This window comes from Lycorma delicatula, chromosome 11 (genome assembly GCF_047948215.1).
Source record: "Lycorma delicatula isolate Av1 chromosome 11, ASM4794821v1, whole genome shotgun sequence".
Taxonomy (NCBI): Eukaryota; Metazoa; Arthropoda; class Insecta; order Hemiptera; family Fulgoridae; genus Lycorma; species Lycorma delicatula.
Window position 1 is genome coordinate 778,785 of NC_134465.1, and position 72,089 is coordinate 850,873.

Here is a 72,089-nt window from a genome sequence, read left to right on the forward strand (position 1 = left end):
AAATGAATTATTTTTGTAAAATAACTGACGTAATATTTAAATTGACAGGTATATTACCTCCGATAAACGATCTATGAATGTTCGGATAATCGAAATTTCAGATATTAATTTTAAAAAACAGTTACTTCAATTTAGATATTTTAATGTTATTTCAGCTGCAGAAAGAGAAACAAAGAGATTTGTTTAATGTTAACTTAAGAATACTGAAAACAACACGAACGTTCGGATAAATGAACGAGAGAAGTCGGTAAACCGAGAATCTTATAATTAAAATACCTATAATAATTCGATTTAAAATAACAAGATTAATCCACAAAATAAACCGGCTTTCCTCTTTTTATTGTACTGGTACTTAAAATAAGTTATTTTACTTTGTAATCTTAAAAGCAAATTTTTATCTAGCGGACCGGCATTAATTTGTACGAAATTAAATAAATTATTGTATTATATTTGACAACTTATATTATGAAAATAATAATATTAATTCGCTATTACTTTTCTTTCTTTCTTCTTATGACCCCCGGAATGTTTACTACAGTTTAAACCTCATTACTATCACTACTATATAAATAAAAATAAAAAACAAAAAACATGTAAATAAATAGCCTAAAAAAAACTTTTTTACTAGATTTAATGTAGTTGTATATATCGAGAGATATCGCCTATATCGAATGTTTATGGCTAAATCGATCGGTTTACAAACCAATTTGGTAATTTGTAAAAAAAAAATTAAAATATTTAGTTCATTTAATTTTCACCATTCCCGTTTATTCTGTCACCACATTATTTAGTACCGTACTATTTTTCTTAGTACAAAATACTAATATTTAAAATACTTACCGAGTTTGTGTAGAAGAATCCTTTTCTATTTTGTTTTTGTATTTATACAAAATATTCGTAAAACGCAAGATAAATTAACTACAAATAATGCATTTTTCATCGACGTAACACGATGTTTTGTTGCATGTAGTAAATCAGATCTGACTGTTTCGGTACGAATCGGTACAGAAAGAGACAAATAACGTATGAGAAAGACAGCAAACGAGACGGGTACAGCAGCTAGCCGGTAAATAACGCAAACACAGCAAACGCAATATATACTACTTACTTCTCTTGTGTCTAATACATCTCTTGTAAGCACACTACATAAAGTTATCCGGCTCTTTTCTTTATCAAATATTTTGATTTAATGTCGTTTTTTGTTACTGATAGTTCTATATTAACGTAAAATTATTTGGTTTAAATTTTCGAATAAACATTTCATTATGTCCCATAGTTTTAAAATATTTACAATAATAATATATTTAAAATGGTATTTTTTATTTAATAAATAAGTTTTACAACAAAAAGAGAAATTTCTAACCGACAGTTCGTTTTAATCGATCAGAATCGCATCATCTGAAATAATTTTTAACTAAATTGATTTCCGAGGTGTTAACGAATATTGAATACGATATTTAACATTTTATTTTTGAATCGGAAAATTTTGAAGTTTCGGAACCGTCTAAATTTTTTTTTAGCTCTTACCGGTAGTTTACATAGTTTAATGCCCACAGGAACTCTTTATAACAGTATTTGTAAAACAACAAAATTTGATGACCGAGTAAATTTATTGATTTATTCAGTAATAAAAAGATTACTTATTTTAAAGACATTCTGGCGGTGTTTAAAATCTTTATATATAGTTAGTCATGTATCATAAATATATGTGACTCAAGCGTTATTTATGATAAAATAATCACAACACAAGCACGATTTGTAGTATCAGATAATTAAAAAAAAAAAACTATTAGATAATAATTTAAATAAAAATGTAAAAACTATAAATATTTATAGTCTGTACTTAATAATTTATTTTCATACAAAAACCATGCTTTACTCCTTAAAAAATGAATATACGATTACGTTACCGCTCGGATCGCCGTGCTACAAAAAAAATTAAACGATACAATTACTATAACACTCAGTGATTTTACTAATCCGATTCTCAATTACCCGGACTTCCGTGTTTCATATCCGTAAAATAGGCCTAGTTTTATTGTACAATTCAACTGTTGTATGAATTAATAATAAAAAAATGGAACAAGTAAATCTATTCAAAATAAATATATTCTACGATTGGCATTTATCAAAATCTCGATTATCCGACCTCCATTCTCAAAAACTTACAGCAAGTAATTCAGAATGTATAATTATAGATAGTATATAATCCGCTGAACCCGGTGGTAGATAACGAATTTTGAGAACATCTTTCTCAGACTCTATTACTGAAGAAGAGACACTAATTACAATTGAAACGTTGCGACCGCCATTAAGGAAGGAAATATATTTACGGATCCTAACCAGCAACTTTTGGATTAGACAATAAATGTTCTATTGTTCTACCACTGAGCTATCTTCACCAAATCTCACTCTCTCACTCGCTCTCTCTCTCTCTCTCACGTAGCTAGCGACCCCTCGCTAGCTACGTGAGAGAGGCTATAGCCACCGCCAAAATTGTCGGGCGATGGGGGCTGCAGCTCCCATCGCCCGACAATCATTAAACTTTATCATTCAGGGGTTAAATCTAGTAATTTGAGAAAAAAAAATTTAGCATATTAAATTTAAGTAATGTACAACATCTCTTATGTACCGATAAATCGGTACATAATCATCTTCCTAGTCATTAATCCCTTCCTATATACCTTAATCCGCCGTTACTCGACGTGTGAGCGTCGGGCTAACTCTGACGCAATACTAATAAAAATAATTGATTACTAGGAATTTCCCGCAAGCCAGAAAGAAATGCAACACTTGCTTATCGCATTCCAAACACATGCGTAGACGGCTAGACGGCGTTCCAAGAATCTTCAAAAGGTTTTCAAACTCTTTTGCCAGGTTAAGCTAGCCCTGGAAAAGTGGATGAACTAAAAATTTTAGCTATGTATTATGATATTAAATGTTTTGAATCAGTCCTCCAAGCTGAGTATCTTATTTGGTGCGAAGAGATCATTAAAATTAAAATGCGATTTAGAAGTGAGTGAAATATTGGATCTCTGCAGTAAAGAATATTTGCCGAATATCCATTATATCTTACATGTTTTAGCGAATTTTCCGGTAACAAAATGTAATAATGAACGCTCGTTCTCCACAATAAAGATAGTCAAAACGATTGCGTGTTGTTACACGCAATCCCGAATCTGTGGGGATGAATGAAAGATTAAGTTCGTTAGTTTCTTTGTCGGTGCATAGAATTAATGCTGATGAAGTTTTAGGTATTATGGCGAGAAAGAAAAATCGACGACTAGCTTTATAATAATTATAATTTTTTCATAATCCACATTTATACTTCACATTCACACATTTAAATTCTAATAAAAGTTACGAATTAGAATTAAAGTTATTTTTATTCGAATTTAAATGTGTGACTGTGAAGTATAAATGTGGATTATGAAAAAATTATGATTCTTATTTGCGAAGTAATGATGTATTCAATCTAACCATTTGTTTAGTATTTTTGAAATGCAAGGAAATATAAAAACCGTTTCAATATAAAATGATTTTCCTTATTATTTTATCATCATCATAAATTATTCCTTAATTTATAACTATTCCTTCGGGTTGAAGAGAAAGGCGCTAGTACCTGCCATGAAATATTGTGTGTGTGTGTGTGTGTGTGTGTGTGTGTGTTGTATTTGAGATCAATGTCGTAACAATTATTTCATGTCTTATTATTTTTCTCATTAGGTTGTCGTTTTATAAAAAAAAAACAAAATTCGGTAACCTAAATTGTTTATATTGAGACAAAAATAAAGCATATTTGTTAATTAATTAAGATGGGTTAATTGAGTATTTGTTTTAGTAACGCGAAAGACAATAATTTTTTTGATACGCTAAATGGCAACATCTTGTTGCTAAAAGTCAACTTCCCCTTCTTCACTTCATTAAACTACAAGCGTTTAAAGTTAGACAGTTTACGACAGTCATTAGCAGTGTCAGCCTTGTTCAGTAGCGATGTTATGTATATAACTATTATTTATAAAATGATTAAACCGAACCAAAATATAAAATTAAACTTCAACATTGTAATCGATTCATCACAGATTTATTTATTTTTTTTAATCGCGAAGATTATTTCGATTGAAATTATTGAAAACATCCTTGTAAGTCAATTCTTATCTACGAAACCTGGCTAAACAGTTGTCGGTGGTGGTGTCTAACATGAGAGTCGAACCGCAGACCTTCAGTATATCAGTAGGTTTTTAAAATCTTTTATTACGAATTTATGTATAAATGTAGATATAAAAAATATTTATTTGCATAAGAAACCAATAGATTGTGATAATCACTATTATTAATAGTGATTGAGCATGTGATTATGTATATTGTAACCAAGAATTGATCCTTTTAGTTTACAGCAATATTTCTTTTTTTTTAGTGAACGACATGCGGGTACGACTTACTAATGCAAATTTGTGTCCAAAACGAAAATCAATTCCAAACTTTCAACATGTAAATCGGTTTTTAATGATAATTAAAGCCAAGAATTAAATCTAGAACCATCAGTAATGATTTTTTTTTTGGGAGGCGATAGTCATATGTGAATACCTTGTGATCTGGGGGTGTCCAAGTTAACCCAGCGGGTTGGTGAACGCGTCTTCCCAAATCAGCTGATTTGGAAGTCGAGAGTTACAGCGTTTAAGTCCTAGTAAAGCCAGTTATTTTTACACGGATTTGAATACTAGATCGTGGATACCGGTGTTCTTTGAAACTCAACCGGGTTTCAATTAACCACACATCTCAGGAATGGTCGAACTGAGAATGTACAAGACTACAATTCATTCGTACTCATACATATCATCCTCTGAAGAATTATCTAAACGGTAGTTACCGGAGGCTAAACAGGAAAAAGAAAGGGGTGTCCAAGTTAAAAATCGATCCCGAGACCTTAAACTTCACACATTACTTTTTGATAGTATTAAAAAATAAATCTCTCTCTTTCTTTGTGTGTGTGTGTTTGCGGGCGCGCGTATTTTTATTGTAGATGTGCTTACTGTTAACGTACTAATCGGCTAAGTTATATAAATGTATAAATAGTGAAATCATATCATTAAATCCTTATGTACCACTCGTTAATCTTTTTTATAATCTATAATAATTTGTAGTTCAGCTATTTTTCTTTAAAATAATTAGCTATTGAAGAAGTTACAGTCTAGTTGTGGAAAATTCTTCAGATACTAATCAAGACCTTTGGTGTATTATGTAGCAAGGAAGTACGCTTTCTGTGACACGGTCGCGGCGACATTATATTTTTATTGTTAATTACAATATTAGATTTTTTAAATTTCTGCTTTAAATTAAAATAAAAATATTTAGTAATATTTACCAAAAAAAAAGGTATAAAAGCGCGCACGCGAATGTACATATATATATGTGTGTGTGTGGAATCATCACGTTTACGTGCGCGGATGTAATTGTATATATAAATTGAAAAATTAGATAAAATTAAATAATTGAAAGCATTACTCGTTTATGTACCATTAACTATGTTCGTTAGTTAACACATACAAGTGAATTTTAAAAGTTGCTTTCATTTATTATGTTGTAAGTTATCACGGTTTATGAAAAATAAAATCAGAATAAAAAATTTAGTTAAATTTTTGTCAAAAAAAAATAATAGTAAGTCTGACCATCTAACATAAAACCGACCTGCATAACACATCAATGTAAGTTTCAAGAAAAGTAAGAAAATATTTCTAAGTATTTCAAACTGAAGAACAAAGTGAATTTACTTTCTAAAATAGATAGTTAATTTATTAATCACCAAATGTAAACACAGGCAAAAGGTTTTGTTATTAACAGAAATCTAATTTTTTTTAAACAAAAAATATAACTTCAATAAAATATTGATATCCGAAATAATTAGTAAGAAGAGCATAATAATATTATTTTATTAAAACGTAAATAAAACGTTTAGTCTACAAAAGAATAATTTGCTTTCAAGCAAGTACCTATTCTCTTCTAGTGTACCGGTACTTACTTGAAAGCAAATTATTTTAGTTCCATATTTTTATAAAGTAATCTGTACTTTATAAAAATTTAGTTCATTAAATTCCCATAAGTTAACCATTATTTAATTGAGTACTATTTTTCTTATTACAAAATATTATTTCAAAGAACTTACCTAGTTTACATTTAGAAATATTTTCTAATAAAACACCACTACAGATCGTAAAGAAATAACCATTTACTGTACGACAACGTCGTTAATAACACTTTTGTTAGATTAATAAATTATCAGAAAGAAAATGTTAAATAATATTACTATGTAAGATTTGTTTATTTTCTCTACATCGCTTAATATAATGGAAACAACTAATAATATAATAAACACAATACAATATAACACATTTTGACACACTCAGTTGTTTTTGATGAACCAGGTAAAAAAACGATAAAGTCAAATGCACTCAATAGTTATAATACTATCTTGTTCCATTCTCTGTGCACACTCCCGAATAAATATAATTTTTCATCTACGTAACACATTTTGACATACGCAGTTGTTTTTGACGAACCAGGTGGAACAACGAGAAAGTCAAATGCACTCACCTATCTTGTTCCATTCTCTGTGCACACTCCCTCTCACAGTCTCCAATACGTACAAACTTACCACACTACTAATTTTTTCTTTCATTATATCGTTCAGAAGCCATCTTTTTCTTTTATACTGTTTATTTTTGCTGTTAAAAATGATTTATTCTATTATATTATTCGCATATATCTATTATATTATTATTCGCATTCAGCCGAATCGTAACATTACAAAGGTTTAGCAAAAAGAGATTTTGAGTGAGAAAAAAAAATTATATTTATATAGAATAGTGTATTTCAGTATTTATTTATAATTAAAATTGTGCGCGCGTATGTGAGTATACAAATAAATAAATAATTTAATATATTAATTATTTAGAGATAATAAGGTTTACTGAAACTGAAAATTACTTCAAAATTATTTAAGAAACCCGTTCGCTTCGGTTAATATACGGAGAATATTATTATAGGGAGAGTTATTAATATATATATATATATATATATATATAGATAGGTTAAAAAAAAATAGTAAATTAACTCTGCTAAATATTGCAATAATGCTTATTGAGAAACATCTCTGTAAAAAGAAAAACAGATACCTATCTAATCTCTACTAAGTAATTTGATGGAAATAAAAAAAATTTTGGATAAAAAAATTAAAATGTATGTGTATATAGAAAAAAGATAATGAATTCGTGTGAATAAATAATGTAAGTATAGTATTTTAATTTAATCTATCCTTATTATTAGGTTTTTATAAGTTCCAGAATAATGCTGATTTTAATCCATTTATAACACTCACTTGACTTGTTTCCAGGGTAGATTTTTAAAAAACGCATCAAAAATGGCAGCAGATTAACATTGTTTTCTCTTAAGCGACGTGAGAATGCGTTAAATACATCAACTCACATGGTTGTATACTGTTGACGTCCTTTGTAACGGTACTGTTTACGGCTATTTCTCAGTTAAACGATTTAGATTAATTTGTTATTCCAAGTAATCTTACTTGTTGCTTACTAAGAGAATTTGATAGAAAAATAATTTGACTGATTGGTTTCAGCTAATAAAGAAATACTATTTTGCGTCGTGGTCCTTACCTAAAAGTAAGTAATGACATGTATAGTTAATTGTACACAATATGAATGTGAATTTTTGAACCCGTTTTACATTATTTACAGTTAAACATACTAATAGTTTTAAATAAAATTATAAGTAATTTTAAAGACGTTATGTTTATAGTGTATTTAGACCTAATTCTGGTGTATCTTTTAACTGAAACTTTTTTAATATTTTTTATGAACGAAGTTACGTTTTATTACTTATGCTTGTTAGTTCTAATTTCCATGTTAATAAGTATTTTGAATATTATTAAGGCATTAATCTGAAACTGATAGTCAAATTGTAACCCTAATATAGAATCATTAATTAAAATTAAATGTAAAAAAATCCTATTTAGAGAATTAAAACTAGAATTCAGATTTTTATAGGAAGAAAAAATGAAGAGGTTAATGAATCAGTTTCTCCAAGGGATGAAATTTTGTTTTAATTGTTTTAAAACAAATTTTAACTTTTCCGTTTTACAAAACAATGCAAAATTTATTTTTATTTGTGATAATAGGCTCAGGTTATGTCATTTGAACACTTGTCCAAAATTCTACTTAACATTTGATCTCGATGTGTTTAATAAATACTATATGTTAATTAATTCTTAACATTATATCTTATAATTACGGTAGATCATTCTTTCCATTACCAAATTATAACTAACTCAGTGGCGGCAGGGAGGCTTGGGTTAGATAATATCCAACCAGAATTCCTTACAGTATGATGATTCCACAACAATGTGCAGAATAAGATCCTGGAAATTGAAGATTATAAAGTAAAGTAAAATGTTATTGGCCAAATGATGAAGAGCTTGACAAACCCCTGGCCAGCATAGTTGTACAGTGTAAATATTCACAATGTTTTTTTTTTTTTGTTTTTTTTATGTAATAATGTTCTTTTAAACAATTGATTCTTAAACTTTTTCACCCACCACCCACATTAAGAATCAAAACGTTTCTAGCCTAAAACTTACCATCTGTTAAAAATAATAATTGTAGTTCTCTTAAAAAAAAAAACAACTGCAATTGTTTTTAAATGTGGCATATCCTATTTCTGAGTTGAATCTTACACTTTAAATGAGAGCAATTAAAATGCATATTTAATTGTATAGTTATATAACAATATATATACATCATCATTCATTCTATGCAACCTCCTACCTGCAAAGACCTAAATTTTTCAGGAGAGCAGAAAAACCTTTGGAATTGAATTAACAGAATGCAATATTACAGTTATATCGTAAATTTAATCTAAAATTTCTAATTACCTGTTTTTAAGATAAATTCTTTTTTTCATCTATTTAGAAGATTTCTTACAATTAAAAAAATACTATGTGTTTGTTTTGCCATGTAGGTGATTTCAAACAATGGTGATCAGCTACATAGGGCCTTTTGAACTTTATTCTTGGATGTTTTAGTTATAGTTGAAAAATATGCTTTGAAAAACATCTGTCTGCCTAGAAACTTAATTTTGCCTGCCTTTTTCTTAAACTGAAACCTAGTACGTTTATGATATTATTAGGTCCATATTATAAAATGTTTTTCTTAATTATTGAAATTACTAGGAAACAAAGTAATTGCACAGATAGAATGTAAAATACATAGAGATAACAGTACAAAAATACATTATAAGAGATATTTAATTAGTTAATTACCTTTAGGCTTGCAAACTAAAAATAAATTAATGAATAACTATTCCTTCATTAGTACACTGAAAATATAAAAACACTCTTAAAAATTAAAGTAACAGTTAAAAGATAAAAAAAAAAAATATATAGTAACATTACAAGGAATATTTAATTAGTTTCTTATCCTACTGACTTATATTATAACTTAATCAGACTTTTATAAACAAAAAATTAAACTTTGTATTGAATTATTACAATTAGGTTTACCAACTAAAAATAAAACTAATGAATAACTGTAGCTTCATTAGTATACCGTGAAAATATAAAAACACTCTTAAAAGTTTAAAGTAACAGTTCTGTACATTATAGTTTTACATAATAAATGTACAATATAATATTATTTTATTAAAAATATTAATTTGTTGACACCTTTCTTTACATTTTTTTAAATTTCTTTTTACCTTAACATGTTCTGTTGTTCCTCGTTTTCCTGCACAAATGAATGGAAGACCATCATAGAAGGGCCAAAAATCTTTATAACTTTTTTAAGCTCCTGGAGATTTTGATTTTTTTGTGTCACTTATTGGGACTTATCTCTTTTTTTTATAATCTCTCTTTTGCTTCTTTTCTGTTATTTTATCAGTCTGTCCATCTAATTCATCAATTGATTCTCCATTCTCACTTATCTTATTGAGTTGTCCTGATCTATAAACCCATCTTTTAAATGTATCCTCTCCAAGATCAAGTGTCTAAAAAAAAATTCTACATACCCTTATCTTCTCTCCACCATCATTTTCCAGTAGGTTGTCATGTCCCTCCAATTTGACGTTTTTGAGATGTGTGCAGCTTCTTCTTTTAATAATGGGCCTTGAATTAACTAAAGTTGTCACAAATGTTTGTTTTTCTTTCCAAGAGGTAGGACTATGCCAAAAATGATTAAATATTTCCTGTTGCTTGGTATCAGATACCGTAGTGCACAAAAAAGTTTGATTCGTTCTTTTCGAAGGTTCAGGTAATAAGACACGGTTACATTTACCTTTTAGGGATCTAGCTTCCTTTACAAGTGTTCCTACAACCTTTCCAACTCTTTTATCTCCTAAATACTTTTTTCCTGAAGCTCTATGTTTTTTGTTTTTTTTTAAATTTATGTTTCATGTTTTTTTATCTCGGCAATACTTAATTTTTTTGGCTTTCTAACCTTATTTACTTCCTCACAAGAGGTGTTAGTCGCAGTAGGAATATTTGAGCCAACTTCCTCAAAATAACAGTCAATTCAATACTAGGTCTTTCAGAATTTACCTCAGTCAACCAATGATGAAATAGCTCTTGAATTATTGTTTGGTGTGTTATTTGAGACAACTATATCAATAAACTCTAGCTGGTCTTGTGAATATTCATTATTAGAATCTAAAAATATATAGACAGCAGTGTTACCTGAAATCGGTATCAACGAATTACAAAAAAGGATTCTATCTTCATTGGCTTCATCAAAAGAAGATCCATTTCGTTGAACTAATTCGATCGATACTGGCATTTGCACCTACCGCTGCTTTCAATATACCTTCAACTGATCTGGGGTACCTGAAAGAAAAAATCATAAAAGCTAATAATATGGTAGTGAACAAAAATTTATGAATGTTGGAATTTTATTTTGTTGACAGAGCTACCAGATATTATTTAACCGATTTATATTGTTTACTTAATAGCATAGGATCATCACGCAAGGCATTCAGCATGTTAGATGTGCAAAGTGCACATCTAAAAAAAAGTAATTACCAAGAAATTATCAGCTTACTAGAACATATTACCAATTTTAAACTTATTAAAATAAAGTTAAAGGATAGATTGAATTTAGTGTGTAAAAATGGCTGCAAAGACTGCAATTAAAAAAATCTTTTAAACATCAAGACTTACCAGTTTTGTCTAAAGGACAGGAGCTCTGGACTGCTTCTGTTTCAATTTCATTAACAAATTCATCTTTTGTTGCCCCTTGGGTTTCTAGAAAAAGAACATAATACAACAAAATCATAACAAAAAAATGTGTAATGAATTTTCTATTATAAGATACTTTAGGTTATAAGGAAAAATGTAACCATAACAGATTTTTAATCTGAGTACTAAAAGTTATTTCTAAAGAATCTTGAAACAAATTCTGCTTATAGGTCAATACCTTAAACAAATAACATAATTAGGGAAAAAATTATTACAAATTTCATATGGTATCATTAATGGTTTTCGTAAATAATCAATGAAAATGATAGCTAAATTTAGTACATCCTAACCTTAAATTGAATTATACAAATTATATTAAAAAGGAATTGAAATTAACTTACCAGTAAATTTTGACCAGTAAAACTGTGTTTTTGAAAATATGAATAAAAGTAATCCCATTTTTAGTTGTGGGGAACTTCTACTGAGCTTAGCAACAAGAAAATTTACTGGTAAGTTAATTTCAATTCCTTTTTAATATAATTTGTATAATTCAATTTAAGGTTAGGATGTACTAAATTTAGCTATCATTTTCATTGATTATTTACGAAAACCATTAATAAAACACAGTTAAATCTACATAAAAAACAAAAAACCATTAACCACATTAATACAAACAAGTACAAACAGCTGATTGCATGAAATCTCTTAAGTAACATCTGGTTCACATAACATAGTTCACCCTAAGCCATCTACATAACGATATCAAATAGAGGAAAACTCCCGTATGGATTAATGTTACACAAGAGGTTTCTAAATTTGAGAAATATTCAGTTTTTACCTAGGAGATTTCTTTTTTTCACCGCATAGACTTGTAAAGTTTGAAAAGCTGATTCCAGTGATATACAACTCAAAATTGATTTTTGAGGCGCATAGGAGGTTTCACAGAATGAATGATATATAATTATATAATAACAGTGATAGCGTATTCAGTATAACAATACAATAATTTTAAAACAAAGCTTTCAATTGAAAAATATTTTAGTAAGTATTTAATTTTAATTTGAAATATCAGGAAAACATAATTTTTGCTGTTACCTTCCTATCAGCCATCACCTTCCTAGACAGCTTGAATGCCTCCAATTTTCAGATTGGGCATTATCGCCCACTTTGAGAACAAATGTTTTAAACTAATTTTTTTTAATTAGGTACAAAATCTTCAACATTGAACAATGTAATTAAAATTCTAAAGGTTCTGTTGTGTTTCTTTCTGGATTTCTTATCTACTGTTACTGCCAAAAAGTGTTACGTGCTCTAAATACAAATTTGTATATTTACAACTTTTATAAGATTTTTCCTAAGAAATTCTATAGGTCTTTCAAACAGTAATGAACTTCAGCTGTTTTTTTAGTGTTAAGATAATGTTTATAAACACTTCATAATGTTTTAAATTATAAACTATCATAGAATTATATAATCCAACAGAAGTAAATGGAACACAAATGGTGAGATCATAGATGGTTATATTAATATTGTCAATGTTTAGCATTAAGTGTCTTTGAAATTATGTTTTAAATTATATTAAAAATTACTATGTAAAGGCAATCATTTCAAAAAAATGTGTTTCAATGTTTATTCATTGTAATGAAATGTTTTTAAATGAAATTCTTTTCTTGAATGCTTTTACAGATAAGATATTGCACAGTAAGATACAATTCTGAATAAGTTACAACTCAATGAATGATACAACTCTGAATGTGCTATATTGTTTGTTTTGAAGAAGCCACTGTAGTTATAATTTCAAGTCATAAGAGTTCTTGAGAAAATTTTTGATCAAGTTATTTTAATTTTGCATCCTAATCTGGATGAAATTATAAAGCTAATCTGTCTTAAAATCTTTTATTTTCATGTTCCTGATAAATTTGGTAATTAGTCATTCAATTAGGTTCAGTGTATAAATGTGTGAATCTTATTGTCAATGCAAATAAGATGTGAACTAATAAATAAAAAAAAACGTGCAGATTCAATAGCTGAGGGTGTCATTACATATTGATTCAGTTTTGTTTCTGATAAGCTAGAGTGCATTTCAAAAGTTAGAAACGTATCTTATTGCTATTTTATTTTAGTCCTTTTATTGCTATTTATTACCTTGCATACGTTACTGCTTGCTTTATCATCTTGCTATTTATTGCTTACTTTATTGCTGTTATCTAGTTTTCTTGAAAGATTAGTTTTCTGAAAGATTTCATAAGAAATTACTTCTGTGGAAATATTTAATAATTTGAGATCTTACATTTTTTTAACTAGCTTATTTGGTTTTCCTTTTTTTAAAAAAAAGTTAAATATTTGTTTCATTAATTTATTTTCATCCATTCCAGTCAAGTGACCATAAAATTAGTTCTTTTTCTAATTGTAAGACTTTTAAAAATTTTGGTAAAATTCTTCAGATTTGCTTAATTTAGCAGTATTATTTTGAGTTTTGGCCGTAAAGTTACAATTATTAGATTTTCCTAAGAAATTTTGTAAGATGAAAGCTACTTTGATTTTTTGTGTTCCGGTTTTTATTTTTTTCTAAAACATGTTCAGCATAATTATTTTGCTTTAAATTTTTGACTCTTGATTGATTCTTATTCTGAAATTTTCACCGTTTGGATTCTACTTTTATTATTGGAATCCATTATATAAAATTTGTAGCCTAATTTTGTTTGCACATTTTTCTAGTTCTTGATTTTCATTTTCTCTATCTAAAGTCTTTTACCAAAGTTACCAGATCATCAGCTAATGGTAGAACATTTACATTTAAGTATTAAGATGTTAACCCCCCCCCCCCACCCATTTTTATCAAGTATTTGTATTTTCCTATTATATTCTGCAATTAATTTTTCCAGAGCACAATCGAGTAATATTGTAAGACCATCCTCTTGTCTCACTGTAGTTTTTATTTAAAAGGTTATTTTGATGGGTTACCATACTTTCAACTTCCACTGCTATAGCGCTAGGCAGGATAGTAAAAAGCAACAAGAACACATGAAATGGATTTACATTATCAAGTAAAATATAATACTGCTTACTAAGAAATCAAACATTTTTACAACTTATATTGCCAATGTCTATCTACGTTTTAACCATTAGTTTAATCTGGCATTATAGTATTAGTTTATAGCACATTAACATAACATAACTAACGTAATAAATAATAATTATAATCACCAATCAGCTGTCATTGATCACTGATGAGATCCAATTACAAATCCTGTTAATTAGGTACACAATAATAGGCAGTATTATATCATCCCTGCATCAGTTGGGTTTAAGGAAACACTTGCTGTTATGATTACATTTACTATTTGATCATAAAATTTGATTTGTGACCTCAAAAAGCAGCAACAGCACATGTATTCTTCAGGTCTAAAGTGAAGCATGTAATTAGAAAGGAAAGCTGGACGGATGTACGAGTAAAGTGTTATTAGAAGTGGATTTGCAGGTTTGTTTTTAATGTTATAGAATATATATTGTTATATTAACATAATGGAAAAATTAACATTATTTGTACCTCCCTTAAGGTGGTACACAGTTACTTTGTACTAATTATAAATTGAAGGTGGGTTCAAGGACAGGATTTTTTTTAAAAGGCAGACAGTTTTTTGGAAAAAGCTTTTAACAGTTCATTGGTGTATCTCAATTTTTACACTGCCCAAAAACGAGTGTAATGTATTTAGATTGTTTATATACATATATGTATGTATGTATGTTTGTTTGTTTGCACAACAGTTGAACCAATTTAGTCATATGACTAAGTTGGATTCCTTATTTTACTGGGAGTGTCCTAGGCTATATATATATATATATATATATATATATGTATAAAAATTATACAATATACAAATTTAATTCTCTTTAATTAACCTATAGAGTTTATCTTTGGAATAGATTTACAACATTATAAGTATACAGTTTAGTAAGAAGTCAATGCCACAATGCCAGACAGTGCTTCCATCTCATCAAATGCAAAATATAAAATCCACTCTTAAGTTAAATTTAAAATAAGATTACAGGTACTTCTTACACTACCCAGCAGGCAGTTAAAGAACCTAGGTATTACCTAGGTTTATAGTTCTCCACTATCTTTCGGTAGGTAATTCCTACTGAAATAAATAATTTTTTATTGTTTTTTAGCTGCCATAATTCACACCTCTATTATTTTTCTTATGTTGATCTTTGGCAATGCAATCTATAATTGAATTTCAAATTAACTAGGACAATGTAGATTTGGTGAAGAAGATAGAGTGGAAAAAACTTACTTAAATTTAATAAACCATAACCCAAGTATATAATAAAATTCACCTGATATTTCACTTAACAGTTGCATTTATATAAGCACAGTCATCATTATGGTATATTTATGGAACTAATAAGCCGAAAGTATATGGAAAATTAAAAATTAGATATTTTATTTTAAAGCGTTATGAACTAATTTACTGACATAAGCCTAAATTATCCAGATCACTTGCATTACAGTTTGCAACTTATCAAGATTGTTATGAATATACTAGAGCAGTATCATCTGTAAAAGTTATAACTTTACCATAAAATTTTGTGAATGTAGTACATTAAAAATTATAGAGTAGTTCCAAGAACCATATTCATTAACAATATTAGCAATTTTATCTTATCAGAAACAACATTTACATATATTTTTTATTTAGTAGTAGGCATAGAAGTATACTGTTTTTTTAATTCTCAACTGATTCTTTGCAGGTAATTCCTCGCATTTTAAAAATTTTTTAGCTGCCATAATCCACACATCTATCTTTTAATTAAACTAAATGTATTCATTCTTTTTATGTCACATCTTATACAACCCATCTGTTCGAGATATGGTAATGTGCAGCCCAAATTCATCCATGACTTAAAATAAATAACAGATTCTGATTGATTATTAAATCAAAAAAGTTATTAAACTGAAAATCAACATCAAGAATTTCCCTCCAGTCATGTTCATATAAATATGATCTTAATCCAGGACCCTTTAAAATCCTTTACAAATTATTTTGGGTTCTGTCCTTATTAATAGCTATGACAAAAGCCCTATAATCATTAAAATGTGTCAGAATGACAGCACTAGAAACATTGTGTGTTAATATAAAATTGATCGAAAATGTGATCAATACAGGATGGCCTATCATACCCTCAGTAACTCTTCTATCAGCATTAACTCTAGCCGTTTGTGCTAAGTATTTCTAGATATTGTTCACCATTACTGTTTTATTCTTTTTTTGTAGATATTCATGGGCTTATTTTTTCCTAACCTCTCATTACTTTTGTTTTCTTAACATTCATTGTCACTATTCAGCAATAATGTATTCTAATTTTGCATATCATATGCTTCATCTCCAAAAAAACAATATTCAACAACACTTAACATTTTACAATTTATTTTCCTTTCTCCTAGATTTATTCTTTCATATTCTAGAGCATTTTTGATCATATCTCCTAACTACACATTAAATAAAGGCAGCATCCTTGCTTATTCCTCTTCCTAGGTTAAACTTAATTTGAGCATCCTTTATTTTAATAACTAATTCCCGATTCAGCTGAATTCTCTAATTAATCTTGTATGTTTGGATTTTACATTTGTTTTTGTCTTATTATTTACATTAGTTTTTCTAATTGACACTATACTTATTCCTTTCCTCTTCCTGTATACCTATTACTAATAGTTTTGATTAGCCTAATCACATCTGCAGTGCCTCTATTCCTTGTAAATCTATTTTGTTTTAAATCGTGTGTGTGTTTTTTTTTTTACTTGGTCTTTCTGTTGAAGAGAAGATTAAAACTTAACACAATGTTTCTTGGAAATGGAATCATGATTGTTTTAAGAAAATCTGACAATATCCCACTGTTATCATTACATAATTTTGTTATTTCCTGAAATCCTCTTTTAAGAATTAATCAGTTATGTTGATGCTAATAAAACTTCCAATTTTAGGTTTGCTGCTTCTGTTTCAGGTTTTTCCATTTAATTACAGCCTTCATAAGAAGATTACTTGGCCTCATTTTGAGCAGTGTTGTACCTATTCCACCTTTCAAATACATTTTCTTGTTCCTATAACACTTTACTATTTTTACTGGTAGTTTCTTTAATACATCAACTTATTTCATGTTGCTGTTTTTACTTTTTTGCACATAAGTTTGTACTGCCCTGGTTTTTCTGAATTTTCTACGTATGAGCAGACGTTTCAAAAAGCCATTTCTTCTTTACGTTTTGTGTTCTTCATAATTCGTTATTCAGTTTTGTACATGATTTCTTGTAATGCCTTCCCAATACTAATCTGTATTACTATCGGAAGGCAGAAATCGTTTGTTTTTGTAAGTTTTATGTTTATTTATAGTTTGTTTGATTGTTACTGTTTGAGCAACTTAATATTACTTTGGTTATACCGGAATTATCCTGTTTACTTGTACCGATTCATTGTATCCCATAGAACTTACAAATTATAATAGGGTAGTGTATGATACTGCAATCATTTTTTTATGTACTGTATACGTTTTATATGCAAATTTAACTACAGTTGATCCATCTAATTTTGATTCCATACACAGCAGCTAGCTTCAAAGGCATATATTGGGTAAATCCTGTGCAACCTCAAACAGGTTATTGCTGCTCATCAATCATTAAATTCTCCATAGGCTTATACATCTGAGATACATTTGCATTGAGGATTGTTCACAGATCACGAATTGGAGCTGCCTTAACTTCTTTTTTGCGTTTGACTGCAAGTATTACTGTCATCTGGCAAGTATTAACTGGTCTTTGTGTTTCTACAGCAATTTTATTTTCCTAGAATTACTCAGGTACTCGATAACGATGTTGACATATAAAAATAAACAAAAAGGAAACACTTTCTATTATTGAAATATAAAAAATTGGAATATAACAGTAAGAAGGTATCCGGGTGCGAAACAACGTTGGTAAAGTTGGGTATGAACATAAGGGTTAAGGGTGTAGGTAGGAGGTTACAGAATTAATGGAGCAAGAAGGGATTTGAATCTCCCTCTACTGGATGACATTTTATTTTTCTGAAAGTAAAAATTCATTTTGAGAAAGAAAATTGAATATTGGTGTACATATCTGTATGTATTTTTACGCTGTCCAAAAAGGAGTGTAATGTAAAGGAGAGTGTACATCTGTTCCACCATAGCGACTCAGCAGTCGAACCGATTTAGATGTCCTACTTGGAATCCTTATTTTACTGGGAGTGAATAGGTTATATATATAATGTTTAAAAAAATTTGAAAAAGAGGCATTTATTTATAAGTTATTTTATTTAATATTTTAGATATTGCAAATAATTGAAAGCAAGTTTATCTTTGCAATAGATTTAAGAAATTATAAGTATACCGCTTAGAAGCCAAGCTGTTTTACAACTAATGTATCCTTTCAAATTTATCTTGTTCTTCAATGAAATTGATCGTGGTTTAGTACACAAAATTTAGTAATAATATAATAATAATTTTGTCCCCCGAAAGATTATCTTTCACGTATTTTAGTATTACCTCTGAGCAATTTAAATACTTATATCATTTTTAATACTGGCTCTTAGAGGGGTATTTTTTTCATTTTTCGGCCTCTTTGCTAGAATTATTATTGGAGCTTCAAGTAAGCACTGGGTATGAATGACTGTAAATAGTTTGAGTTGGTCGTTCGTTTGTTATTTAGTTAAATACAAAAAAGGCCTCAAGAAACCAAATATATAGTTTAAAAACTCGTCTGGGAAGTGATGAAAAAAGCATGTGTTAATATAGAATAAAGTGGTTTAGATAAAAGTTCAGGTGACATTTGTAGGTTATGTCAAATTTCAAGCAATGTAGTACTATTGTGGCATACTGATATTTATCGTATTAATATGCCCACTGTTTTGGATATTACTGTAGTCGTATATGAAAATATTTTATCTACAAAGCAAAAGAGATGTCCATAGGTAGGTGTATCAAATCAGCAAGTGTAGTGAGAAAAATATTAAAATAAAACGTGAATGTTTTATTACACACCCCAGTTGTCTTCCTCTCTTATATGCACATACACACACACACACAGAATATTGACACCAATCATTTATAGACTAAATCACCATTGAATAAAGTGCTTCCATCTCGTCAATTGTAAAGCAGAAAATATCCACCCTTTTAAGTTAAATTTAAACGTTTTGAAACAATTTACAATAAGGCCTTGCAACAGTAACATTTTGTGTAAAAGTCTGCTAAGTTATATATAATAGCTTTCACCCTTAGCGATCACCACCTAGATATTACCACTTCATTTGTAAAAGGTTAGAAGACCTTATAAATAAAGAGATCTAATGGAAAATACAGATATTTACTGAAAAGGGAAGAATGTTTTCCTACTCGCACCACACATTATCTGTAAAATAGCATTTTGCAAAATTATAATCAGATGAAGATGGACAACAAGCTGACCCGCAGCAATGCAATCCATATTTTAATTTTGAATGAACTATAGCAGATTTGTTAAAAAACATCTGAAAAAATAACATTTTTTAAAGCCTATAAACAAACAAAAACTCGTACACATAAATGTAAATTCTTTGATAATTTGCCGTCCACCATCAACTAAGTATTTAATAGAATTCACCCAAGATATGATTAAAAATTGTTATGACATTGTAATTGAATACAAGCACGATCAACATTCTGGTATATTAATGGAGCTAACTATTAACCTAGAAGCAGATGTTAAAGAAAAAAATCAGATATTTGATGTTTAATGCATTCCAGATCAGTTTGCAACTTATCAAAATATTCTTAGATGAATGTACTAGAGCAAAATCTGCATAAGTTATATATAGAGCTTTCTCTTACTGTAAAATTTATGTGAAATAGATCATTAATAAAAATTATAAATAGAATAGGTCCTTAATAACAGAGCCCTAGCGATTATACAATTCACCCAAAGGTTATTGCTCACACAAACACCCACACTTATGCATTTACTTCTTTTTTTGCATGTAATACACAAACCATTTCAAAGCTAGACTTCTAATTTCAGTACTGTACATTTTAAATAAAGGTGAATTTGATGACTTTCAAATGTTATAAATAACAAAAAATAATACAGAAACAAGCACTGCAAATTCATTACTCACCCTCCTGAGTCCCAAATTATCGAATTGATTTTTTTAAATTATTACATAAGCCACCATACTCACCATAGCTAGAGTACGAACATTGATAAGTGTCCCTTCTTTTTTTCTTTTTTTTTAAATTCAAACTTTTAAATCTATTGAAAGTTTGAGGCTTTTTATCTCTGGTGGGAGGCTTGGGACAAAAATCTAATTTTACCACAATATCAAATTACAGTAAAAATTGCAATATTTGATTCTGAACAAAGTTAATGAATTTTCAAAATATGCACAAATCACATGTGCATCTATGCCATTATTAACCACTCTGAAGTTTAAATATTTATTTTACAAACTTAAATCATAGAACACTTTGTAAATGTGATATTTTGTTTTTAGTACTGAGTAAGCTTTGGAATTAGTCCACAACATATCTAACTTAACTAATAAAAATGAAAAGTTAATTAATCAAGTTTGAAAAAATTTAACTATTTTTTAAAATTTTGAAAGGAATTAAGAATAAGTATAGCAGCTAAAGACAATGAACACTCAGCATAGCGAACTACCAGTAAAATACTGGCAAATGTGTACAAGATTTTGGAACTCATCTGTGAATTATCTATTAATTTTGTAATTTGGTTTGGGGTTTACCAAGAAAAAATCTTAACCAAAAACTTGCATGCATCATTCATATCACTGTGAAGTTAGTCCTCAGATACTGCCACCCAAAAGCAGCAATGTGTTTATTTAAAATAAAATAATGCAATTAAAACGTAGCGGTTTTGTTGTTTTTAGTTACTTCACCTTTGTGTTACTGGTTGTTTTGGAGTTCCAAGTTACCAGTTAATTCAAGTGTTTGTGACTATAAAATACCCGGTTTATGGATCGGGCTTATTCGTTTTAGTCAAGTTTTAAACAACATGTGAAGCATTATTACATTCTAAAACATTTCCAAGCTATTCTACAGTTAGAGTTATAATTTCAGTCGCTGTAAATTTAGATGAAATTAGGTCAAATGACTACCCACCGGGTTGGTCTAGTGGTTAACGCGTCTTCCCAAATCAGCTGATTTGGAAGTCGAGAGTTACAGCGTTCAAGTCCTAGTAAAGCCAGTTATTTTTACACGGATTTGAATACTAGATCGTGGATACCGGTGTTCTTTGGCGGTTGGGTTTCAATTAACCACACATCTCAGGAATGGTCGAACTGAGAATGTACAAGACTACACTTCATTTACACTCATACATATATCATCCTCATTCATCCTCTGAAGAATTATCTAAACGGTAGTTACCGGAGGCTAAACAGGAAAAAGAAAAGAAAGAAAAGTTAATTTACATTAAAAGCTGGAATTCTATTTGTTTATATCCTAACAATTATTTGTTTGAGGAAACTGGTGTTTTGTCATTGAAGTAATTATATTTTGTAACTCATCTGTTTACAGCAAATTAAGCAGTTATCATTTAGTAGCATTAACAAAAATTAAATTTTCTAATGACAGTTTAGTTTCTTACATGGCTATTTTCTTTTAAGCGCAACAATAAATGTATTTACAAATACATTTATTGTTGCGCTTTAATTATATACATATAATTAAATTTCCTTCTCAATATTAATTTTCCGTAATGAAGGTAATATTGCAATTAATAATATTGTAGAACGATGCACTTGGAGAAAATAATTACCTTGAATTACTAGTAAGGCCTCATTCATTTTGAGAAAATCATTGTACTCCCGACTGTGAGGTATGTGATGCGATTACTTTTGCAAGTAGGGCACAGAAATCCATAGATGATTATGTTGTTTTTAGGGTAATTATGTTATGAATAACATCACTGAAAGATCAGTGTCAAAAATTCCAAGAGGGTGGATATGTAAATTATTACAGGGAAACAAAACAGAGATTGATAAATTCTTTCAAAATGTTGAACATGATGCAAAATGAACTATTTATACAAATTTTGAAAATGATTGTATTTTTTAGGAAACGAGTGAATGTAGAAGAGTTCAAGCATCATCTTGAAAGTTGTGCACATTCATTGCAAGACCAGGTAAATGCAGTGGTGGAAAAAAAAATTATAGTTACAGTGATTTGGGATAGCTAGGGAATTTACAGACAGAATTTGTTGAACTTAGAACCATAATAGTATCAGAAGTTTGTTTTATAATGCTGAAGAAGCTATGGAGTAATATTTAAAATAAAAAATGCAGGAGACTCATTAAGGGTGTTCTTATCTATGAAAAAACATGGATGCAAGTCATTCTAAAAATTGAACAGTTCAAATGAGATTATTTTCACCTGTTCCCTGCAGCTCAGATGTGATGTCACGGGGGACTATCATCTCTTTAGATGTGGTTGGCTATGTATGTATGGGTAAAATTGTTTGATATATTAAATATTTCTATGTAATACAAAAAAATATTATCTGAAAAAACAACTTAAAATATCTGAAGAAAAATTTGTAAATTAAAATAAAGGATTTTTAAACTTACCTTATTTTAGATTCAATGTCTGTAATTTAAAATGTTGGAAAATATAATCTAATTATATGTTTCTATCAAGAATTTATTTTCCATATTAGAATTATATTAGATATTACAATTTATTTTCCATATTTCTTCAGATTATGTACTCATGATTTCTATTTTATGAAACAGATTTTATAATGATTTTATTGTTAATTTAATCTTGAATTCTTTGAATTATTATTATTACTTACAGTGTACAGTTTTTACTTATATTCACATAAGATACTTGAACAAAAACTGGCTGAAGTACCTGAGTCTCCTAATCAGCAGCTCTTTGATGCATTACTTGGGGAAGGAGAAGATAAGAGTATAGTATTTTGCATATGTAAACATTATTACTGGTATGAATTCCTCGGAATTCATACCAGTATTATGTTGAAGCCTTTGTTTTTTATGTAATTTTTCTTTAGTCTTGCACTCACTTCATCAGAATGAACATGCGACAAAGTTTCGTTATCAAACTCACACTGTTAATATATACCCATAACAATGTTTATAAATCTTGTATTTGGAAGATATATTCAATATAGAACGACTTTCTATATGTATAAATTTTGAAAGCATAATAAAATAAATTTTGTTTTATAAAAAAATTTTACTCGTTACATGAAATAACTTACATAAATAAACTTTTTAAATCTTTCTATGTAATAATACAAAAAAATATTATCTCAAAAAAAAAACTTAAAATATCCGAAGAAAAATTTGTAAATCAAAATAAAGTATTATTTTAGATTCAGTGTCCAAAATGTAAAATGTTACAGAATATAATGTAATTATAGTGCTACTATCAACTGTCAGTTGCTGCGTCTTCGAATTTATTTTCTATATTTCTCTGATTGCGTACTCATGTCTTCTATTTTCAAAACTTTTGAATGGTTGTTATCAAATAAATTTTATAATGATTTTATTGTTACTTTAATTTTGAATACTTTGAATTATTATTATTACAGTATACAGTTTCTAATTGTATTTAAAATAAAGCATTTAAATACTTGCCCTTGATAATTGCAGCTTTGGTGTTTGATCTAGTCCAGATACTGAAAACTTTCTACTAGATCATTAACCAAAAAATTTTTAAATAACCATTTTAAATTGGTTATTTTTAATATAAAAAATGTTGACTCTGTTACATTATTGTGGATGTAGATGTAAACAATTAATCCCAAATTAACAAATTTAATTATTAAAGCTTAAAACAGAATTATTGATTTTAACTAAAAGTGTGAAATTTAGCCGATTCCAAACATATTCTTACCGTATTAATTCCAAATTAAAAATTACCGAAATTTCAGAGAACACTGCATCAGTGACCATTGACTATCAGACATGTTCATTATACATTTTTGTTGGAAATTTAATTCTGTATTTTACAAATGAACATATTGACTAGATTCAATTAAATTTCTCTTGCAAGTTAACAGAAAACTTCCCTTTTCATAAACTTCATTATATATTTCTGTTTTCTTATTTATTAGCTGCTAATGATACTTTTCAAGCATAATTCCTAATATTTTTCATTTGCAAATATCCTACTACTCAATTTTTTTTTGTAACCATGCATGTTGGTCATTCTGACATCTGTCTCATGAAGGTAAGAAATTATTTTTTTTGTTTGGTCCAATAGAGATCTTGTAGAATTTATACCACCTCTGCATGTGATCATAATATTGGAATTACACTAAAGTAAACAATTTGTCAACAGCTGAAGGAATGTAAAAGATAAGGATAACAACCCAATCATTATTTTTGTCTTGTTTCTAACATTAGAATATATCTGAATATAAAGTTAAATACCTCAATCCTTACAGGGCATTAAACATAGCGTATTGAAATAGAACTCATTACAAGGGACTTGCAATGTAATGAAGTCATTCCGAATAAAATATTTGATCAGTTACTGGATACGTTCCCAGGACTTGTTTTTCAAAACACACACACATTCTTGTATAGGATGTCATTCATTACATTCATTGTTTCTTCTAAATCATTTTTACACTTGGCAAGAATTACTAAATCATCGGCAAATTGGAACATCTTTATCTTTCCACCTTGCACTGTTACTCTGGATCTAAATTGTTTCTTATGTTCTTCGATTTGTACTGTTGTAGTTTTGTTCCTGTAAATGTAGCAATTGATCTTCTATCTCTGTACTTGAACTATAAATTTTTTTAAATGTTGAACATTTTATTCCAGTCGATGTTATCAAATGCCTTTTCCAAGTCTATATGTATGTTGTACAAATAAGCAACATCAAGCCTAATAATGCCTACCATAACCTCAAACCTGACATGGACTTTAATTTTCCATTATGATGTAATTAACTGATTAAACATCGATTTTTTTGCTTGTAAATTGTGAGATAGATTGATACTTCCCAGAATGCATAATATTCAGACCTGAATATCATGGACATGCACTGTTTTTTACCCCCAAAATTACTAATTTAACTTGTAAAACCATTAAAATTTAATAAATGACAGCACTAATCCAATTTTTAAAAAAATGTTCTTAATTGCTCTTTGTCATTTGTCTTCGTATTTTTACTTAGAACAAATGTGAATATCTTTTTTTTCAGGTGATAAAAGTTTTGTAAGGAAATTTTACGATTATAAGTTAGAATTTTTTTTAAACCAGTCTAAATTGCCCATACCACCATGTGCTGAGAAGCCTAGGTTTCAAAGTGTTAAGAAAGTTGTTGCACTTAATTTACAAAATTACGGGACTTTATTGTTTTTAATAATTCTTGAAAAGCGTGGCATAGAGAAAAAACTTTCAGTATGATTTTAAGAAAAGAATTTCTTTCATTTCTTAGAAAATATTTATAATGTGTTAATAATAAAAAGATTCCATTTCTGATTTTTGCAGTATCATTGATGGGTTCTAACTCTTTGTACTCAACTTTGTAAGGCACGATCCACCATGCCCCGTGTTTCTGGTACTTTTTATTGATGCAGGTTCTTTCGATTTTCTGGATTCTGTCTATCTTTGATTGTTCATTCAAGTGAAAGAGTGTTTCTGCCGCATAAGTGGCATCAGGTTTTACAACTACGTTGTAGTGTCATATTTTTGTGCTCAAAAATTAATTTTGAGCTTTAGCTAGTTCTTCTTACTTGGGTAGAGTATTTTTCATTTAGGTTGTTTGTTGTTATTTCCCCAAGGTTATTTAATTTGGGTTATTATTTTGATTTTGTTACCATTTATGTTTACATCCGTGTTGGTTTATGGGGCATAATTTCTGTCTTTTCGAATGATATTTTGAGGCCAGTTTTGTTTTGTTTTTTGGCCTAGTTTTACTTCTTTGTACGAAGTAAAGGAAGTATTATGATCGTGAAAAATTTTGATTTTCAGATTTCAATGGAAATATCCATTTTGATCATCTATGAATCCATTTTTACTAATTTAACTTGACGTCTGTATGTACATATCTTGCATATCTCAAGAACGATTAGCCATAGGATGATGAAATTTTGGATTTTGGACTATTGTAACATGTAGTTGTGCATCTCTCCTTTTGATTGTAATAGACTGGTTCAAAAGTGTCCGATCCAAAAAAATATGGATTTTGGATTTTTTCTTAACCACAGCAGTAAACCCTCATTGAGAGCTTTTCAATGATATATCATAAATGGTATTATCTTCATTGGATCCAGAGTTGTAGCCAAATAAAATATTAATTAATGAAATTTTTGGATCTTACAAGGGGAAGGCACATGGTTCAAAACTGATTTCATCTCTTTTTTTTAAATTTAAATATATTGATTTATTAATAATTATTAACAGTGATTGTAAAAAAAAATATAAAATAAATAATTATTCAATAATAATAAAAAAAAAATATGAAAAAAAATCAGAAGTTATTAGTAAAATAAGAGTCTATATACTTTTAAAAATGTGTAAATGTACTTTAATAGCCATTATTACATATGTGTATATGTAATAGATTTGGTGAAACATCTGATTATTTAATATTAATTGAAAATTATAATTTAGATTTGTATTATTTTTGGATTTTCTATTTAATTATTCTGGAATTTCTGTTTAATTTTATCTACATTAAAGTTGGATGAAAAATAGACCCTGACAAGAAAAAACATATACACTGAGGCATACATGCCTGATCTGTAATAAATTGCAAAAAATTCTTATCTTTTATTTCATTAGTCCTCTGATATTGTCGGACAATATTCTCCCTGTCGGAGTTGATCATCATTTCATTTGTTTTTTTTTTCAATCATTTAATTGCTTTTTGGCTTGATATAATGCTTGTGATCTTAGTTTGTGTACATGTTCTGTAGTTTTCAAATTTTCTCTCTGTTTATATTCATCATCTTCTCTTAATTTTTTAATATTTTCTTCCTCTTTATATATATCAACTTCTCTTAATGTTTTAATTCTTTCTTTGTTTGCAATATTTTCTTCCTGTTTATTTTTTGGTTTGTAACATTTTATTCCTTTTTATTCTTTGGTTTTAACATTTTCTTCCTCTATATTTATCATCTCTTAATTTTTTTTATTCTTCCTTTGATCTTAACATTTTCTTTCTCTTCATATTCATCTTCTTGTCGTTTTTCTGAGATATATTTCTTCATGTTATTTTTTTTGTTCCTGTACGATTATTTCTTTTTCATTTTTGATTATTCACCAACTAATCCAATAATAAAAACTGAATATTTTACACTGTAAGGTCGAAATTAACATTTATAACCAGTACAGGAGTTCACTAAACGGAATACTTTTAATTATTATTAATTTTTATTTATACGACACACCAGAAATCTGAAACTTTTGTTAATCAGCAACTCATGAAGATGCGAATAATACTGATCTAGTAATACAAGTAATAAAGGGACTTTAACTCTGCCCTAATATTTCACGAATTAATATTTGACGTTAATAACTAATATTTCAGCAACTGTCCACTTTTATTAAGGAATTGGAGGATCGTATATCACTTTCAAATGAAATAAGTTTAAATGAAGTGCAGTAAAAATGTGTATATGTAATTTAATATGTATACAAGGAAGTCGTGTGGTGACCGCATCAGATTTTTACTTTTGGGGGCATTTTTTGAGCCATTCCCTCATTACTTCTTCTAGAGCACAGTTGAATTATAGTAGTGAGAACTCATTGCCTTGGTACAGTCCTGTTTTGATCTGAAATGGTTCCGAGAGCTCAGCTCTGAATTTTACTTTCAACTTAGTATTTGTGATGATCAATTTTATCATGTTTATTAATTTGGTATGTAGTCTAAGGTGTCTTAGAATTTTTAGTAGGGATTCTCTGCGGACAGTCATAAGCTTTCTTGAAATCTACGAACATTATCACATGTCTGTTTCTTTTCTTGTAATCCATTACTAGCTTGAGACTCATGATCTGATCTGGAAAGCTGCTCCAGGGTCTGAAATCTCCCTGGTATTCTCCTAGTTCTTTTTTGAGTTGAGGACCGACTGTTTCCTGCTGAGTTTGATTTTTGAAACAATTTTATATATTGTTTCGAGGAATGAGATTCCCCTGTAATTTTTGGTGGTCGTTTTACCCCCTTTTTTGTGTAGTGGATGGATTAGGGCTTTTTTTCCAGTGTTGTGGTAGTTCTTTGATCCAGATGTTGACAAGCTGTTGATGAAGGGCAAATTTTGCTGATCTTCCTGCATGTTTCCAGATATCTAGTAAAGTCTGATCTCCCGCTGCTTTCTAATTCTTCATCTCACCCGATGCTTGGTAAACTTCTTTTATTGTGGTACGGTTGATGTTTTCTGTTCACTGTTATTGTTTTCATAGATGATATTTGTATCTATATCTGAAAATAATCATTATATAGTCTTGAAAATTCTACATTAGCCTATTAAATATTGCTACTTATAAATAAATATATTATGAATTGTGTAGAATAATATTATTTGCAATTAAGTGTGCTTCCATTGATATCTATGAGATCTGTAAATAAAGTAATGAGACCGGTTCAGAAAAACTTTTTATTCACAATCCAATTATAAGTACATGGACTCTTATCACTTTCAAAATCGTTTCCTTGGTAAACCATGCAACACATCAAACAGTTTTCCCACTCTTCATAGCAGTGTTGGTAATCAGAACTGGAATATCCTTCAGATGTTGGTTATATATTTTTTTAATATTTTCTACCGTTCCATAATGGTGTCCTTTGAGGTGTTTTTTAAAGTCGGGAACAGGAAAAAGTCGCAGGGATTCAAGTCAGGTGAATAAGGTGATTGAGGAACTACAGGAATGTTTTTCTTTACCAAAAACTCATTAATTGAGAGTGCATTGTCATATGCAGCATCCAGTTGTCTTCAATGGCTGGTCTCACACCAGCAACTGTTTTATGGAGTCTTTCAAGATTTTCTAGGTAAACATATTGATTTACAGTCTATCCTGTAGGCAACAATCTTTATGGAAAATTTCATTACTATCGAAGAAATAAATTTGCATTGTTTTAATTTGCTCATTATTGCTTTTTTGTGACGCAGTGAATTTGAAGTATGCCACTCCTTCGTCGGTGTTTTGTTTCCATTTGGAATGGGTAAAATTACATTTACTTGTGTAATATAAATGTTGTTATAATGATACTGCAAATTAATAATCATGGTCTGCAATTCAATGGATATAACAGAGGTAGCCAAACATCTGAATCGATGTAGTTGTAAATTCCATTAAATAAAATAAATTATTACATGAATTTTATGCAAATCTATCATTTATTCCATTGAATGAATTATTCAATTTTTATTATTATTATTATTATTTACTGTGAAGAAAATTCAGTTGATAAATTTAACTTACTTTTGCCCTGTCAATAAAGCACATTTTATACAGTTTTTCAGTAGCAGTGGTCTATATAAGTTATTTGTAAATCTATGCCTATTGTGTATCACCTTACACTATAAGTAGTTAAATGAAAGAAAAAATTTATCGGCTGAGTTATCTGAAAAATCCAAACTGAACAAATTATTATATTACAAAAATAAAAATCTCTTAATCCAACTTTAGATAATGAAGTAAATTTCATATTGTGTGTATTTAAAATAAAATAAACATGCTAAACAGATGACAATTGAATGGAGGAGAGTTTTAAACAATAGTGAAACTCCATACGCAACAGACTCAGAATTTAAGAACACACAGGAGGTTTCATAAATCCTACAGAGTTGGCAGCCAATATGTAAAGTGAACATATTGTAGTAAACATCAAAAAGAACTACAGATTTTTACAAGATGCAGGTTTTTTTAAGGTATAAATAACTATTACTAATTATATTTAATTTTATTTTAATCATATTATTATTTTAATTTGTAGATGGCTTGGTTAAAAGAAGAAGGATTTGGAGGTATCATGGTTTGGTCTGTAGTTATGGAAGACTTCAGAGGGGCTTGTGGAACAGGAAAATTCCCATTAATGAATGCAATGGGACAAGAATTAGATGGTTACACAGTAAAATCGTAATATGATGGTCCTTAGAAAACTTCTAATCCTGTTGGTGGTGGTGGTTATACAACTAAAGATCGTAAGTTCTTTACCAAAAATAAAATAATAAATTATACTGTATACATTCTGTATAACGATAACCAATTTTTAAATCGCTAGTTTAATTTACTTACTTATCTTATTGTTCCAAGCTGAATGAAATTAACTAACTGTGGAGTAGAATAGAAATATTATGTGATAGATTTTTTTTGTGAATTTTGAGTATCCAAATAACCTTTACTTTTTGCAACCCGGTTAAATAATTATTAAAGAAACCATATTCTCCTCAGTCTGTATGTTAAGAATTGACACATTTTTAATAACCATCTCATTATCTAATATATAAAAATAATATAATCTCTATAATCATTATGTAGAGTTATTAATGTCAGTTTATAAATACCAACAGAATTTTTTCCACTAAATTTCTGCTCATACATCTGTAGTTAAATAAATGATTCTTTACTGAGGATGTCCATTAGATGCCATAACTTAATATCTGTTAGTTTGCCAGAGTGGCTGTCACAAAATTTAAATTCGAATAAGGCTTGGCATTTTTTATTCACTATAAAATTCAGTTATCACTAAGAGACTAAGCGAGTATAAAACTGCTGTTGCTTAGAAGATGAATATATAATCTCATCGGTTGTAAGTGACCTTACATGAAATACAAATCATTCATGAAAATTAGTAATGTACAAACATCTCCAAGAATGAGCATCCAACACCAGGCATACTAGGAAAAGAAAGAAATGTTTTTCCATTGTATTTTTCACTTTGTCAAAAATATTGTTATAAATCATAATGGGATTTTGATATGTAACAGACTTCAGCTGTTGAGGAAGTGTGAGGAATATAAAAAATATAAGTGATGTTTTTCATTGTCCATTAATTACAATAAATTTCCCTCATATTTTATTATTTATATGTGAAAACTTATTCACAGTAATTTTATTGATGTAGTTCAATCTCTCAATAACTTTTAATTTATGTTTGGTAGTTGCAATTGTAGAGCTCCATTTGTTTTATTTCTTATAGACTTTTTTATTCTTAATCTTTTATTACTTTTCCTTCATCTTCTGGAATACAATAAATCTTTTTCATTCCCTTAACATCTACACTTTTACAAATTATTTGAAATTCTGTGTTATTCTAAATACTGTTACTCTGTTAAAAGAAATCAACATTTATCTAAATATCTAAAGTGTCCATATCCACAGTACAGACCCCAGTTAGAAATCAGATAAAACCCACTAGACACTCCAAGGGAGGAATGGATCCAGGATTAATGAAGAGACTGAATAATTAAAAATCCAGTCCATCTATCTGTAGTGGACCACATAATAAGAAAAACAGCCCCATCAGTAGGAGTATTTCAAGCTTCGCTGTGGACACCGAGTTTCCACTTTCATTTCCTTGAGAAATTATGGTACCTAGGATGGGAACTGCGTATTAGTGATCAGCAACCTCAGCTCAATTAATGTATGCCTCAATTAATCTCTATTCTTTACGTATTAAACAGCTACCTGAAAACAAATTTAACCTTTCTTTATTAAGCAAAACAGTCTTCCATTCCTAAAATTTTATGCCCTGTGGAATTATCTGACTGCATTATACACCATTCACCCAGACCCCCCAATGGAGGGTTAAGTGGTGGTAATCCTTTACTTGAGTGAGTAGATAATATTCCTGATATTAATTGATTTGCGATGCTACTACCTCAGATTCAAGTAGCTACTAAAAGTAGAACTTTTAATGGATTTGAATCCCCCTACATGTTACTGTTTTTTTACTTTTTTCATAAGGATAAAGAATACAGAAATTTCTCATGAATTGTCAGACTGAAATTGAACTGATGTAAGTGCCTAATTGTAATTGTGCTTGTATCCATAACGTAATGTAATTTTTAAGTAAATTGTATTTGAGATTTATAAGATGGATATTTTAAGACTTTACATACAAAACAATAGAAAAGTAAACAAAATAAAATACAAACACAAAATATCAAACACATCAAAATGATGTGTTTGATATTTTATTTTATTTAATTTTCATTTCTTTTGTTATACTTTTTTTTTTAATTATCTATTATTGCTTTAATTTTGTGTTAAGAACATTAAATATATTGTTCAAAAGATAATTGAATTAGTTTTAAAAAATAAAATTATAATTAAAATTATTAAACACGAATTATCATTAATCAAAAGATATTGTTAATTACTATTATTGTCATCAACAAAATGCATAAACTTGAGAAATGCAGAATTTGCATGTTTTCTATTAATGTCATTACACGCATATTCTCTTATCAGTCGATCTGCAAAATTTAATTCAGTCATATCGAGTAATTGTTGTTCTTTGTAGGTAAATTTACATCTATTCTGTCCGATGTAATATTTAATGAAATCACTTTAGTCTAATTTATGAAATCCTGGGTTGTATGTCAGTGTGTTTTCTATTAGAATTCTTTATGATCTTTCATATTTTTTTTGTTTTTTTGAAAGCAACACAATAACTTCTTTTTTGAAAATGTAGGTAGTTGCACTGCTGCCCTACGTTTAATGAAATTAAGTATTTTTGTCATTAAGTGTGATTTGTACTGTACTTTATGTAGCACACTGACCCATAATTGTGGGTGACAATGTAACATTATAAAAAAACTTCATTTTTCCTACAGCGATTGGTGGTTAGATGCACTATAGATATCTGTTCTGGGTTTTCTAAATATTGTGAAGATTAATTTATTATCATTTTGGATATGGAGAGGTCAAAAAATTTAAAGGATTTATATTCTACAGTGAAACATAAGTAAGATGTAGTTTTTATCAATGCACACTAGTCAATTTTCATACTTGATAAAAATATAACAAATTAGTTACTTCTTAGAGTAAATAATGGGCCATATAGCGCTTCGGTCATGCTAAAAAAATATTCCATCTTTATCATCTCAAATGAGCATAAAAAATTTTTATAGTTATTTACATTTTCACATCTGTTAATAATAAGTAATTGTACCATTTGTATCTTTTTTCAGGATATCCACGAGTGTATGGTATGCTTGCAAATTCTTTCTGGTTAAATGTGACATGTTTTGACATCTGGATAGTTTTCAGGTAATAATATATTTCTGTCTTATTAAAAATTAAAATAATTAATTACTATTAAACCACTGAAATTGAAACACTAAATTTTTATTACATTTATTTTTTAAATGGATGGAAATTCATCCAATAATTTTATCCTCTTTTAGGAATTGGCTGTAACTATTGGTGTCCCTCATGCCCCACTTTGGTCACATTGTGTAATGGAAATTGTAGTAAAACTGAAGTACAAATATTCATTTTTAATTATAAATTATTAAAAATGTATAATTCTTAATGACAGAAATGAAGTTTGATTAAAATATTTCTTCAGACATATATTTATATCCTTATTTGATTATTTAACATTATATCTGAATAAAGTAGATGTCATTTTGTTTCAATAAAATGTATAATATTTTAGCTGAGAAATTATAATTTTATAAAACTGACTACAGTAGCTGCTATTTTGAGACTTTATAATAATTTAAAATTGTTGTGTTAATGATAATATTTGAGCATGAATATGTATAATATTACTTCAGTTTGTTCCTGAGATATCAATTTCTATTTAAAAATAAAAATCTGGTATTAATTTGAAAACACAATACGAGGACTTCGTAACTACCGAACGGACGGTTCGGTGAGTTATTGTCCTGACAAAGAAACGCAAGATTTTTCAGAACTTTTTTTTTTAATTTTTAACCTAGTCACCTTGCAATTCGATACATTTAGGACAGCGAATTTTCAACTTTTTATTACACTCAGTATAATGCGATTTTTCGAACTCTGCAAATCAAGCGGTTGTCTCAGTTTTGACCTCATCATTTGAAGTGAATCTTTGCCTAGTGGACTGTGTTTTCAGGTTGTGAAGAGAAACTGCTCGGTGGAAACAAATCCAAAGAATACGGTGTATGTGGAAGCAGTAGAATGGAATGGAATGCAAAGTTGGCAGGAGTTTATTACTCCCTACTTTATCGCAGAACCTGGGACAGAGTCCCTTGCTGCTGGATCATTCTAATTGGGCTTGTTTTTTTTTAAAAGGGTTAATTTTTAATAGCGGGTCTAATTTTTTCAAGTTTTGTTTATTATTATTTAGTATTTTAAGGACGGATTTAATTGCATTCCAATCAGGTCATAAATTTTTCTCGCGCTTGGGGTCCTTTTCAGGGCCACTAGGCAGGTCGGGGTTTCCCGACCGTCCCTCGTGAGGAGCTTCTTGACCGAAGTCACCTCAAAACCAAGGGAGGTCAGTTCCTCCCTTATCTCCTCCGGGGTAGCCCCATAGGGGATCCCCCCGTATGACAACCTTCAGCTCCCTGTCCTTCGGGAGCTGAAAGGCGATTCCCTTCGAGTGCAGGAAACTCTGCACCGCCCGGTAATCCGCCTCGCTGCAGCCTGATTGACAGCCCGGTGCTCTTGGCAACCAGGCGCCCCCCCGATCCTTGACTTTATATCGCGCGCTAATGCTGGCCACTCTTTTGGGCAGTCCAGCATTATCGGCGGGATTTTCTCCCGCCTGACGGTAGCAGGCTGTGATTGAGCCCCATCATCAGCCTGCGGGTTGGCGGCTGCTGCAGCCCGCTATGGGCTCCGTTTCCATTGTAGGAACGGAGTCCCGGCGCTTCCTAGCGCCAGCCCCGCTTTCCTCTCCACCGTCGGACAGTTCCGAGGTGGGAGAACGGGGTGGAGGAGGCCTTATTTTTCCTTCCATGAAGGAGAAAAAATAAGACTAGAATTAAAATTAAATCTTATATTATCACTACACTTGCTGTAAGAAAATACACAACAGAAATAAAATTGGAAAGTTTAATTTCCTGTTAAAATAAAAATTATTTTAGATGTATCAAAATAGTCTATAATGTTAGGCTATTAGTATAATGTATTACTAATGACTACAAGAGTTCATTTTACATTGTTAGAAAGATATAAAAATAAAATAAAGTGACTGGCCTGGAATCCAGGTAGCTGGCCGCCCGGCGGATGTCCTGGCAGACCCTTCTCACGTTGTCTGGCGACGCAGGTAGAAGCACTGTTGAACACCTGGCTGGACTGGTTACAACTGACAATTCACAGAGCACAATAAAACACAACCTTTCACTACAGAAGCCAAGGATGGAATCACTCCCAAGCAGTAGAAAAGTAGGCCACTGGCTTTTATAACAGGCGCATTAACACTATTTGTAGCCATGGCTCTCCTGCAGTGAAACTGGTTTCCCTTTCTTTGAAAAATATTCAATCGATATGTTTTTGGTCGATTGTTAATTTATCCGTCACACATTGAAAGTAAATCTTTTTCACACTCAAAACATCGTGTAAAATGTAGTGAACTCGGTCTATCAAGATCTTTAAAATTTCACCAAGCTCACATACCTTCAATCGGCCATAACTTAATTTGGCGTGGATTTCGTGAAATTCGTCGTCGGTAACAATTTTTCGCGTCCCGAGTGTTCCTCATTTTGTATAGCTACACCGCGTTTAAATTTATCAACTCGGTTTTTTACCGTCGAGTAGGAAGGGGAGTTTAGCTTTTTCAATATGTCCGTCTTGGTTAAACTTTTTAAATCGGTTCATAACATTTCGAACTTATCTATTTTTCATAATACGTTGTAAGCTGCTTGCTTTGATTGCCACAAACAAAACCACTAAAAACACGCGTCGGAAACTTCGCAGCACACATCCTATCCGATCATAACTAAAACAACATTGTCATTTAGTTATACCTGCACCATCTTTGCGTCAGGCCGAGAACTTTCTTAATAAGACTAGTGAATAAACCCTGAAAAACAATTATTTTCTACCACTAGCATATATTTTTGTCATTTTGTTTTGTTTATTTATATAAATTTCTGTTACTATTACTTATGATTGTAAACGGTAAAATTGAAATTTTGTTTGTATTTATACATGTAATATTTTTCTAATATATTTAATTTTATGTAATCTTTATTAATTTCTAATACTTCTAAATTTGTGTTAATATCAGAAATACAATGTTTATTGTTTATTAAATGTTTATGCATATATTTATTTATAGCAGTCTTGGTGAATATTTTTAGTGAAAAAAAACTGTGTTAAACATGTTATTCATTTTATTTTTGTTGGTATACTTTCAGGCAGCTAAAAATATCAGAGAATGTTGACAAATTTTCACAGTTAGTATCACATTTCTCTACAAGACAATGGGATTTTTCTAAAAAGAATACTCAAGATTTGTGGAAAAGATAAAGAAATATTTCCATTTAATATTGAAGATATTAATTGGGAAGAATATTTTTATAATTATATGAGAGGAATAAGACAATACTTATTAAAATACAATTTGTCAACTATTCCAGCTGCAAAGAAAAGGGCAAAGTGGTTAGTTTTTCTGAATCTTTATTTATTAGGCATTACACTAGATGGTATTCTCTGTTTTTATTCTTCTCTGCTAATCTAAAAAATATATATAACATTCTTCATCATGTGATATCATTAAACAAATTTTATTATACTTTCAAATAATACTACTTCTAAAAACCTACTGCTCTGAGAATGTGTTATTAATGTTTTATTTTATACTGTTATCAATTTTCCCAAACTGATCAGTGAATTTATACTAATGTCTATTTTCCCATACCGTTATTATACTCTACACAACCTCACTAACCAAATTTAGAAAGATTACCATTAAACCTATCGATCTAATACTCCATTTTACAAGGGGGTATACATTTTACAAGGGGGGAGTAACTTCTTTAAATTTGTTCATGTATTTTATGAACCTGCATCATTTTCTTGTTATATAAATGATTTTAAAGTTTTCTTTCCTTTCTGACCAATCCCTACATTTATATTTGGTACAAGCAGATTTATTTGCTGCATAAATGGTTCTCTTAGTTGGTACTAATCTGTTTTTAATATCATCTTTACTTTCCCATTCCTTTGTGATTTTATCATTTAAATAACAAAGTTCTCATAATTCTGATATGTCACCTCTTTTCAACATTTTTGAACATCTACCTTTATGTCAGTCATATTTCATTCCTTATATTTTGTATCAAAATACTACCAGAATTTATTTTAATTAATGTTTTATTTCCACTAGAACAACTATATCATTAGCTAAATCCTTATTTTTAACCTATATTTATTAAACTTGCTTTTCCATTAATTATATGTACAAGTAAAGAAAAATCATAGGCTGAGGTATTCATGTCCAATTCCTTTCAAAATTAAATCATGTAAATTATCTCTTGCTATAATAACAGCAACTATCCTTCTACAAATTGTATATATTATTCATTAGCTATACCCCAACACAATTTTAAATATCTCATTCCATTTGACATTATCAAAAGGATTCTTAATATCTACAAATAAAGTGAGTAGTATATTTAGGCAGATTTATTTGTCTTTAGTGTGCCTCGGTTGATGTATAACAAATAACACGTGGATTTTTATACAGATGATTAAAGATATCACTATACTTTTTTAATAAAATTGAATAGCTTTTTTGTAAGATAAATAGTCATTATTAAAAAAAATGAAAGTACTTTTGTATTAATACAATACTACTATTATGAGATTAAGTTCCACTTAATCGACATTATTCTGTGCACTGTAGAGTAGTATTCAGTGAAATATGAATGCTTTTGTAAAAGTAACTTGTCATCACTGGTTCTCATTTTAAGAGTTCTTGCAATGATAAAAATTAAAAATATGAATTACTCTATTAAAGTGTTTCAGAAGTCTCTGCAGGAGGCAAAAGATGGGATCAATCAACAAATGGCAGATAGACCTACAGACTGATCCCAGAGATCAGAGATGGCTGGGCATGGGGAACTGGATATGGGTTGAACCAGCTCCTTAACAGTCACAGGTATTTTAAAGCATACCTGTGGGCGTGAATGTTGAGACAATTTGTTTGTAAAAAAATAATAATAATACATAATTGTATTATTCTCAATAACGTTTTTTTTCCAGGATATATTTGTCAAATTACATATTATTAATATTCTTCATTTTTGTATTTGGGTGCACAACTGTTTGCTGTTGGTTTCATTACAAGATTTGGTTCAATAATTATAGCCTTAATTTATGATTATTTTACATACAGCTCAACACATTTACATGTTCTAAAAATGAAGAAAATAATGCAAGCTTCATTATCAGTTTTAATCCATAGATTATTAAAAAATATTTAGATAAATATATGAGGGTGATATACCAGTTCAATATATTTCTTTAAGAGGTGGGATGTTTATATTTGATAACAATAATGATCTAAATGATGAATATGTACATGACTAAAATCACCATTCAATTCATTTTTTGTTTGTTTTGCAATGTAGATTGTAAAATTAAATATTAGTATTATATGAACCATCTAGGATAATTAGTGTTAAAAACATTTTGCTATTTATCAAATCTTGTATAATTACAATATGTAATGTTTAATTAAAATAAAATAAAAATTTATATATTTAAATTTGTGATGATGAATATCTCCTTCAGTTGGCAGGCATGCTATTGTATAACAAAATATATTTTGTCAATAAAGAAGATGTAGTTAAACTTCATTCATCATGATGAAGTAGCTTACTGCTGCAGATACATTCTTAAAAAATGAAACAAACTTTTATACTTGAAAAATATTCAGCTCAAAAATTTACAAACATTTTTATCTCATATGGAAAAGTTTACAATTTATTACTGATTTGTGGCATTATGAAGAAAGAATTATATGATGCTTAATTTAAAACTTTTAGAGCATTTACTATATATAACTAGCAAAATAATGTTGCTTAAACAAACTGGTCAAAAAAATTAATTACCAATGCAAAACAAAAACAAACTATTTTTTACCTCCTTATGCTGCTTTGTGTGATTTATTCATACATTTTTACTGGTTGTAACATAGGGTGTAAAAGAAACTTATGTTTTAAAGAATACTTATTTATTAGTTTCATAGAGTCATTTCAATCATACGCCTACTATCTACAAGAAAATGATAATGAAATTGGTTTTTATAGCAAATAATGCTATTCATAGTAGCTGTAGAGGTACAAACAGAATACTACCTTTCCTGCAGCAAATGAGAAGATCAATTTGTTTTTTGAACTCTTTTTTTGTGGTCTAGCTTTAAAGCAACACCATGAATGAAATTTTTGTGGATGAATATTCTCCTACCTGTTCTAAAAAACTAAACAGCTTTAAGAAACAAAAGGAAAGGATAAGAAATGGATTGATTTTGGTGAGTTAAGTTCAAATTCAACATGAATTTCACCTTCAAAGTCTGTAAATGTTGTATTTTGAAGGTTGGGTTTCAATTAACAACTCAGTTTGAACTAGTTCGCTAGAGTCTATGCACTACGTAAATAAACTATAGTCCATCACAACCAAAATACGATCTAAAGCAAAATATCGATCAACAATCACTTTTTGTTAATACATGCTGTAGATGTTTATTAACTTAATCTTATTTTTATTAGGAAGTTTTTTTTTTAGTAGTTAACATAAGTTAACATTTATATTGACTTTAACTTATTTCTAATCTGATAAATAAATTCATATTTACAATAATCTGGGAAGTAAAATAATATAAATGTAAAGTTTACAATATGTTTAACATTTTCTTTGAGTTTGGATTTTTATTTTCTTTCAATTTTCATTTGGTTTTGAGTACTGTATGACTGAAGAAAAAGAAAAATACATTCAAAATATCTGTGAATGTACTTTCATTGTGTTCAAAGTTTCTTTTAATTAAAAATTATGACATCATCTTACCCAAATTATTCTGCAGATAAAATAGTACCCGAATCCCTGGGACACTTTAAATTACATAAGCTGATATCTAACACCTCATATCAGACATGCTTGGGAAATATGTAGAATGCATATATACAAGCAGATGAGATAATTAGTAAAAATATAAGAATAACAAATTTCAAGAATAGCAAATAAACATGAATAGCAGTAACAATAACTGAAATTGCTTGCTCAGTTGTATAATTTTTAGAAATTTTTTTCTATTCTGACAGTTGCAGCACAATGAATTATTATTGTTATACGTCCTTAAAGCCATTTTGATTTGTAGTTGAAAGGCCTAACATTGCTTTACTGCAATCTCTTGAAATTAATAAAATTTTCTCAAACAGATAGAACAATGAGTGAAATAAATCTGGAAAGAATATCTATTCACAGTCTTAGATAATCATAATTCCTTTATTTGTGTTATAATTTTGCAAAAATAAATGAAGCATTTATAAATTGTTGAAGCAAATTATATGATAGACAGAACACAGTCATCTGTGATGACTAAAATATAATTTAACACTTCTCAAAAATTTGAGATTATTTTACATTTTTACAATTACATCTTCTTCAATTTTACAAAATACTATTCACAAAATTAAACATAATTTTCATAATATACACCTCTAATATTTTTATTCATTATATTATTATATTTTATTTTTCAAAGTTTTTCATGTTTGAAAGCTCACGTAAAACTAAATTTCATCACAAAAATTTGTTGATTACCTTGAATTTTCTGTATGCTTTCAGCTAACTTATTAAAAATAAGAAGTTCATTATGTTATTTTTTCATTTAATACTCCTCTATTAATGAGAGTTATATTTTTATTATTGTAGTCACATGAAAGTTCACGAATATTATTATTACATCTGTCATTCTTGATATTAATAAATAATTTTTTTATTATTTTAAAATTACATTTAAGAAAAAGTTTTTTAATTATCTAAAATTTCATATACCAAAAGTTCTATTATTGATATTAATAACTGTTACAAAAATTTTTCCATTCATTCGCGGTTGAGTTAACAAATATAACATCATACAATCAATCAAAATAAATTTGCATAATAAATCATCAGAAGTACAGCTCATAACAATTCTCTTGTGAGTTGTAAGTTCAACAACAAAAATAAGACTTATTCAGTATAATCTTAAGGTTCAGAAATGTTTTTCAAAGTCATGTTTTATAAATATTCAAATCTGAAAATATGAGATACCTACATTTTGTAACAAAAGGGAATATTAGTATTTTGAACCATTTACATGATTAGCTTGTAATAAAATGCACTGCATTTTTTTTAGCATTTGACAGAAGACCAGTTACTTGAAAATAATCCTATCTGAAAGATAACATTTAATAACATTATTGAAAGCTATTTGTTTTGCATTGACAGCAAAAACAGTAATATTAACATGATTAACTTGTAATTATATGCAAATAAGGTAGATGTTTAAGTAAGAAAAGGTAAGGAGCCAAATATATAGAGTGTCACATAGTTTTGTAATTTTCATCATAGATTTACACTGAATTTTCAATTATAAATCTTTTGCTAAAGTATTAGGCAAAGCAATTTCATGTTTAATTGCTTACTCACAATACTGTATTCCAGCTGGTCTGGAATAGGTCATCATAGGTCAAAATTGACCATTTTACTGAATTCTTCAAATTGATTGGCTAATAGTTCAGCAATTTCATTTGATGAATCTACTGTATGTCTTCAGATTGAAGACAAGGTATTTAGTTAAAGCAGGTGTGGCTAACAGTTTTTGCCTCCAGACTGAATTAGAAAAAAAACTTTTTTCATGGGCCAAACAAAATATTAAATACAAAAACGATTCAAGTAAACAAAATTTTATTATGGAATTTGTTGTACTTTTGTTTAGATTCATTAAAGAAAAGGTTTGTTCACAAATATATTTTGAGCTGAAAATTATTAAATATTTCTTGGCAGGTTTTTTAAATTTCTATATTTTCAATTATTCAATTGCTTATAAAAAAGCTAATATTGAAAAATTTTTCGCAGGCTGCATAAATTAATTACACGGGCCAGGCCTGGGTTAAACTATGTATTCTCACAGAAAGTCTTCACTTTCTTTCAAATGTCTGCCGCAGTCATATTTCTGTTAATATGACTATGTTAATATGTTGATTGCAACACATTGTTGCAATCTTTTTTTTTTTAATCTCTACACCTTTTTGCAAACATTGTATTTTTTAAAGGCAACTAAAGTTTTTAATATTGGACATTTCTTGAAAGCATTGTATGTTTTTTCTTTTTTTGATCACTTCACAAATCTCATTATTCCACCATTCATGGTGGTTTCCTGGGTCTCCCCCTGATGTTCTGTAAATAAATATTAACGCCGAGTCAAATATAAAATCAGTTATTGTGATGACATCACTTTCAATAACTCGAGTTTTTTCTGGGAATTTTGTGTTAGCAGTGAAGCTTGTTCAAGCTGCCTTGTCGAACAACCATCTTTTACAGATTGATTTCATTTTCATTAGAGCATCAGTTGAATTTGCAACAAAAATGGTCACGTTTGTGAAGGTTTTTTCAAAACCTTGAAAGAGTACTTCGATGCAATTGATGCACCTATGCAGGATTTCATTAAGCTTCTGGCATTAAAACAAGTTCCTGAGCCATTATTTAATACAACTATTTCAGAATTTATAAGGAGCCTTTCCAACTCTCTTCCTTGGGGATTTATTCAGTCCAATCCCCAAAGAGCATTATGTGCATTAGTCACCCATTAGTAGTAGGGTAGTGGGTAGTGGGCAATTAATCGCATTATGTTATCCTCTTTCCAGTCAAAGTTTGGTAAGTATATGTTACAGATAGTAATTAAATGGATGCTTCATTCTGGTTGTGACCTCTGAACCTTAAATTTGAAGGTTGATCTCACAGATAAATATTACACTTTCTTAATTTAAAGTGTCATCTTGGGAAAAATGGGTTTCTTATAGATATATACAGAGTCCAGATCATTTAACAATCATAGAAGCTCAAGGATACTGTCAAACATCCTTGATGTTTCACTGAAAATCAATTTATTTATATAAGAGAATTAATTTCCGAGTTTGTCTTTTGGCCAACCCTTTATCTTTTTCTCCATCCTAAAAATTGCTTCATTATCTAAAATTATGTGATAAAGGAGAAACAGTCACCCCTTATGTTATTTTAAGTGGTCTCTCTGGTTTGGTAAGTAAGATCACTTGAGAAGAAAATAGCATCAAAGGCTCTTTAGATGAGGTTCTAAAAAAAAATTACTTTCTTAATTGGTTCATCTGGTGGACTATGTACCTGAACCTTAGCCTCAATTTTATATGGTTTTTAGTCTATCAGATGCCATTTTATTTTCATTCAAAAGAATTTAAAATTTACCCAAACAACCATTGAATGTATTTCTAGAGTTTTTCATGTAAGTAAATACTTTTCAAAACTTCCCATTTGGGAGTCAAGTGAATCTCCACTAAAACCTCAAACACAAGAGTGAAAAAAAACATGCAAGAAAACGATGAATGGAATTATTTACAGTAATGATTATTAAGCTTCTTATGAAAAGTCACAACATTTCATTCACCAAAAAACATAACTAACATGATAACCAGTAAAACCGCTTTGTTATGTAATTTTCTTTATATAATGGTTAATATTTTTTTAGTAGTTGTGATTTTTTTTTATTGATCCAACGCACAACTACTTATTTCATGAGCAATAAGAAAAGGCTTATAAATTACCACCTTCCCTCGTAATCACCAGGTACTAAGGTCTGAGTGAGCTCTTCTTGTTAACAGCTTACAAACTGCTTACCTCATTATGAACACATACTGATTTAAACCTCTTTTTTCTTTTCGCTTCTGACAACACGGCTGCATAGCTGCATAGGACACCATCCAGCATAGGTTGTCTATCTTTTTTCCTGTTTAGCCTCCGGTAACTACCGTTTAGATAATTCTTCAGAGGATGAATGAGGATGATATGTATGAGTGTAAATGAAGTGTAGTCTTGTACATTCTCAGTTTGACCGTACCTGAGATGTGTGGTTAATTGAAACCCAACCACCACCAAAGAACACCGGTATCCACGATCTAGTATTCAAATCCATGTAAAAATATCTGGCTTTACTAGGACTTGAATGCTGTAACTCTCGACTTCCAAATCAGCTGATTTGGGAAGACGCGTTAACCACTAGACCAACCCGGTGGGTTAGCATAGGTTGTCTAATATTAAATTATTTTACTATTATTTATCAGACTTTACGAACTTATAATTACATAAAATATAAAAATATCTTTATAAATGCACCTATTAACAAAACAGCCAGCGTTATAATGACATTTTTACTTAATTATATCCAACAAATTGTTATGTATGTAATCAAACTCATTTCATACATGTCAATACAGACCTGCAAGCGCATAAATAATTTTGTTAAGTGTTACTATTATTTTTTAAATATCTAATCAGGAATTTAAAAAAAAATATATATTTTTTTAAAAATACTATTTAAAAAATAGTATTAATTATTTTTAGAAGTAACATGACCTCCACGCTATCAGAGAAGTAGCTGCTTACACTCTTGTCTACAGGTTCGATACACTGTTAGGGATCTGGAAAATTTATAATAGGGTAGTCTCTAATGATTTTATAGTTATCAGCTCAAAAAAAATAAATAACAGGGCCACATCTTTTATGACATAGATTAGAAGAATCATGAACGTAAGGAGGTAATGATTAATATTATTTCTAAAGTTCAAAGTTATACGACCTCCATATTTTACAGTTCAGCAATATTCAAATCAAGTGGATGTGTGTGTACGCGCGTGCATACACGTAGACGGATCTACCTATAAACTTTAGTATACACGTAAAGCCTAATTTAATTTTATTTAGATCTTTTAAAATATAATTCTTTGTTTTTAAATAATACTTGGATATCAATGAATGAAACACTTTAATCCAAAGATTCTATTGAAAGTTCATTAAGTGACATGCAATTAGATTTTGTTGGGTTCATTTTCATTTTTATAATCTATTTTGTCACCTCCGTAATATAAAAAACGAATGATCTACTGAAGGTTTTGGGTTGGTTCTATTCTCGGCTTGGATACTAGCTTATAGCTTCTAGCTAGCTGCTAGCAACTAGCTTCTTTTAAAAAACATTCAGAGTAATTATTTCACCTAAATGTTAAAATTTTTGTACCTGTTTGATTGATTCTTATTCTGAAATTTTCACGGTTTGGATTCTACTTTTATTATTGGAATCACTTATATGAAATTTGCAGCTTGATTTTGTTTGCACATTTTTCTAATTCTTGAATTCTCTAATGTCTATTGCCAAAGTTACCAAATCATCAGCAGATGCTAAAACATTTACATTTAAACATATAGATGTTGTGCCCAATTTTTATTAAGTATTTGTATTATCCTATTCTATTTCTCAGTAAATATTTCCAGAGTGCAGTTGAACAATATTAGTGAAGAGACCTTGTCTCACTATAGTTTTTGTTTCAAAGGGTTTGGAAATTCCTCCCAAAAATTTAAATTTTGAGTATGTTTATTTTATTATGTTTAGTGTCTTATTATTGACATTTAGGAAGTTTTATCGCCTTTAGGAAAGTTTACAAAAATAAACTATTAATTCCAAATTTGTAATTTTTTTGTACTTTTATAATTATATAATTGTTTTTTTTTTTTATCAATACCAATTGTTTGTGATTTTTATATTATCATTATTTTCAAACCATCTATGGTGGAAATATGTGAATCTTTTCTAAGCTCAACTCTCTCAAACCAGCTGATATTTTTAAATTAATTCAACTTGAATAACAAGTGAATTACTTTTTTTAGAAAAAAAGGTAAGGAAAAGATTAAGTTTTTCAAATTTTTACAATCTGATGTAAACAATCATTTTTGTAAATGGTTATGTAATTTTCAAGAATTTTTTTAGACTTATTTTTTAAAGCAAATACATTCTGATTAAGTATATTGCAATTAGTATTTCAATTATAATAAATAAATAAAAATTAATTTTGAATTATTCAGACTAATTTAAGTAAGAGTTTTGGAAAAACATGTACAACTCTTTTCCTATTGAAAAATCTCAATATTTTCTTTTTAAATTTTTGTAACCATTACGATCAGGTGCAATGTAAACATCAATTTTAGCTTTGTACCATATTGGGTGCCTATAAATAGTGGATTGAGAACACACCAATCGGAAGATTATTATTGTTTATTAGTACATACTTTAGTTGTAAATTCTAATTTTATTGAAAATTGTTAAGTTTAAAATATAATTAACATCATAATTTTCCTTCATGCTTTAACATTGTTCTATTGTTTTTTAATTATAGTTAATTTTTATTTTTATATTTTCCAGACAGAAGTGATGCACCAACAGAGATTAAAATAACATGCCCAGGTATATAAAGAATTTAAGCAATTAGTAAATGATCATAAAAAAGAATCAACATCTGGAATAACGTTAAAGGTAAGAACTCTTATTATTTATTTAATAACATCTCAGAATAACAGATTTGAAAAATCAATTCCATATTTATGATAGAAGGTAGATTTTAGTGTCAACAATTATATAATTTTGTGTTCTGTTAGCAACTGTGGAAACCAGAAAAAGATTTTTCCTACTTAAGGCATGGTTTCATAGACTGCATTGTGTGTGTGTGTGTGTGTGTGTGTGTGTGTGTGTGTGTGTGTGTGTGTGTGTGTGTGTGTGTGTGTGTGTGTGTGTGTGTGTGTGTTGGCAAAAAAAATTGTTAAGTTATCAGTGGAATGAATCACCACTGATACACTTTAAATTAGTCCAATTTATTTGTTATATATATATATTTTTTTCAATTTTGCTTATCCTTGAGATTTTGTTAAATTAATTTTGCTTTTGTAATTGCTAATTTTTTACTTGATTTAATGATTAACATACTTATAATGGTTTTAATATTTATACTAATAGAGTATACGCATAAATATTGTTGGAGATGCATTCATTTGATTTTAGAAATAATCAGGATAAAGCATTGCCAATATTTCCCGTTTCATTATAATTTTCACCATCAGTTTTGGGAAGGGTAAAATTACCAGTTGCATGAGACTATGAATTTTTGTGGGGTCCATTTGTATTTAAATTTAATTTTGGGTTGTAGTGATCACAACAAGGCCCTGCTGAGAATAATGCAAGGTATTTTTTCTCCCTTGGGAAAGTCAGCTTTTTTTTATTTATAGATAATACCAGTCGTTATTACTGATGTGGAATTATTTTTTATTGGCGTATTAATAAATATACTATATTTTATATTATTAATAAATATAATATCTATGCAATAAATTAATATTTAATTTATTGCATCAAAATTGTCTGAGCTGCTTTACTCTACTACTGCGGCTGAAGATACCCAAGGAAACTTTTGTTTGTGAATATTTTAGGTGCAACACTTCATTGAAACCTCTCCTCCCACTTTATTTCTACCTGTTGAGTGTGGGTATACCCTTTACATTTGAAGGTATTATTGTTTCACTAGTCATAAATTTTAAGTAAGAATTTTGGAAAAATGTTTACTGCTCTTTTCCTATTGAAAAAACGTAATATTTTTTTTAATTTTGTAATCATTACAATCAGTGGCAACATAAACATCAATTTTAGCTTTGTACCATATTGGGTGCCTATAAATATTGGATTGAGAACATACCAATCGGCAGATTATTATTCTTTATAAAATATTTACTTTAGTCATAAATTCTAATTTTCTTGAAAATTGCTAAGATTAAAATATAACTAACATCATAATTTTCAGTCAGGCTTTAACATTGTTCTATTGTTTTTTAATTATAGTAAATTTTTATTTGTATATTTTTCAGACAGAAGTGATGCACCAACAGAGATTAAAATAAAATGCCCAGGTACATAAAAAATTTAATTAATTAGTAAATTTTCATAAAAATCAATATCTGGAAAAAAGTTAAAGTTAAGAACAGTTATTATTAATATCATATGTGAAATTCCCTAAGATTTTTTAAAATTTCACAAGAGAATTAATAGATTTTCTCAATAAAATTCTTTGATTACTTTTGGTTCCCTGAGAGTCGAGATGAGAAAGTTGGGCACGAAGTCATATTGTTTAGTTTATGTTTGAAAGTCCCTTAAAGTTTAAAGAAAGTCTATAAAAAGCAGAATATTATTCTTACCACTACTACAGTGTTAGTCATATATCTCGCATACTTATAGCATCTCTTCACTCCAAATTGTATGTGTATTTCAACAGTTAGTTGTTTGAAGTAAATTTATTCATAGAATTAATTTAAATTATCAAATAAAATACAACATACCGCTTACTAAAAAGGCAAACATTATACAACAGTTATCTAAATCGGAAACAAATTTTGTTAAAATAATTAGGTACCCCTCATTTAAAATAGCAGTATGACCAATGTAGTCCACACGCAAATTCCTGGTAAAATTATCCATTATTATATCAAACGGGTTTTGGGAAAGACTTGCTATAAGATTACATTTAAAATTTGATGACAAAATTTGATATGCAGACCTGAGCATGTAAAATAATTTTACATCATCAACTAATATATAATGCACTGCTTGCTTTTATAAATTTTATAGGCAATTTCTATCGAGAATTTAACCATTATTGTAATCTCAAATGCACAACAAATATTAGGGTAGATTACTCAGTGCATTAACTTTTTGACAAATAATCACCACCATCACTTATCAGCTGTCATTGAACAACGATCGGATCACGATCACCATTATTCATTGAGCACCGGTCAGGTCATAAATCACCGTTCATTGAATGCTTGATCCCCATTCAATGAGCACCGATTAGATCACAGATCACATTTCAATGAGTACGGATTGGGTCAGGTCAGAGTTCATTGTTCAGCGATCATAATCATCATCATTAATAATATAACAGTTATCAAAATGGGTTACACATCTTGTTAAAATAATTAGGGTACACCTCATGTAATATGTAGTGTGACCAATGTAGTCCACACGCAAATTCCTGGTCATATTATCCATTACTATATCAAATTGGTTTTGGGATAGACTTGCTATATTACATTTAATATTTGATGACGAAATTTGATATGCAGACCTAATAAGCAGCGAGAGCACGTAAAATAATTTTACATTATCAACTAATATATAATACACTGCTTACTTTTACAAATTTTATTGACAATATCTATCGACAATTTAACATTATTTGAGATTATTGTAATCTCAAATACACAACAAATATTAGGGTAGATAACACTGGGTAGGGTATTAGGGTACATAACACTGACAAATAATCACCATCATCACTTATCAGCTGTCATTGAGCAACGATCTGATCACGATCACCATTATTCATTGAGCACCGATCAGGTCATAAATCACAGTTCATTGAATGCTTGATCCCCAATCCCCATTCAATGAGCACCGATTAGATCAAGGATCACGTTTCAATGGGTACAGATTGGGTCAGGTCAGAGTTCATTGTTCAGCGATCATAATCATCATCATCAATAATATAACAGTTATCAAAATGGGTTACATATCTTTTTAAAGTAATTAGGTATACCTCCTGTAATATGTAGTATGACCAAAGTAGTCCACACACAAATTCCTGGTCATATTATCCATTACTATATCAAATTGGTTTTGGGAAAGACTTGCTATAAGATTACATTTAATATTTGAAGACAAAATTTGAATTTCTGACCTAAAACGCAGCGAGAGCACACAAAATAAATTTAAATTATCAAATAATATGTAATATACTGCTTGCTTAAAATTTTTTACAAATTATATTGCCAATGTCTATCGACCATAATTGTAATCTCAAATACACAACAAATATTAGGGTAGATTATTTAGAACATTAACATAACACTGACAAATAATTTACATTTAATATTTGAAGACAAAATTTAATTTGTGGACTTAAAAAGCGACGTGAGCACATAAAATAATTTTACAGTATCAAATAATATATAATACACTGCTTGTTAAGTCAAACATTTTTACAAATTTTATTGGCAATGTCTATCAACGATTTAACAATTATTGTAATATCAAATGCACAACAAATGTTAGTTTAGATTTGGTACATTAACATAACACTGACAAAATATTAATATTTGATGACAAAATTTGATTTGTGTTTTGCAAAAAGCTGTGGGAACACAATAAATATACATTATCAAATAATATATTGTGCCCACCATGTTAAAGTAACAAATGTGAAAAACTTAACTTTTCAGGAGAGTTAAACAACAACTTCAATGTTAAATTTTGAATAGGAATGCATATTCATAAAAGTGAAAAGGTTTTAAACTAGGCTTCCTAAAAGAGATTGGATAATTTAGCACAACATGCAGGACGTTCAGATTAGTCATAAACTGACAAATCTAAAAAATGCAATTTTTCACATTCGTTACTTTAGCATGGTGGTGACAATATAATAAACTGCTTGCTTAAACATTTTTACAAATTAAATTGCCAATGTCTATCAATGATTTAACCATTAGTGTAATCTCAAATACACAACAAACGTTTGTTTGGTATGTACTAATACTATAATAATTGTTTAGTAATGTACTAAACAAACAAACGTTTGTTAATGTACTAAACAAACGTTTGTTTGTTTAGTACATTAACAAAACAATAAATGTCACCACCACCACCATTATTATTACTAATCAGTTGTTTTTTAGCACTGATCAGATCTTAGATCACCGTTGAACACTTTCCCAGATATGAACTTTTTTCTCATTTTGTTGTCCAGAATCATATTTTTTCAGACCCTTTTAAATACTCAGGTGCAACCGCTAATTGCCTAGAAGACGCTGCCTTGGTCGGCCCTGAGTGATGTAATTGTAGATAACCCACTCTGTGCTTGCAGCTAAAACGCTGTACTGTAGGTCGGAGTCCCTCTTGGTTCATTGAGACATCATGACCACCACTTCTGGTCGCCACGACACCTCTCCCCAGGAACGCTACTTTTCCCGTCCTTATATCCTAATCAGGGTCCGGGTATGCACCCCACGCATACCCCCTCTGAATCACGCGCCCACCTCGCATACCTTGAGGGTCCTCAATGCTTAATCGGAGCCTCCAATCCAACTCTTGCGTGTGGGTGACTAAAACGGCCTCAGCATTGAGGCTACCTCTCTTGTCCCTACACGTGTCCACGATTCGATCCCTGGCGATCTCGTTTTTTTCGCCAGTCCTTTTTTTTAAATATACTTATTTTCTATGCAATAACCCCGTGACATACTCCCAGTATTTTTAGGTGTCACCTTACTGGAATGCTAACTCGTCATTATGGACCTAACATCCTATAAGGTAAGAACAGAACATATAAAAATTGAACAAAAAAGTAATAGGACCTACAACTAGACATATTTTTTAATAAAAATCCCTGAGCAACAAATGCTCACATATCAAAGAATCAGAACGACTTACGTCATTGACATACTAAATGAAAAACAGACAGAAAGGCCAAGTCCCTTATAGTTTAGTTTATATATCTAAATCCCTTTTAGTTTATATACTAAAACGTTAATTAATTTGGAGGTAAATAAAACACGGCCCGTGTACAACACCTCAATATACATTTCTAACCTGACATATAGAACAAAATAAAATATACATATACAAAAATGATCATGTACAAGAAAATCAAAAATCTATCGCCACTTAATTGCAAACCCAAAAAGGACTCGTGGGTAATCTATTGTTCATAGAAAGACCGATCTCGAGTGGAGGACACGACAACGAAAAATATATACAAGGAGAACACTAACAGCCTTTCTATCTATTAGATCCAGGCAGAAAAAAGGAGAACCGTGTATGAAAACTAAGGTAAGGTAACTACGGTAAGGTGAGATAACTCACCTTACCGAAATACATAGATACAAAGAAACATTGATTGATAAGGAAACTCATATGAAAAATAGACACAATTACAGTAGTTCTTTAAACTGTAGTTCGTTTAAAAAGAAAAGAACAAAAATATCCGTGGTTTGGCCCAGCACGAAGTTCCCACGATGGGTTTAATTAACTGTACAAAACAGCAGTCATAACCACAACGGCCACTTGACATATCTTAAAAACACACAATTATATCTTAAACTAACATAAAATAAACATTAAACTGTAACAATGATTGCGTCACCGGAACCCGTGAGCCTCACCGCGAATATTGTCTGCTTGTTCTTTCAGTCGGCCCCATTCCATCATCTCTTCCAGGTCTTTAGGATGCACGTGACCAGTCTGGACACCTCTTCCCATGGTTTTTGTTTCTTAAGCATATGGCCGACCGTGTTCTCTGGCATCAGCCAATCCAGTCCTTGTAGGCGGCTACTCGCCCATTTTTCACAACGGTAAATCTTGTGCTCTGGGGTGTCCAGCTATCCAAAGTAAACATAATATGGAGACTTCGCCGCGTGAACTTGAAAAGATAGGTCCCATACTTCCCGTGCCACGAAAGAAACTGAGTCATTAAGTGGGAAACCTCTCCATGCTTCCTCTGAATCCAGGGGGCCAGATGGGGGATCAACCGTCGAGTCCAAGCGCCTTTTCGCGAGGCATCCCAAAGGCCCTGCCATTCGTGCCGCTGTCTTCCACCTTGCTGCACCTCGAGATGAGAGGGATGCCCGCAATCACTTGCACCGCATCCCCCGATATGCAGCCGTCGCCTTAATCGCTGCTATTCTTTGCAGCGAGGCCAGCCTGTCCACATTTCGTTTCAGATCTTGTGCGTCCACCCAGACCGGAACTGCATACGTAGATGTTGACCGCGCAGCTGTCATAATCAATCTTGTTTTGCTGGCCTTCGGGCCTGCCCGCACTGCCATCAGTCGACCTAATGTGGCAATAACTGCTTCACATTTAGTTTTAATCTCCCGGAGATGGGTGGTGGAGAGCCCTGATCTATCTACCCAGAAACCTAGATACCTTGCACTCCACTGCTCCACCACCCTAACCCCGTCAACCTAGATTGCTATAGTTTGAAGTCCACGCGTCCCACAACAGCTACCGTCTTCCTTGGAGTAAGTTTCATTCCTCTGTAGCCAGACAGTGATTTATGTTATTGCAATATTGGCGATGTTTCCACTTGCCTTTCCGTGCGGCTAGCAAGTAGTAGTGCCAGGTCGTTGGCATACGTGACCACCTCTGCCCCGTCTTGAAGCTCCATCTTCAGGAGGTCGTTGTATACCATATAACACAAGAGTGGACCTAGCACCGACCCTTGTGGTATCCCCACACGTAGTGACGAAACGCATCACCTCTTCTGTATAGGCGATGATACCCCGATCGTGGAGATAGTTGTTAGCTATCGCCACCAGATATTCACTCAGGCCCCTGCTCCTGATCCCTTCCAGGGGACACTATAAAATGCGTTTCGCCAGGTGCCTGCCGCAAAGTCTTGGCCCAGTCCACAACGTATCGAATAGAGTCAACGGTCGCTTTCCTTTGAGAGTCCTCCCTTCGCAAATTTCTTCCCGTATTCGGTTCACAGTCAGCCTCTCGTAAAGCTTCACCAGCTCGTTTAGAAGACAGACTGATCTGTACTTTTCCTACTGATGTTCAGTAACGATTTCGGGAGCAGAACCAGTCTAGCCTCCTAATTTTGAGGAGAAAGTCCGATTCGTCAACGCCTTGTTCTTGAGCTCTAATACTACCCACGCGTGGTGGCTCACCAGGTTGTTAACGATAATGCCAGGAACTTCGTCCGGCCCCGGGCTCTTCTGTCCTGTAATTCTCAGGGCCGCAGTCCGCAGCTCCTCTTCCGAAGGCCTGGGAATCGCGCTCTCGACCTCCACCCAGTCCAGATCCATGACTGGGAAGAGGGTTGGTACCGCTCTCGTCGTTTGATCCTTGGAAAGGAGAGGGAGTCGCTTACCAAATCTTTTCATCACGATTTGATAAGCCCTCCTCCACGGTTTGTCAATCAGATCCTATATCAAGCGATCCCAGACCTTCCGGATTTCCTCCCGGAGGCTTCTCTTGGTCCGGTGATATTCTTCCTCAGCCAAACCCCGTATATGATCACTACTGTAAACCACACGCACTGATCTCTATAAAATTGGATAGGGGATCCCGTGTATTGGAATCGGTAAAATTTGAACACTAAATGAGTGGTAGAACTAACTAAAATGAATCGTCGCATGCGCAGATGTAATATAGGGATAAAACCACGTTTTAAACCGATGCGGTAGAAGTGTTCTGATTTTGTATTTTGAACATTGATCTCTATATAAATTTTCTATAACTGTCCGTAAATTTCCGCTTGTGTTGCCAAAATGACCGTTCTTTTGGTTATCTGACTTAAGTAAAGTACGCATCCCTACCATCACTATTATAGTCGCGCATGCCTACAATGGTTTTATTTATTTCCCAGCCGTTCATTTCTTGGCGCTGGAGTATGCTTCAATATTGAACACTTTATTCCTGTTTATCATCGGGGAATTACCGTCAGGTATTACTTCAGAGGATGATATGTACGAGTTTTAAGTGAAGTACAGTCTCAGGTCAACCATTTCTGAGATGTATGGTTGAACAGTGAGACAAGAAGAATTTGTCACGGACCACCACGCATCATCTTTACCGTTGGGTACGTCCGGCCTGGACTAGTTAGAGTTTCACTTTAGAAACCTACAGACAGTGACAAGAGATATCGTAGACGAGGTATCGAGTATGTTCTGATCACGCCAGAAAGAATGTCTGAATACGTAGAAAATGTATGCAGACATGTTGGGTTAAGGGAAGGTCCGAGTAAGCGTAGAGTCTATTGGTGGTCCTCTGTCATAGCCGAAAGGAGAGCTGCAATTCTTGCCTGGAGGAGGAGGCTGCAGCAAGATACTAAAAGGAATGGTAGGGTTGACGAGAGGCTGAGAGAAGATTACTGCCGTGTCAGGAAGGCATTAACAAAGGCAATGAAGGGCGCCAAGGTCAGAGCATGGCACAAACTGCTGGAAGACCTTGAAGTAAACCCCAGGGGGGTGCTTACAAACTGGTCATGGACCGATTTGGACGATCAGCCCCCCTTCTTCTAGTGAGGTGGCGTTACGAGTTGTAGTGGAACTCTTCCCAGTAGTTGAGTCAGAATGGAGAGAGATGACAATTTAACACAACGCGAGGTTCACGATCGCGGAGCTCAAGAATGCTGCGGTGACATTACACCCCAACATGAGCCCAGGACTAGATTTGGTTCCAGGTAAAATAGTCAAGGAAATGGTGGCCAGATACCCCTGGATTGTGTTAGACGCCTTTAATCAGGCCCCAGAGGGCTCTCGTTTCCGTTTCTGTTTCTGGTACTGAAGAAGAGGGATACAGAGATGGAAGGAGTCACGTATCGACCAATCTGTCTGTTAAACACGATCAGTAAACTATTTAAAAGATATTGTTGATCGTGAATTGGCGGAGTTAGAAATGACGGGGGATTGTTCCCTAGACAATACGGTTTTGTGAAGGGGAGGTCCACGTTTGATGCGTTATAATACTAACTAACTGGTCTGCATACTGAGCGTGTGGTACCTGGCGTCAAAGGATTCCTTAGTGGTCCTGCTAGACCTCAGGAAAGCTTTCGGCTGTCTCTGTAATTAAGATTTGTCTCAGAAACAGATTTGCGACCTCGTTATTCCTAATGCTCATATCTTGCGTGAGCGGTTAAGCTGGGTGCCGTACAGTACCCGCTTTATGTGTCCCTACCGCTCACTTGTCACATTAAAACTAGATCGGGGAGGCGCACCCCTTGTTACAATTTAAAACTAAACAGTTATAAGTTAAAAAGACGGCAATTTAAGCCGCCACGCCTCGGTCGCTGTTTGCCAGCTAGTGCCTGTCCACCATTTAAAGCGCTTGGAGCTTATTACTGGCTGATGGCAGCCATTATTTCAAGGAAGACTTCCCACAGACACGCTACAGGAATCAATAAATCCCATTTAATTTAACCAATCTAACGATGACGGTTGAACATCGCAACCTCATCGAGGAACTCCCACACGGTCCGACAATGCGGCTCACGCCACATTGACTCGCCGTTTATGAGCGGCCAGTTTTCCCCCTGACCTCTAAGTTCCAGGGTGGCCCGGTCTCTGGCCCCCCCAAGAGCAGGGCAGTCGAACATTAGATGTTCGTTCGTCTGGACCTCCCCGCAGACACACAACTCATCAGCCGCTAGGCGAAACCTGAACAGATATTGCATCAAATTCACATGGTTGGTGAGCACTTGGGCACCCGCCGCCCTTAAAAATGAACTCGAGGCATACCATCCTCCCAGATCCTGTATAAATCTATACAGAGATCTTCCCTTAGTCATGGTGTGCCATTCATGCTGCCATGCCTCCATCGCGAGGCTCCAAAGCCTCTTCCGCAGGCGGGAAATGGGCAACTGTTCGAAATTTAGACCCGGTGCATTGTGATAGCCGTTCCGTTCCGGTTCTAGCCCGGCCCGAAACCGCATCCCAAATACCTCGGTTTCCCGACCTCTTCGCAACTTCCACATGCTGCTCGAACTTTCACCACTAAATCGATTGGGAGAGCCTTTCCCAATACGGTAGTAGCCTCGTAGGAGGTTGTTTTAAAAACACCAGTGCATACAATTAAGGCTCTGCGCTGGGCACTCCTTAAATTTAGAAGCAGTGCTCTATTTCTATCCAATCTATGCGCCCAAACTGGCGCCGCGTATGCTATCATACTCTCGAAGACACCTCGGTACACCAAGTACATTTAGCGACCAGACAGCCCGTAGTCTTTCCGAGCAATCCTTCTAAGTTTGTGCATCACAGAGACAGCACCGCCGCAACTTGTTTAATGTGACTGCTAAAAAGCAACTTGTCATCAAACAAAACACCTAGGTACTTATGAACCCTTACTCGGCTGATTACACAGCCTTTATACTTAATGTGGGGGTTTCGACTGCATGATAATTTGTCTGCGCCCTTCAGAAGCATAAACTTCGTCTTGGGCACAGAAATCTTTAAATTTTGTATGTCCATCCAGCCTTCGGCGGTTGACAAAGCCGCCTGTGCTGTGCTTTCTAGCTGTGGTCGTGAATTTCCACGAACTAAAAGGAGACAGTCATCGACGAAAGCCTGGGACTCCTGGGAATGTCAACCCCAGAAACCCGTCGAATACCAGGTTCCACAGCAGGGGACTGCGGGAACCCTGCGGGCTTCCCCTGGCGACGGATTTTTCCACAACTAGGTGCGCATCCTTAAACAGAGCTGTACGGTTAGACAAGTAGTCTCGTACCACGGCCTGTATGGCTTCGGGAACATCGCGGCGTTCCAAAGCATAGAGGACAGAACTCCAACACAAGGAAGGAAATGCTGCCTCTATATCAATAAAAATAGCCAAAACATATTTGGAGTCGGCGCTTTCCACCTCGGTAAGAGCATTTAAGATGCAATCCTCGGTGCCAACCCCTTTCATGAAGCCATATTGGCCTCGATTTAGAATACAGCTCATATCGATGCTTTCTTCGAGCCGTTCCACAACCAGCCTTTCAAGCAACTTGCCGAGAACCGGCAAGAGGCTGATGGGTCGATAACTGTCGACCTCACCAGGATCCTTTCCAGGTTTCAGGAGTACCCTTACCAAAGCAACCTTCCAGCAAGCCGGAAAGCAACCCCAGCTTAGGCATCCCGTGAACAGTCTGCCGAATGGCTCTCTTATGACAGGCAATATATGATGGAAAATATCCGGGTCAAGTTGGTCAATCCCCGGTGCCTTCTTTAATGCCATTCGAGAAACCACTCGGTCTATATCTTCGGGTTCCACGGTCCGAACGCCAGGGAATGGTGTTTCACCCGCCCTAACGCCAATTTCCGCGTCACCCTCCGGAGCATCTGGAAACAGAGTATCCAGGAACGCCCGGTAAGTCGCCACAGATGTTAAAGTGTGGTTACGATCACCTAACCCGCACCGAACACTGGACAACACGTGCAATGGCTTCAGTCGGTAGCAGGTCTTCGCGAGCTGCCAAGGATCGCGCTGCAACTCGCGCATGGAGTCTTTCCAAAACTTGAGTTTGGCTTCCTTGATGGCGTGAACATATGTGTTACGGGCACGCCGGTAGATCCGAAGACGCTCAGTGCGCACGTGGTTAACGATAATCCCCGTTGGGGGGCAGCGCTGGTACCTTATCCGCGCGGACCTAACTCTTGCGCGCAGCAGGGCTAAGGTCAGAGGACCATCATTTCTTGCCGGGCCTCCGTCTGCCTTCCACAGACGACCCCCCGGAAAATGGGGTCATGACGGCTCCAGGCACGCTCTGATCAGCGGACTGGCTGCTAATCACGGGTCCGTCCATTGGCCTAGGCCGCCGTAGGACCTCGTCACATCCAGTCTTGATGGCCCGGCCGATTAGCTCCGCTATCAATTCCACCTCCTTCCTACACTCCATGCACCACTGCAATCCTTGCAGGGCAGCATCGCATACACGCCTCAGCCTGTGTCGATCCAGGCCCCTTAGGTTATAGCGACCTGGATTTGGTGCCCTTAGACCGCCTCCGTAAGCCATATCATAGGTTATAAGCCTATGATCGCTCACACTGGCCTCGGGCCAGACAGTCCAACTACCTATCCTTCGAAGCAAGTCACCCGTCAAGTGACGTCTATGTAACTTTCCCCCAGTTTGCTGGAGAAAGTTGGAGGCTGCTCCGCATCATTAATAAGGTAGAGGTTCCTGGCTTCTGCGAACTGTTCGACACCAGCGCCTCTGGGGTCTGTGAGTGGCGAACCCCAGGCGGTAGACTTGGCGTTAGCATCCAGGGCAACCAACACTCTGGTGCCCGGGAGACTATCCAGAATCCTGCCCAACTTCGCCAGCAAGTCATCGATACTCCATCCAAGCTGGAAGTATCCCGACACGAGTACAACATCGAGCGTACCCCTCGTGATTCGCACGACAGTGAATCGCTCATCAGACCACTGGGGCATCCAGAATACACCCAAATCGTCAGAGCCAACCACAACCGCAGAGAGGGGCCGTCCCCCACGAGAATGAATAACCTTCACCCCGTGGAAGCCGACCACCCTATCCGCGACTGCGTACGGCTCCTGGACCAAGAGGACCTCAAGGAGCCTCATGGCCTCGCTTGTGGCTGCCCGGGAATGATGCAGATTAATCTGCCCCAGGCGTAAGCGTTCGAAGTGAAAGATGTCCCCAAGGGCTTCTGACCGTTCAAGCTCGCCATAAGCTGTGTTGTTTACAGCTCGAGCCCGTGCTATATCGTACGCCTTACATAACCGGCCCCCTACCCGATGTCCAGCATTACTTCCTTTCACCTGGCAGCAGGCGGCACACTTCGGTGGCGACGATTTGCCAGGGCAGTTGGTTGCCCTGTGCCCCGGAGCGGCACAGTGGCCACACATCTCCATCTGCGCTCGGCATCGGAGAGCGGTGTGCCCAAATTCCTGACATCGGGCTACTTGGAGAGTAGGTGGCATGATAATCCTCATATCTAGATGTATTAAATATCTATGCGTAAGGTTGCAGATCGTAGACTACATACGGAAGACTTGAACAAGGTAAGCAGATTGATTTTATCAATTGCAATGACAGTTATTTTATACGTGGGGGGAAGCCTTTGATAAGAAGCACTTAAATAAGATATCTGCTCTGCAGAGGAGAGCTGCAATACGAATTGTGTCTGTATATATGACTGTATCGATATAATGATGTAATACGCTGCAGTACATGCTAAAAGGAAAACATGAATGGGATAACGTAGCCTGTATGGTAACCAGAATAATACAAATCAAGGGGAGAGACGCTAGGGAGTGGTATGAGGTAGGGAAATACAAGGCAGCCCTGCTTATGAGAGGGCGGTTCGCTGGGTTGGGCCGCTCTCGATGATTGACCGTTGAGTTAGGGGAAAATTGAAAAGACCGGAGACCCGGCCAGATCCCCTCCTTGCTTCTTTGAGGGGATCTGGTTTGAGATATGGCGCAAAGGAAAGATCGAGTCCCGGCCTACTGGGTGAGCGACCCCCACAGGGCACGGTTCGCTAGATCCTGTGGGGTCCCGGGAGGTTAGAGGCCATGCAACCATTGAGAATTGCAATGCGTAACTGGTGAACCATCATCGGTGGTCTTGGGGAATAAAAACCACCAAAGAACACTGGTACCCACGATCTAGCATTCAACTCCGTATAAAAGTAACTACTACCTTTACTATGATTTGAACGTTGGAACTCTCCGACTTCGAAATCAGCTGATTTTCGAAGAAGCGTTCACCGTAGACCAACTAAACTTGTGGGGTCAATGTTGAACATTTTATTGTATTTTACGCCATAAGGATCCCTTATCCAGTTATATAGAGATCAGTGACCACACGGTCAAATTTTGATTAAGAAATGACATATACATTTTATATCTATTTAATAAATAAATTTGACTTTAATTAAAGTTTTCTTAAAGCAGCTAGTGCACGTGTATTCTTCAGGTTTATGATGTTAAGCGGTAAGTATCAAATTAGAAATGATCGCTGGATCTAAAATATTAATTAGAAGAGATTTTCAGGTTTGTTTCTTTTGCTACAGATCTCAGAAAGCCTGTCTGATGTCCTTACAGGACTTTGCCTTCTTTAAATGAAGTTGATGATTCTCTTCGGAGGATAATATCCACTAAGATTAACATATGAACTTCCCACTACATAATTTTTAGTTATTTTAAGGCAGATAATATTTTGGAAAAAAAAGTTTTATTAATGTAATCTGATTTTTGTAAATTAAGGAGGAGGGAGAGACTTGTTGGGGCAAGACGGCTTTGAATCTCCCTCATCGATGTGGTATTTTTATTTTTCTGAGAGTAAAACTAATCTCAAACAAACGAGAGTAAGTTTATCCTGTGAATAGGTTTACATTAAAAACAAAAAAAAAAAAAGAAAGAAATACTGCTCAGTAAGAAGTCTACAGCTTTAAACAAACTTAAGATTACGGATAGCACTGCTATCCATAATTTAATTTTGAAGAAAGTAGTAGAAGTAGATTTTGAAGGACACTATTGGAAAAATAGTTTTTATACGATCAAATTTTTAAGTCTTTTGCAGCTTCGATTACCAATATCTATCGGTTCAAATTTATCTTTTACTTCAAAGAGGAAGTCGTACTCAAAGTTTGGTCATTTGTTTTGATTTTCATTTTTTCCTAATTCAATTATAAATATTCAGGTACCAGATAAAAAAGATGCAATAACTTAGACACTACATTTGCTGAATCTTTGTTCCCGAAATATTACCTTGCGCGAGCATTTACTTGCCTAGTATTTTAGTAAAAATTCTTTTTGAATAATAAACTATACTAAAATAATATTTCATACTGTTGCTAGAACTATTACGGCAATATCTAGTAAACACTGGCTGTGGTTGTCTATAAATTATGAGTTGTTTATTTTGTTTTTATGGCTAACTAGAAAAAAAGGCCCCGAAAATCCAATTATATATTTTAAAACCTGCAGGTGATCGAGGAATAAGTAAAAGAGAGAAAGTTAATATGTGAAGTGTTATATGACATTGTGCTAGTTTAAATATAAGTTGAGGTGATATTTGTAGGTTATGTCAAACTTAAAGAATGTAAGTACAATTTCATAACTGATTTCATTAGTTCCTGGCGAATAAAATAGACAATAGTAATAACAATAAATTTATTTTTTTTTCAACTGCATCAATACATAATACATACATGAAAAACACAAGAAACCCATGTAGTATAACCCAGCTAGTAGGTCTAGTAGTTTACTACCCACAAAGCTAAAACTTGACCATATAGGTAGGAGTACCAGATCAACAATTTAATAAATAAAAAACCCTTAATACACTTAACAACACACATGCACTGTTTTCTTCAGTCATTTTTCTCTCACTTAAGACAACACAATATCTTTACATTTGTGTCACGTTGGTGTCAATAAAGATACCATTTAATACAATTAAATTGAATATGATTGCAATCAACATTTTGGTTATTAATAATAACGTATGAATCTAATAAGCTTTACCATAAAATATATGCGAAAACAAATCAAAGGTTATGAATAGAATATGCATAAGAACTGATTCCTGAGGAGACTCCACAGTTCACCTGCTAACAATCGTGCACAAATATGCACTTACTTCGGCCCTCCAGATAATATGCAAAACATTTTAAAGCTAGACCTTTAATGTCTACACTATACATTTTATCTAATATAAGCAAATGTTTAACTGTATCTGTTGATTTATGAATATCAAGAAATAAGCCACAAATCTTTTAACCATAAAAGTCAGAAACCATAAAATTATTAGCAATTTCACTTTCATCAGAAACAACTTTACCATATACACATATTATTGATAGTTTATTTTTGATAGCAGGCATACCAGTTCACTGATTTATAATTCTCCACTGATTCTTGGCAGGTAATTCCTTCTTATTTTTAAAATATTGTTTTTTAGCTGTCGTAATCCCATCAGTCTTTTCCTTCAGTTGATCCCCAGCAGTGCTATCCATAATTTAATTTTGAATAAAGTAGATTTGTTGAAGGACACTATTAGAAAAATATTTTTTATATGATAAAATTTTTAATGCATATAAACTAATATCTTTTCACTTCGTATATGCAAATTCAAAGAAAATTTGTCATCTACCATCAACCTTAAGTATTTATTAAAATTCACCTGAGATGACTCAGTTGCATTGTAATTGACTATGAGCACAATCACCATTACGGTATATTAATGGAGCTAATAAGCTGGAAGCAAACATAAAAATTAGATATTGGGATTTTAAAGCAGTAAGAGCTAATATATTGACATAAAACCATAAGCCTGAATTTTCCAGATAAAAGTCTGAAATCTAAAAAGATTTTTAGATGAATATACTAGAGCAGTATCATCTGCAAAACATGTAGCTTTACCATATCATTTATGTAAAAATAGGTCATTAATAAATATTATAAATAGAATAGGTCCAAGAACCGTATCCATTAAAAATATTCACAATTTTATTCTCATCAGAATCAACATTACCATTTACAAATTTTATTTTTAATAGTAGGCATACCAGTATAGGGATTTATAATTTTTCACTGATTCTTAGTAGGTAATAAATATTTTTTAAATATTAAATTTTAGCTGCCATAATCCACACATCTTTTTTTTAATTTAATGTATTCAGTATAATTTTGTGGCTGTGAGGATTTTTACACCCTTTCTTATACAATCCATCTGAGAAATTGTAATGCACAGCCCAACTGTTGTCCATGGCATAAATTAAAATAACAGATTTTTACATCTGCAAAACATGTAGCTTTACCATATCATTTATGTAAAAATAGGTCATTAATAAATATTATAAATAGAATAGGTCCAAGAACCGTATCCATTAAAAATATTCACAATTTTATTCTCATCAGAATCAACATTACCATTTACAAATTTTATTTTTAATAGTAGGCATACCAGTATAGGGATTTATAATTTTTCACTGATTCTTAGTAGGTAATAAATATTTTTTAAATATTAAATTTTAGCTGCCATAATCCACACATCTTTTTTTTAATTTAATGTATTCAGTATAATTTTGTGGCTGTGAGGATTTTTACACCCTTTCTTATACAATCCATCTGAGAAATTGTAATGCACAGCCCAACTGTTGTCCATGGCATAAATTAAAATAACAGATTTTGATTAATTAATATACCATAAAATATCAAAAAAGTTATTAAATCCGAAAATCAACATCAAGAATTGATGTTGATATTTTACTGCAGTCATGTTCATATAAATATGACCCTAATTTATCATAATCCAGAACAAAATAGGGCAACAGCCCTATGATCATTAAAATGTCATAATAACAACACTAGAAATATTTGATTTATAAAAAAATGTGATAAATACAGGTTAGCTTATTATCAGTAACTCTAGTATCCGAGCGATGATAATGTGAAAACATTTTTCGCAAAAAAAAAAAAAACTACTATAAAAATTAACTAAGGAGCTGTACCGATTCATAATGAGTATTTCTAGATATTGTTAATCATTATTATCCATTCTTTCATTAATATTTATGTTAATATTAACCATTAATAAGGTATCACATGTTGGAATTGTAGGAAGATGAAGGTCAAGGTCAAATTTCAAGTCTAATTTTGCTTATTCCAGCCATAAACACTGAGAGTGTAAAAACTAAACTAAATATATTCCAAAAGAATAACATCTGTATCCAGTATACAATCTATTGTCATACAAATAAAACCCTCCATAACAGATGCAAACACAATAAGCCCAGTAGCTTTAGAAAAATTACTACACACAAAAAATTATGTAATCCATTATTCTATATAAAGAAGCCTCATCAACTGATTTCATGCATGTTTCAGATAGAAAGACAATATCTTGTTTAATCTTCCAGCTGCTTACCAAACACAAAAAAGTATCAAAATTCTTAATATTTTGGTGAATTATCAAGCTATTGTTTACATCATTAACACTCTTCCACAACATTGTCATAACTTCCTCCCATTATCATAGCAGAATTTAAAAATTCACATCTAACTAGTAACCAGTAAAAATGAATTTGCATAACATGTACAACAAACATAATTTTTTCACACTATATATCACTAATATCTCCTTGTCAGTTAAGTACAGACAAAACAACTCTCTCACACACGCATTCATACATTCTTATCACACACACATTCCCATAACCAAAAAGAAAAAAATCATCAATTTATCTATCCAGAGAAAGACACTACTCGTATGAAGCTCCTAAACAAATCGTAGGTTTAACTCTTCATTAATTACTGGTGGTATACAATAGAATACAAAGTGAAAATGCTTAACTTAAAATATTGTAGCAAAAATTGAGTAAGTACTGTAATTAAATTTATGTAATTAAGTAATTGACTGTTTCTATATAATACACAAGCATAATGGAATTGAAAAACAAGTAATTTTAGTAACTCAGCAACATTTATGATTTAACTTGTATTCCAATAATCATTAACAATATGTATTTAATTATTATATATGTATTTCAGTACATGGCTTTAAGGATTTAAGTCTGAAGATGATTATAAGGATGACTATAACTTTAGCTGCAGACATATTATTTATTTAACAATACCATAAATTTTCCTGTTGTGGAACACTACTTTTCTCTATAGATTTAGCTGGCTACCTTGAAGCCTCCAATTTTCAGTAGACATAGATTCATTCATGTAAACAAAGTTATATCATATCAATTCTCCCAACTAATATCTGAAAATTTAACAATTTTACTTAGGAACTCAACTTTAGTTCAAAAGCAATGAAATTTGACTATTCAATAGAGGTAGTCTGCAAGTTTCAGAATTTCTTAAAACAATTGTGCTATAATTGTCAATCATTACTTCATTTAACTGAAACCCAATTACAGGTGATATTCTATTCAAAATATCAAAAATATGCTCAAGTTTCCTCAAAGGGATCCCAATTATATTTTCTCAAGTACTGGTTTATATTATTATTTTTAGTATTTAAAGTTTTTGAAAAATTTTATTTAACTTTAAATTTTCATCATTTATTTTCATAACAGTTTATTAGAGAAATATATTATAATCATGTTATTCCATTTTTGAATTTATGGAAGTATCATTTCAATATTATCAATTGATAATCCTTTTTTTCGTGTTTCAGTTAAAATTTCCTTTTCAATGTTATCAGATTTGCTTAAAATCAAATCCAATTTATCTTCAACTGATAAACTCTCTTTAATTTGCCTTTCCCCTTTCTTTTTCTCTTTTGTACCAGAACTTGTTTTTGATGTCATTTGAAATTTCTGAATTATTAATTCTGTTAAAAATTTTACTTAATAAAAATTTAATTTTCAATAAATACTACCACTGTTGACACAGATAAGGTTATAGATGTTGAAATACTTAGAAAATACTGCCAGATGAGTGAACATTTAAAATATGCTCAAGAAAACGTGTTAAGTACTGCTTTAGGATGAATTATTCTGGAGGAAGTTGCAGGTGTAGCAACTTCATATTTGATGATCTGTGAGTAATAGTAATAATAATTCAAAGTACCTGGGTGATAGTGATTGCAAAGCCTTCGTTTAGGTACTTGAAGATTACAAAGGAAAAACTTGATGTAAATTCCTATTTGGTACTGAAAGATTGACTGATAAGGAAATAAACAGCTTGCAGAATTATTTTGGTCTTGGTCTTGTTATTTGATGAAACCCAAACAGTTTAGAAAAATGAGAAGAAATGTTTTACATAAAATATACATTTATCAAAGACCGCACAAAAATTCCTGTTGGGGAAAAATTTCTGGTGCAAATTCAATAGATGCCTATCAGATAGAAACCTGTTATGGAAATATTTACATGTCATTACCCAAAATCCCATGGAATCTTTTTATAGTCATCTGGAACAGACTTCCCAAAATGTTTTCATTGGACTTTATGCATTCAAAGTTGCATTCTTTCAAAGCATTCTTTAAGCATACTTTCAAAGTTGCTTAGGAAATTATGTTTAAATAAATACTTGACAGAGCAAGAATTAGTAAGGGACTATTTCATGCAGTTCTATTTCTGAAAATTCTTATTCTTTAGTATAATTTTTTTGAGCTAGGATGGTGAAATTTATGCTAGAACCTTATTAGAATGTCTAAATTTGCTCTTTGTAGCTAACCACACAACAGAAAAATTGGTTCATTATTTTTTATAGCAAAAACAGAAAAATTGGGTAAATTAAAAAAGTTTTGTTTAAAGTTATTTAACTATACAAAAGTCAGTAAAAAGTGACTTTGTTTTTGAATCAAAAAGGTATCATAAATACTTCTAAAAATGTACAATTTATATTAATGATATAGCCTTTATTACCTCCCCTTAAAAAAAATTAAGAAAGTTTTCAATTCTAGTGATGGGTTGATCTCATAGAATCAAATATCCAATTTAATGGTATATTTTCTTACAGTCAGGTTTTAGTCAGGTTATGAGTTAGTAATGAATGATATTAGAATCAAGGGATACCAAGGGTGAAATTGGGTAGAAAAAAGGGTTATGAATCATATTATATAATACTATAGGTTCTAATTTTATAAGTATATTATGTTTTGTTATTTGCAAATTATATTTGACATTGATCTAATTAATTGGTCCTCGGTAAGACTTTTAACTACTTCAATCTGCTTCTTCTCTTGCACTGCCTACTTCCTTGAAGAGATAGGAACCATCAAAATTGTATCCAACAAGATCCCCATCTATTGTGCCACGGTGGTGGTATCCTTAATTAGCCAGCAGCTTCTTTATTGGTACTAAGTGGGATGTAACCTCTACCTGCGGTAGTATATGGAAACGTTGTTTCCTTACTAGTAGTTGCATAATAAGCCAGAAATTAGCTTAGATGCATACTGTAATATAATAATATAATTTAAAATTACTTAGATTTAATTTTATCATTATATTTTTGTATTACACCTGACTGGTCTTGTGGTTAACTTGTTGCAAATCAGTTGTTTAACAGCTGATTTTTGAAGTTGAAGGTTCTGAGACTAGAATCTTAGTAAAAGCTATTTAATCTTAGTAAAACCGGTGTACTTTGGTGGTTGGGGTTCAATTAACTACACATTTCAGGATTGGTAGGTCTGGGTCTGGTACGAGACTACATTTCATTTGCTTGTCACTTATATCATCCTCATATAATTGGGCCATGGGGGTTGCTTACTGTTCACAAGTTGAACATACTGCAATGTACACTTTAGGAATATAAAAAAGTTTTGTATAGTACTATATTTTTCAATATTATTATTATTTTTCTTTCTCGTTGATTTTATTAAAATCTTATTTAAAAAGTAGAAGCTATGCGTGAAACTTAATATTGTTATATTGGTATAACAATATTTGTTATAATATTATTATATTTAGAAAGTATATGTAGAAATTATCTTGTTAAAATGAATTTTAGAAGTACAAACTAACCTCCACTTCAGCTACCATGTAATTAAGATATCACATCTATTTGAATTCTGATTAAAGTTAGTAAATCATTATTGATAGAAATGGAAATATTACATAATTTATTACATCTAGAGGTCTTCACAGATAAAATAGTTTTGGTATGCATATGTATTTGCTGGTACAGAAAAGATAACTTTTCCCTCTCTTTTACTTAAGTAACTTTCAAAGCAGAAGGAAAGTGATAAAAATATAGTTATTTGACCTCTTGGCCTCTAACTTTACGAAGTAATTTAGTTAAATATGGCAAAAAACAAAAAATGCTTTTGCTGTTCCCATCCTGGGCAAAATTACTATAAACCAATGAGCATGTGCTGCTCATTGGAAGTAACTTTTACTGCCCCTCTTACCGCTTTCTTTATTGGTAGATTGCCCATACTTACTATTTATCTCTTTTCCCATTTACTTGATGATGAGTTGATGTGAATGCCAGTCAGATGCTCTACCTCTACCTGTGTCACTGAGACCTTGACAGCCAGTGCAAAGACCTTTAATTAGCAAATATATTACCTTTCGACTTGACTATCATGTAAATTTTAATCATCATTGTGTGAATGCCCTGCCAGAGAAATCAGTTGACTTAAAATTGTTCATTTTCATGATCACGATCACATTTTGTTCTGTGTTTGGGTTGCATATGTAGTGTGATGGACTACTACTATACTTCTATAGTATTAATAATTATTTTTAGTGGTAAGTGTTGTATTGTGCAAGTCTAAAAAATTCATATACAGTGTAATTATCAGGATGAAAAAACACAGAAAAACTATACAGTTTATATTTGAAATTTCAAAAGAAAAAAAGAGTTTGTGATCATCTAGCTGAAAGTGTTGCTTTGACTCCATAGGGCAGTAAGTGACTAAATATGTAAGTAGTGATTCACTCTTGGAACCAATTCACCTAGCTCCGCTAAAGAACAAAAGTTTAGTAATGCCTAGTTTGATGATCCTTATTAAAATCTTGGATTCTGCCTAGTGATGATAAAAAAACAAATGCCGTACTATAAATACTGTAATATTGAAATTAAAAGTAGCAAGAGCCTTATGCATAGACATGCAAATACTCCTAGTATAAAGCAAATGTAGAATATACAAATCACCATATTTAGTGTAGCCACCAGTCTATTAACAGCATCTGTTCCTCATTACATAATAAAGTTACTGAAGCAAAATTGCAGAGCATAATCTTCCTTTAGAATTAATGGGTACACTACCATCATTAATATAATAAAAGCAATCGCTCCTGATAGTGCAATAATTAAAATATTAAATGTGGTTGCACTGATACTTTATATTTAATGAGTAATGCTTTAGTGGTTGATGCTAGAAATATCGAATCAGAAAAACTCTTTCTCTTTGATTGCTGATAAATCAATATTTCTTTCATTAGCTGTTGCTATGAGTCAAAAATGGTAGAAGACTCATTCTTAAGCATCACTGACAAGTCAGTAGTTCATCTTTGTTCAAAACAATTATTTTGCTGCTTGAAGAATTAGAAGTACCACTTACAAACTTGTTAGGATTTACCACTCCACAGAGAATAATGCCTCTGTAATGATGGGACAGCAAACAGGAATTCAAGCTAGGCTTAAAGAGTTGAATGAACATTTATATATATATCTAGATGCGTTTGGCACAGCGTTAGTTTGTAGACTTCACAAGCTTGTACTGTAAATACCTTCCACATGCTGTTGAAGAGCTCTGTAGTGACATATCCAATTTTATTCTAAAGAAACCAGAAAGATTAGAAGAATTTAAGGTGATTCAACATTTATTGAATCTTAAAGCTCATAAATGATGTAGTTCAAAGGATTGTAGAACAGTGGAATGTTTTACTGTCTTATTTTAATTTTTGTGTTGAAGATGGAATAGAGCAAGCCTGGTCAATTTTAAATTCTCTTCAATATCCTGTCATAAAGGTGTATTTTTTTATTTGTGGCAATTTTCCTACCACTTGTGACACACCTAAACTTAAAGTGTATCAGGAGACTTCATATAGGTTTCATCAGTTGCTCTTAAATTTTGCAGACAATAGAGGTTCTTATACTGCATATAGAGGCTCTTATACAGCAGCTGAAGAACATGGAATAAATTGAAAAAAACATAAGGAATTTTAAGTCAAGTGTCTATCCTTCTATTTTGGATTCTGCAAACAAGTTTTGAAGAGGGTGGATTTATTTCAATCCCCTTTTAAGAAATATCTGTCTGTGCTGAGCCCAGAAAATTGCAAAAGAAGTGTTAGTATCATGCTATTAACTGTACATTTCCCTAATGTAATTGCAGAAAGTGTTTTGATGTGGGCGGGAAATGACAGTTAGCCAAGTCCACAGAGTTATTGAAAGAGAATCAGATTTATAAAATTTTGGAACACTGCTTTTGAAATGAAAAATCCTGTTGGCGATAATCATCCCAAATTTTACAAAATTTTTTAAGGCAATGCTCTGCTTACCACATTCTTATTCTGCTGCAACAGGAGGTATCTTTTCTGCTGTTGCTATTAACAAGACCAAATTGTGAAACAAAACTCCAATCCTCTACAATATGGGCTCCTAATAAAGGAGAAATTGAAACATTCGTCAGCCCAAAATTCACAGATTTCAAAACTAATTATTGTCCTTGTAAAGTCTTATAAGGATTAAGAAAAGGCTTAAATGTGTGTATTTTACACGAACGCATATTAGAATAAAATAATCTAATCTAAATAAAATAATCTAATCTAAATAAAATAATCATTATTATTTTTATCTTTGCAATATTCGATGTTTATTTTTCTACTGAACTAAATTAATTATGAACTTTTTTTTTAGTTTTGGTTGTACTACATTAGTCCATGTAAGTTATTGATAAATACTACTGTAGGGATAATTATAATGTAGGATTGCAAAAGATACAAAAGTAATTTTTTCATAGCGTGAACGATAAACCAGCGTCCCGGAAAGCAGTTAGGATAAGAAAACATTAATCAACTTTATTTCTTATAGGCCTATTTAAAAAATAAAATAAGAATTCGAAATAACTGTTATAAATTTAGTAAATTACTGACCTAGCTAGTTATTAAATGTTGAAAGTAACAAACATTATACACGATGTACTTACTCTGACTTCGTAAATCAGGTGAAACTACAGATATTTTTACAACAGACTACATACTCAAGAAAACATTACTACAATCACAGTTAAAAAGACTAGTGGTGAACGCGTCTTTGCAAATCAGCTGATTTCGAAGTCGAGAGTTCTAACATTCAAATTCTATTACAGGCAGTTACTTTTATACGGATTTGAACGCTAGATCGTGGATACTGGTGGTTGGGTTTCAATTAACCACACATCTCAGAAATGGTCGACCTGAGACTGTAGAAGACTACACCTCAGTTACACTAAAGTTGAGTCATAGTGGGTGTAGCAGGGCAAATAGATGCTACCGACAGACAGTGGGGAAAAGCGCCAATATAAATGGAAATGAATTTATAGTATACAGCCAGTAAAAGACAGATTGGAATATAGTTACTAACGACAGATACGGTAAACATTAGCTATTTAATGTTGCATATTATTTATTACTCACCTTCAAAGTAATTTTTATAACGATATTAATATTTTAAAAAAAATGAAAATTAAGGAATGTTTCCACTTTTGGAATAAGACCAATTACGATACGAAATTACATATTAATAGGCCGTTGCATAAATAAATAAGGTTAACAAAAAATAGTCATAATTATTTTGTTTTCATAATTTAAAAGCCAGTTGTAATATACGAGTAGACAATTCAAATAATTGATATTTAAAAGTTGTAAAT

General features: G+C 31.7%; 1 protein-coding gene across 1 annotated transcript; it reads left to right on the forward strand.

The window, feature by feature from the left end:
• Positions 1 to 7,165: 7,165 nt before the first annotated feature.
• LOC142332332 (endochitinase-like) lies at positions 7,166 to 48,268 on the forward strand. Its single transcript, XM_075378711.1, has 10 exons — positions 7,166 to 7,283; positions 7,391 to 7,676; positions 14,498 to 14,717; positions 22,358 to 22,737; positions 30,218 to 30,425; positions 33,420 to 33,498; positions 36,582 to 36,825; positions 38,186 to 38,326; positions 46,652 to 46,762; positions 48,142 to 48,268. The coding sequence occupies exons 4-5, from the start codon at positions 22,657 to 22,659 to the stop codon at positions 30,362 to 30,364; spliced, it is 228 nt and encodes a 75-aa protein (XP_075234826.1). The 5' UTR covers positions 7,166 to 7,283; positions 7,391 to 7,676; positions 14,498 to 14,717; positions 22,358 to 22,656; the 3' UTR covers positions 30,365 to 30,425; positions 33,420 to 33,498; positions 36,582 to 36,825; positions 38,186 to 38,326; positions 46,652 to 46,762; positions 48,142 to 48,268.
• The last annotated feature ends 23,821 nt before the right edge of the window (positions 48,269 to 72,089 follow it).

Coding starts and splice junctions, on each gene's coding strand:
- LOC142332332 (XM_075378711.1), top strand. CDS start 22,657: ATGAGATTATTTTCACCTGTTCCCTGCAGCTCAGATGTGATGTCACGG. Junction 22,738..30,217: donor CTTTAGATGTGGTTGGCTAT/GTATGTATGGGT, acceptor TTTAATTTGTAG/ATGGCTTGGTTAAAAGAAGA.